Below are 72,089 nucleotides of genomic sequence, written 5' to 3'. Positions count from 1 at the left end.
TTTCTATGCCGCTTTACAGTGTGCCATGGAAGACATTTCAGTAGATCATAACTGACAAGACCATATAGGATAGTAATTGAGAGCTCTAGAATCTAGTAGAGTTTGGTAAAAATCTACTACTTGGCATCCATGTGATCTTAGGCAAATGACCAATTGCTTGCTATGCAAAGTAAGCTGAATTCTTCAAGCTTGTCTTCTTTGTCAGTTTTACCAAATGCTAAGCTCTTTACAAGCATTATCGTAGCTAATCCTCATAACAGTCCTATGAGTAAATATTATTACCCCAATTTGGTGGATTAGCACCTGTCTAATGGTGTTGCAAAGAGAATTAAAATATATAATCCGCATAAAGAGCTTGACCCAGCATTCAGCTCCTGGTAAAGGCTGGGTGACTCCCACGTCAGACCTAGGGAAAGAGTATGTGCACAAGTGTTTTGTTTGGGAAGGAACAAAAAGCTCCAAAGGGATGAAGATACGACAAAGGGAAAGAAGGACAGTAAAGGATACGATTAGGAGCAGGTGCTCCTGTGGACACCCACTGGGACTCCCCACACAGTGTCCAGCACACCACAGAAGTGAGGTGGCAGGTGAGGAAGGTGGACTTTTATCTTACCAGCTCCCGCGCCTCATTGACTGAGACTGACCTTGCAGTGCTTCTAGCCTGCCCTAGGTGCGTCGGCTGGGCCTTATGGTCACAAAACAACTCCACCCAAATGTGCAGAAGCTCTCGAGAAAGACATAAACTCAAATCACTCAGGGGTAGAGACTCTCTGTCACAAGAAGTTGTTAATAGCCAGTGACTGTTAACAATAAGTTAATAATATCAGAGGAGGCTAACTACTCTGAGAGGAGTATGAGAAGAGTTGTCATGGAGCACGGAAGAAAAATGAGGGAAACGAGGACTGGCCTCTCAGAGATGCAGAGGTCAAAGGAAGAGGAAGGACTGAGGAAGAACAAAGGGATGTTCCAGGGAGAGGGAAGCTGGGGTCAAAAGTCTAACCAAGAGATAGACAGGAAAAAGTGAGGTCTCTTCCAGAAAATGATCAAAGTTTCATGGTTGGTCTGAATTTTGAATTGAAAGGAAAGAGCCCTGATAGAGGAGTTTGGAAAGGTTAACCAAAGTCAGATCAGGCAGGCCTGGTGGGAGTTTGGGCTTTATCCTAAAAAGCAAACGGAAGTGCTTAAAGATCTTCAGCAGCTCTGCTTTGACATTTCACTCAGGTCCGTGGGAGGGGAGTGAATTTGGGAGAAGGAAGAAATTTGGAAGCAAAGAGGCACAGAAGAGAAGCGGCTACAGTAGTTTAGCAGTGTTCACATGACCAGGTAAAAGTGGAGACTATACAGGCTTCATAATGAGCATGCGTGTCTCGCTCTGTCTGAGGGTCAGGGATTCAGGAACAGCTTATCTGGAGGCTCTGACTCAGGGCTTCCTGGAAAGTCAACCAGGACTGCATCTGAAGGCTTGACTGGGGCTGGAGGACCTGCTCCTAGCATGACTGACACCCATGGCTGTCGGCATGCCTGCCATGTGGACCCCTCCCTCGACGGGCTCACAAGGTGGCTTCTGCTTCCTTCAGAGGAACTAATCCCAAGAGAGCAAGCAACAGAGCCTGCTTCATCCCTCAAAAGCCGCCTGCCACCATTTTCCAAAATATTTCACTGGCAACCCAGACAAGTTCTGCCCACCACGGAAGGAATCTCTGCCCGTATATGAATTTCACAGGGTTGGAATAACCCAGGGCTATCTTGGGGTCTAGCTATGACAGTCTGATTCTAGTCCCCAATGGATCACATCCTTCCCACATGCAAAACATCCCCACATCCCCACAAAGTGCCTCAATGAATCAGAGTGAATTTCAGAATCTTGTCATCTAAATCAGGTTTAGCTGCCAATAAGCCTTCTAGAATATTTCCTTAAGGAGAGTTACTTGGGTATAGGTCCTCTCTCTCTGAACTCCTGTGAACTAAAGAGACAAATGATTTGCCCCCCACACAGTGGTGGGAGAGCCTGGGATAACTGCTATGAACAATCCGGTTTAAAAAGTGGTCACCAAGTGCATTTGGAAATCTAGCAGGACAAAAATTGGAATTTCCTTAATTAGGGCCCAGTCTTGCTCATGCTGAAAGGTGCTCTGTGGTGCCTGGATCTGCTCTGCCATTTCCTTGGACTGGACATGTAGCCCAAGGGAAAAATAAACGAATGCCCCAGGGGTTGCAAGGATTGTCTGTAAGCACAGCACGCCCTATCCCACTGTGACTCATGGAATTATCATGGAAACACGGAGGATGCCATATAAAGGGAAGATAGAGGAGGTCAAGCCTGAAACGGAAACTGAAAAATGCCCAGGAAGACAGAGGGGGAAAAAAAAAGTTGGGATTAATAAAGAAAGTCTTTTAAGAAATGGGGAGTAATCCACAGTCTCAAATATTTTTGAAAGGTCACCTTCAAAATGCCTTGGGAGTGATGAGGATGTTAAGGTTAGGAAAAAGATGATTTGGGGAAACCAGGCAAAGAGTAATTTCTGTATAATGGAAAAATCAGAAGTCCGATTATAATGGATTGAGGAGTGAGCGGAGAATTAGAAGACAAACCTAGAACTGTGGAGGGAAACGTGTACTGAGAAGTTTTTGTTTAAACAGGAGGAGGGAGCAATTTTAAGCTTATGGAAAGGAACAACTAAGCAAAATTAGAAGAGAACAGAGAAAAGATGAGATTTGGGAGAAAGCAACAGGGTCAGGATCCAGAGTTAGAAAGAAGGAGAGGTCTTTGGCTTTGGAGTAGGGGAGGAGGGGACGATGGATGCGTTGCTTCCCAAATGCCAGGGGACACCTTGATGTGATCAAGTCATAGCAGTAGGTCCTACATTACTGCAGGAATGGCTGCCCTGGTGGCCAGTGGGAGGGAGCTTTGAGAAGAGACCTGGAGGGCTGGAGAGAAGGTGTGTAATCATCCCCCTAGACCTTATCTTGTGTAGACTGGAGATTCACTTAGGGACTTTAGGCAGCCTGGTGGGACTTTCCATAGAAACAGGATTGGTGACTGATTACACATGAAGACAGGGGAGGCGGATGGCACTGCATTTCCAGCACCTTGGATGGCTGTGGGGTGCTGATGCCATCGATCTACCTAAGTAGAGACTACAAGTAGAACAACAGGATTAGACATTTATTTTGGCAGGCCTGGAACGTATGTAGAATTGCTGCTGATCTGGCAGAACCAGGCTTGATATCACTGATGTAAAGTTCTGGGTTGCAGGCCAGGGCCTATGGGAGACTCCAAGGGCACATCTCACATTGTAGCAAGACGCTGATGCTGAATATGTTTCTACGTCAAAACAGAATTGAAGACTAGCTGGGATGTGAACTTTTCCTTTGTCTCCCAGAACCAAAGGGCAAATCCAAGCCAGGTTGTTAGCTCACATAGAGTCACTGGGTGTCTAAATCGAGAGTCTTCTCGTAGCTGATCCAGCCCTGATAAAGCAGAAAAGTGGTTGGTGGCCAGACATGACCACGTACACATCACTGACTACCTGGACCCCGGTGTCCTTAGGTGAAATGATTACCATGATACCTACAGCAAAGGTTCGTTTAAAGATGACTGATGTTTTTGTGTTCACTGTCAATGTTTATAATATTGAAAATGGGAAAACTGAGTCCCTGGGAAGAGAAGGGTCTTGGACAAAGTCAACTAAGTACTTAGAGGGCAGAAGCAGGATGGGGCACCCAGGCCTCCGGATGCCCAGACCTATGTTTCCACGCTTTGGACCAAATTAACCTAGGCTTTTCCAGACGCATCTTCATGTACCTGTCTGTGCATGGCTTGTTTCCAGGACGTGGCTTATCCCTGAGGAAACTCTGGGAACACTTTGATGTTAAGGAGTCACAGAAGTTTCTATTAACGTTTTCTCTCCCCTGGCCCTCAGCCGGGTACATGCTAATGTTGTTAGCTCCACTCTGCAGGGAGGTGGAGACAGCCCAGAGCCTGGTCGACTCCTCAGCAGCAGGATGGGAAGGATTGGTTAAGTCTTGGGACCCCATGTCCTGGGAGAACCATGACGCAGGCTCTGCCTTTTGTGACCATGCTGATCTTGACAGGATTGTTTCTGTATTGCGCGTTTCTCATTTCCTTGGTTCATTCATTCATTTTCAGAGAAAGTCACCAGCCAGGATCCAGGACTTAACTAACTGAAAGCAATTGGAAGCAATCAATATCTTCCCAATTACATGAGCGGTCTAAAGATTGGGATTTTCTATTTGTTTTCTTCAGGTATATAAAAAGTTGATGACCCCAGCTTTTAGGCATGAACATGAGGAATTACAGAATCCTTCATTAAATTTGAGAAACCCAAAATCCCACTGTCCCTCTAAATCAGCTAACACAAGTTGTCAAGACTATTAGGAACCCTCAACTCCCCGCAGTACGATGGCCTATGGCAAGCTGCAGCTTCTTCCTCTACCTCTCTACATAAACCTGCAACGTGCTGGTGGATGAGCACTTCTCTCCATTATCATTTGGTCAGATCTCCATCCAGAAATTTTTGAATACTAGAAGCATTTCATTATTCCGAGTCAAAAGACATTTCCTATCCTCTGGACTCATGCCACCAGTCATAGCTGACTTTTCGAGGTCCCCATATTTTGGACAATGGATTCAGTTAGGACTGTCTTTCAGAAACCTCTCCTGCTGTTTCTTTGTTTAAAATGGAAATAGCTGTCGTTTTTCCCCCTATATCATCAAAGTCCTTTCTTTCCCAACTTCAAATAAAGTACTTTCATGATTTCAAAGCTTTTCATATTCCAAATGACCTAATTGTTTTATCGAAAGAGAAAAGAAGGAGCCACCCAAACCCTTCCACATGCAGATATTTGAGGAACACCTGGTACCTGGGAAGGATTAAGTCCGGTCCTGGTCACAGGAGGAAATGATTTGGATAATCATGTCTGGAGCTGGACACCATCATTCTGCTATTCTGTGTGGACCCAGGAACCAGCCTGGGTCTCAGATCAAAGAACAGTCTGGGCTGCAGGGGAGCTGGTGGGGAATCACTTGGAGGGAGGCAGCTAGACAGAGACGGTGAGACAGCGAATGGGCAGGACAGCCAGGTGCCAGGGAAGGACTGGCTGCATAATTTGTTGGGCCCAGCACAGAACAAAAATGCAGAAACGCGTTAAAGATATTAAGATTTTGAAGATGGCAGCATTGGAGAATTAAGCCAAGCATGGGCCCTGATGATCACGCAAGAGCAGCACCAGGCCTCAGGACTGCATGATCAGTCTGATTTGTTCTGCTCAGGGAACGGGTGGGCAGGGGCAGTGGATGCAAAATAATCCTCTTCTTCACATCGCATGGAAAGAGAATGGGACCAGGTCTCTGGCTCCCTACTTGATGCATTTCATGTTCCATTCACATTATTTCCTAAGTGGGTTTTGATATTCACAGATTAGCAGAACATGCCTATACTGCTTTCCAAAATGTTTGGAAATAGGTGGTTTATAGAGTGGAGCAGAACAGTTTGTCTCTACCCACTTGCCACCCACTAGGATGTCACCATAGATTTTGGAGGGGAAATAATAGTGGGAATTGTCTACATCCCAAGCAGCATTAGATAAAAGTAATAGATGGAAAGTGTTTAGCATAGAAATGGCTAAATAAATAGCAGAATTAGCATTTCATTGGTATAAAGAAAAGAAAGAGGGGGAAGGGAAGATGGAGAATGGAGGAGGAGAGGTAGAATGTGGCATGGTGGGGAACAGGGTCTTTTTCTTTTCTGCTACTAGATCCAGTACTCCTGGTGGACTCCGCCAAGACACACCTACCTCCACGTCCCCAGGATCTGCTTGCACACTTTTGTTAAATTTTACTGAAAGGAGAAAGGAAGAGAGAAAGGGAGGGGAAAGGAACTGAGAGGTTCTAGGTCAGGAAGATCTGCTAGACCCCAGATGGTTTCCTGCTGAGTCTCTCCTCACCGTGGGACCAGATTTTTAATACCTGTGAATAACTCAGGTCCATAAAGCAACTTCACTCTTTCTGTACAAGCCCAAACTTGTAGTCTCCTCTGCTCATAAGGACTTCTTTGGAAAGATACAGAAGAAGAAATGTGGTTGGAGGGGTGAGATAGATGGGAAGAGAAAAGTAATGGGAGGGACTTACCCTCTTCCTGCCCAGTGCCTCCCATCATCCACCCAGCCTCAACCATGGGCCCAGGCAGAGGAAGAGACTCAGGAGATCCCATCCCTGGGCAAGCCTCGGCAAGCACTAGACAGGGGAAAGGGGAGAGGGGGAGTAAGAAGAGCAAGCTGGAGGGGAGGAGATGGTGGTGAACTTTGAGGGGTTTGGGCCTCTGCCGACCTGTGACCTATGGTTGAGAGAGAAGAGTAGAGGCTGAGACTTGAGGTCAGGAGTCCAGAACTGGAGTGTCCCCCTTGACATTTGGGCAGATGAGCTGAGGGCAAGACTGGAGCTGTGGGTTAGATCAGCGTCCTCATGGTGAATGTCAGACTGGGATTTGGGGAATAAATAGGCGAGCTGGTATTCTCCTTATACAGCACCTAAATTTGCACAGCCTACAGAGGGAATTGGCCCAATTTAGACCTGGTGGCTCCCACACAGCCCCTTTGCCGCTCCCTGTACCTTTCCACAGATCCTAAGCTTGTGCCTCCTTCCGCAGTCCTCAGCTCACCTCCACTGCCCCTGCTTCTCCTCCCTCCTAAACCTCCCGTGGACAGTTCCATGGTGGACTCGGAGTACGTGGCCGTACTGCTCTCCTTTCTTCCTTCCCTGGGAAGCTGTGGCAGACGACTGATCTGTAGACAGTCCCGATCACGTTCCTTCCCAGACATAGCCATGCATGACTTTCTGGTGTTTACAGGATCAACTCCTGGCTCTGAATTTCCAGGCCTGAACCATCTGCCCAGCCTCCTTTTTCTGGCCTCAGCCCTTCCCACTCTGCCAAACTTCTTGTTCCTTTCCCACTTTCATGGCTTTCAGGCTGTTTCCTCTGCTAGGAATGCATTCCTGCTCCAAGTCTGCCGGCTTAGGTTCCCCTGGTCCCTTGGCAAGGTCAGCTGCATTGCCCTGTCTTCACTGAACCCCAGGCCTCCAGTGGAACTCCCCCTCCCCAGCCCACAGCCTCTGCTGGAGGACAGGTGGAGAGCACTGGTCACCTTGCCTGCCCGTCCCGTTTCTACCGGCAAGGCTGAAAGCCTCTCCAAGGTGAAGGCTACCTCATTCCTGTCAGAATAGACATCTGCACATATTTGTTGATCTGAAAACTTGGCAATATTCAGGAACCTGGTGTTCAGCAGGACTGGGGTGTGATTGCCTAATTAAAACACACTAGAGACACTTTGTCTCTCCTTGCATCAAATCTGCCCTGGAAGATCCTCTGGGGGAAGAGAAAATATTAGCATGAATAAGTTCATTACCATAAGTGGCACACCAGAGACTCATAATGAGGAGATAAACATCTGGAACATTGCCCCGGTTGCAGTTTATACAGAGAATCTGAAGACAAGGCACGGAGCATGGGTTTCAGGTCACTCTGTCCAAATCAGGTGGCCGTTGGTCAACAGAGTTATATAATATCTGCATGCTTGACTGAGGGAGCATGCACGGACGGGCGGAAAGGGGACTCTCTTTACTAAAGCCTCGAGTTACAGAGAAGTCGAACTCTCCAGCCAAGATGCGTTCAAGGTGGCTATTTCAGTTAACACCTGGGGCCTCTGACTACAGAGGGACCCTTGGGGGCAATATTTTCATCTGCTTCCCACAGGATGCCAGCAAAGCCTCACTGGGTCTGTCTCTTTTCTCACTGGGTTCCCATTTTGCCTCTGTCCTGTCAAAGACCCCACTCAGTCTGGAATGGGATTTTATAAAATTCAGAGAGGGGAAGTGATGTGGCCAGGGCTGCCCAGCAAGTGAGAACTGGTGAATAGGATCCATAGCCAGTTTTCTGTTCATCTCACATCCTTGACTCCTGGGAAATCCATCTATAGTGCACTGAATAGTGACCTCCCCAGAATTCATGTCCACCTACAACTTTACCCTGTTAGGCCTCTCCGCAGATGAAATTAAAGTAAGAATTCCCGAATGACTTTAGGGTTGGCCTTAATCATAATGATAGGAGTCCTTATAGGAGATAGAAAAGAAGACACGCAGAGAAGTTGTCACAAAGACGGAGGCAGAAATCCGAGTGATGAATCTGTGTCAAGGAATGCCAGAGATTGCCAGAGAGAACCAGCACCCAGGAGAGAGGCTTGGAGTAGATTCTCTCTTGGGACCTCCAGGAGGAACCAAGCCAACACTGAGCCCAAACCCCAGCCCTGAAGATTACTTTTCATTTCATTCTCGCAAGGAAATAAAATCCCACCAATGTTCTTCTCAGCTTATTATCCAGGAGAACAGAGGTTAACATAGAGGATGGGGAAGGGAAAAAACATTGCACAGTCCACAGTGTGTCCTCAATAAGGAAGAACTGTGTTGTCTACTTAAGTGCTGGACAACTAGCCGAGTCAGAAGTATTCGGACCCCACTTTATAAAGAAAGCATCAAGGCCCCAGAGTGCCTGATCTTGGCTGGAAATCCACATTGATGGAGGATAGGAGACTCTGTCCTGCAGGATGGAGTTGATGTCATTTTGCTACCTCCTTGAGGGTCTCCGGGTAAAGGGCCCACATTCACGCTCTACTAACAGGAATTTGAAGTCTGAATTCTCAGAGAGCCCCGGGATCTTCACCCTGTACCTCCCTCTCTTCTGTTCTTCTCTTCGTCTTCTCCTGCAGTGTCCGTGGAAGCCTGAAACAAATCCCTCCCTGCACTAGTGTAGTGAAGAACCCAGACTCTTCCAAAGGGACTAAGGATTCTCTTCACCTTGAAATCATTCAGTCCGGGGACAGAATCTGACTTAGGACTTCATAGTCACACTGATCCTGTGCAGAGAGCTGCACCAGATCCCTGCCAAGAAGGGGTTGTGTCTCCCACAACCCCTCTGGGCCTCAGTTTCCTTTTATGTACAATGAGGATGAAATTATAGGCCCTAATTTGGACTGGGTTCAAATCCCAATTCCACCACCTACCACGGAAGTCACTTTCCCCCTCGGGTCGCCCACATCCTGCATGGGATCTGAGCAGCCACCAGAGGTCACGGGCTGAAAGAGACCAGGCCAAAGCTCTGCAGAAAGGACTGCTTCTTCTCCAACAACACTAATTATGTTTGGTTTGGACTATTTCTTTGGCTGTCAAAATATTTTTGACAGCCCAGGATAGCACCTAAAAGTGCGACTCTGGAGCCAGATAGCCTGGGTTGAATCCCAGCTCCGCTATTTAAGAGTGGCATGGTCCTAGGCAAGTGACCTAATCTCTGTGTTCCCTTGTTTCCTCATCTGCAAAGCTACAAGTGCTTTGAGTGTTTTATGGGTACTACCTCATGGGGCTATTGTGAGGATTACATGACTTAGTACACCTAAAGTGCTTCAAACAGAGCCAGGTTCTAGAGAGCATTTAATGAGTATTGGCTTTATAAAAATTAACATCATTTCAAAAACATATTTTTGTATTCCAGTTACTTTTCAGTCAGAGGAAATGATCCACACCAGACCTCCATCCCCTGATATCATCTAACATTTAGACTAGAACTAAGAACATGTACTGTAAAGTGTAGGCTGGAAACAATAACCCAAAAGGAAACTAAAAACAGAGAGGCGGCTTGGGAAGGTGAAGCTTCTACCTGGATTTGCCACTTTGCCACAAAGGCCTGTTTGCTTTGGAGCAAGTCACTTCTCTTTGGTGAGATTCAACTTACTCATCTTGAAAATGTGTATACAGGTGCACATCCTGGCCGGTGGCAGGAGGGGTGGGTGAATGCAGTGGTTAGTCCAGCTGATGGTCTTGGCATTGGCTCTCAGCACTACCATGTCCTGCCTGCCACACAGCCGAAGCTGTTGGTTCCAAATGTCAACAGGGCATCCCCACCGGGAAGCCTTGGACATGCAGCTGGGATAATGATAGGAAGTGTCCAATTCAAACCCAAGTCAGGACAAGGTCCAGGCAATGGGTTCTGGAGCAAGGGCAGGCAGCAAAGGACAGATCTGCTGAGGTTTATAGGAGCAGGCAAGATGTGGGTACACAGCCAGGGACTCTTGGGGCCCAGTTTAGAGGCCATCAAGGGAGCTCGGGTAGGATACCACTCTGGCTACCCAAGCCATACTCTCTGGTCAGGAGCGGGGCAGCACTCTGAGTCGAACCACGGAAAGTGGCCAATGTCAGAGCCTCAGGACAGCCAGGTCTGCTGTCTGCCACGATGACACAGTCCTGCCAAGCCTAAGGTGCTCTTCTGTCATGTCTCGCCTCCCCCCAGCCTCCAAGCAACCTCATTCTAAAGCCTCAATTGCAGGAGTCATAATCTACACAGGCGACACCGTTTTGTTTTTTTTTTTTGTTTTAAATTCCCTGATTCTCTGAGGGTGGCTGGAAGAAATGTCACAACCACATGACCAGCTTACAAAGTTGTCACCCTCCACCACACTCGCCGTGCCCCCTTGTACACAGTGTTCTGTCTCCCGGCCTCTCTGTCCTCACCTGCTGCATCGAGAGGATGAATCAATCTCTAAACATCTTCCAGCTCTGGAATTCCACGTTGTTTTCATGGAAAAGCTTAATTTTTATGCCTGGAGTCCCAACCCACACCAAATGATATAACTCCTTTACTTTTCTTAATGATATGAAAGCAAAAGGTAAACTTTGAGTCCCTGCAGTTCCTAACTGTAAAGGATGCCATTCACCTGGCTGCTTTCTTCATGAACACTTTGAAAAACACTGTTTTACCTGAAGGATGCAAGTTCAGTAATGACTGGACTTAGGCTGGAAAAGTCTCTTAATCTTGCTTCAGAGTCTATTTGCCTAACCTTAGACTCAAAAAAATAATAATAGTTTAAGTTTTTGATGGACACATGATATGTGTGAATATTTATGAGGTATAATGTGTTGTCTTGATTCATGGATACATTGGATAATAATAGTACAATGAGGGTAATTAGCATATCCATCACCTTAATTTTTTTTTTTCTTTTTGGTACCAGGGATTGAGGCGAGGAGCTTAAGCACTGAACCACATCGCCAGCCCATTTTTAATATTTTATTTAGAGGCAGGGTCTAGCTGAGTTTCTTAGGGCCTCCCCAAGTTGTTGAGGCTGCCTTTAAACTCGTGATCCTCTTGCCTCAGCCTCCTGAGTCACAGGGACTACAGGCATGCGCCACAGTGCCTGGTCATCAACTTAAATTTTAACCTTTTAAAATTTAATTTTTTAGCCTTTTAACACCCTTGGGCGCTTCACTTATGAAACACTCAAAAGCCAGGGAGGATAACAATCTCTTAAGCACTCATTATTTTCCCAACATTCCCTTGATTCTTCTCAAGATCCTTAGTTTCCGCCTCTGCTTCAGGTCCTCCTGTTTCAAGGACCCCTCTTAGACATCCTGGCGTAGCAAACTTGAAACTTGGCTCAAAACCCCAGAGGCTGCCCCGATTCCTGCAGTTATTTGCCACTCTGTATAGGATTTCTAATCCAGGGAACCTCTGCCTTCTCTCCTTCCTCCCTCCCACTCCTTGCAGGAAAGGACTTCATTAGTAACCTCATTTCTAAACTGGGAATGATACCATGGCACTTGGCAAACATAGAGAGGGAGAAAATGTCACCAGGTTTTTTGGGGGGTTTGAATACTGCTTCAGTCCATGGGGGAGCCGCCAACGGAGGCCAGGAGTCACTGTGGATCCATTCTGTGCCCAGAGGAGAGTAGCCCCCTCTGCCACCACTGTTGTGGCCTTTAGAAAAGGCAGATTTCAGAATTTGCCGGCTCCTTGCCTTGGAGGGGTCAGGATGCGGTTCCTCTTAATACAATCGGGAATTCAAAACATACAGTACGGCATAAAACGTCAATTCAGTGCAGGTTCTGAGTGCTTTGCCTGTTGGAGAGAGGGAAGCCTTGGGGGAGGGGGTGTAATTTGTGTGGAGGAATGGCAGATGTGGTTGATCCACTTTGGATTTATCTGCCCATCTGGACTTTCAAAAGAAAAGAAAGTGGTGTGGTAACAATTTCATAGCAAAGGCCACAGGCTGGTTAATCTTCAGGGATTTTTTTGAGTTAACTTCTGAAAACGTCGATTGGGCCTATTGATTTCATATTAATTGGCTCTGACTAGCTGGAGCATGGCCAGAGAAATCCCGGCACGTTGCATGCTGTAGTTGTCAAGCGGCCTCCTTTGGTGCTCTCTGGGGTGCAGTGCGGCTGGGTGGCTCCTGCCACGGCACGTGGGCCCTTCTCTAGGAGGTGCTTTTGGCCTGACTCAGGGATGCTAAAATGCAAGGAAAGTTGAGGAGGAGGGGGAAAAGTTAACCCTCACCGTGCAAAGTTAGCTATCCTGCAAACCCAGCCCGCTTCGTCTGGGAGCTGGGCCAAAGCCAAGCTGCTGAGCTTCAGAAAGAAATTCAGAAAGAGAGAGGGGGGTGGAGGAAAGGAGAGAGAGAGCAAGAGAACAGAGGCACGGGGAGAGAGTAGAGCGACCAAGAGAAAGCGAAAAAGAAAGGGAAGTGAAAGAATTCAGGAGATGGAGAGGGAGAGAGAGAGAAGCTTCCAGAAACAGAAAGAGAAACACAAAGAGAGACAGAGAGAGACTGAGACAGAAAGGCAGAGGATAGAGACACGGAGAGACAGAAATGTTGGCAGAGACAGAGAAACAGAGGAAGAGATGCAGATTCAGGGAGCGACCGATGCTGATGGAAGGAGATTCATGTGCTAAGAGAGAAATCGAGGAAACAAACACTGAGAGCTGGCTGGACTGCAGACAGAAGGGAAAGAGTGACAGTCAGGAGCCGAATGAGCTGAGGAAGAGACAAAGGTGATGGAAACTCAGCAGTCAGCCCAGAGAAACCTGGGGCTCCAAGAGCAGCCTCACCCTGGGCCTGCCCACCTGGAGTCCCATGGCTCATTCTGGCCAGCTCCACGGGGAATCGGTGCCCAGGAACCCAGGCAGCCCCAGCCCCAGCCCAGTTTGAATCCCACGGCCTGCAGAACCGGTTAGCATGCTGTGCAGTGGAGAGAGGATTGAATCAGGAAGGACTGGAAACAAAACAGGAGAACAAAAGCAGGGAGGAAAAGCCCCACAGGAATAGTTTGGAATCCCAGTTTCCTACGTGCAGTCGCTAAGCAGTTTCCTGCTGTGTGCCCCACTCTGGAGAAGCACAAGGACTTGAGAAGAGCAGGTGTCGCGAGGTCTTCTGTGTGGTCTGCTGGTTCTCAGGCGCAGTGAGGCCGTTCTTCTTGGGAGGCCAGAAGAAATGCAGCTATTCTGAGAAGCAAAAATGGAAAGGGACTGACTTCTGAGCAATTCCCTCTCAGCCACACACCACAGAAGAGCAAAATGGCGGCCTGTTAATACCCGAAGGGTATAGCGTCCCCTAAGTCAGGACTCTGGGTCATGTGGACTTGTCCCTTCAGGTTACTCAGTGGGTCACTGAAGTCCCTCCTGCCTCACAGCCAGGACTGGAGCCCTGGTTATTCCAGGCCACAGGGTGCTGCCCTCTAGTCTCTGTCCCTCCATTCTGGGCTCTTTTCTCAAATTCAGATCTTGCTGTGTCACCTCAGGTCAGAGGATACAACCTACCCATTCCTTTGGTCAGTGCCTTGCCCGGAGAAGGTGCTGTTCGTGGCTACTGAATGGAGGCAAACTCCGGCATGATGAAATCATCGATCTCCAGGACCCCATCATCTGGCCCAACTCCCTCCCATCATGATGGGTGAACACAGAAACAATTTGGGAAAGATACACAGACAAGCTCCCAGGTTGCAGCCGTTCCATGCTTTGGGCATTTATAACCCAAATCTGTAAACCATTTGCAGGTTTGTTCTCCACCCCTTACCCCACTTATGTGGTTTATTGTCACTCGGTGGGGATGCGTCATGATAAAGCTAAGTCCAGACCTGCCCAGAGATGCCCAAAGGTGGTGACCAGAGCCCCCCGCCTCAGCATGTAAGATTCTCACTTATTTTGCACTTTAACAATGAGGGTTGTTTTCACTTTGAGCAATTTGAGAGACATTTGTTAACTTGAGAAAAATAATCCAAAAAATAGAATTTATTGGAAGGTAAGTCAGTTCATGGGAAAGATAATCAGTCGAGGAAAAAAATGGGATCCAGGCAGTCCTGAGAATTGAGGTGGCACACTCATGGGCACAGGCTTCTGATGTCTCCATCCTGAGATGAACTAGCTCGGGTGGTCTTCCACCCCAGGAGAATGTGCTCAGAGATCCTGGGAGAGACTGAGCTATGTGGATGGAGCTGGGCATCTCCCTTGGTCAGGATGTGGGGGAAGCTCTTGAATAAAAATCCCATTGATTTGACGCACAGTATCACCATGAAGGGAAGGAGCCGAATATGCCTAAAAAACAATTTGAGTAATGAGACCATGAGGAGGGAAGCAGCGCATTTCATTTTTGCATGAGCATAACCCAGGTAGATCACATCCGCTCTGGGAATTCCGTGAATCTGGATGGGTCCTCTCAACAAGTGATAGAAAGCCATGTGTAGGTCATTCAGTCATCAGGATGCACTTGTGCCTCCCCTTCACATTGTCAGGGGGTCACACCAGAGAGCTCGGGGGTTCTGAGGGCCCTAGTGTCTGCAGAGAGGAAAGGGGACATGACCCTGGGGCTTGGTTTGTGGGAAAGCACTTAGGAGCACTAAAGCAATTGTGCTCCTGATCACCCAAGCCAGGGCAACAAGTGGGAAAGCAGGGGACTGAACCATCTGCAGAGTGTCCCTGCAGAGCCCAAGATCAGTGTTGTCCCCCGACCCCCAGGCAGAAGAACAAAGATGAATGCGTGACTGGAACCTGGATTTTTCTTTGTTCTGGTTTTCTGGAAACTTCACTTGTTCACAGGCCGAGGTGCTCGGTATCAGACTTGCAGGAGGGTCTATGAAGGTGTTTTCTAAAGACGACAGTCACAGATGTTCAACCAAAGGAACTTTCCCTTTGGCAGCATTTGCAAGACTCACAGCTGAGATGAATCCGGGTGGCCAGAGCGGGTTCTTTAATGTACCAGTGAACACCGGCTACCAGGACCTTGTCCCCAGCTCTCTCTCATAATGGGATACTCCATGAATGCCTTGCTAGTCTATTGTGCTTTCCATTTACAATATTCTAAAGGCTTCGTTTGAAAAAGCGAAAATTTTTGCTTTGAAACACGGATACCACTCCCAATTAGAAGCCTCAAGTTCGAAACTTGGCGGATCTTCAGGCTGAACACCTGGGCCATTCTGGCGACTGCCAGTGTCTCAAGGAATGTGCATCTATTTCAGTACAGCCCACACAATAATTAAAAGGACAATTTGCTTCTACATAAAGAATCACAGAATGTAGCCTCAAACCACATAAAAGCTGCTTCTGTGCTCTCCGCACTTGGCTCTTCCCGGCTGGCCGCAGTCTGCCCTGGGAATGGTGGCTGTTTTGTCTGGTGGTACTTTTTTGACTTTCCAAGGCAGCAAGGTGGTAGGGAAGATCACTGGGTCCTACACCCTACCTTGCCCCATCATTCCCATGGAACCTCTATGAACCAGCTTTCCCATCTGCAGATTGTAAGTAAGAGCCCTAATTGTCCTTCTCTGGACTGAGGTGCAGGTCAAAATAAGATATTTTGATATCAAAATAAGATATGAGTGATATTTAGGTTCTGTACAAACCCAGGGCCTATTGTTTCGATCTCTGTGAACATAACACAGGCATATCTCTGGAAGAAGTACACACCAAAAGCAGATGAGGCTCAATCAGTAAAATTCAAAAGCATGGTGGGAGGAGGGGCAAATAGAATATCATCCAGAAAACACAAGCAAAATTATAGGTTCTAGACTTAACAGTGAGCTTAAGTGGGTGGTATGTTGGTAAATTTTGAACAGCTCTCTGGGGGAAAAAAAAAAAGCTTTGGTTGTAGCATTTACCAATTCCCTTTTGGTATTAATACAGTCTACCATGGCCAATGTTAAGACCTCCATGTGATATCAACTGGCAAGCGTCATTCCTGGCAATGTAACAATTCTCTAGGTCTCTTTCTCTTTCCAGTAGGATCTGGTGCCAGTGCAACATCATCCTAGATAATAACCAGAAGTCTGGCCTACCCCTGCTCATCTGCTGAGTTTCAGTGCCCCCTGACTAAGGAAGGCAGAAATGGTGACCCTGGAGGGTGTGCATCCTCCATGCTGTGTGCTTGAGGGATGTGACCCTCTTCCATAGGGATGCTAACTAAGGTAGGGGACTTCTCTGGAGCAGAACTATGGATCCCTACCAATATGAAGAAAAGAATTCCTTCAGGCTGAAGCTCAGGCTGACTGACCTGACCCCCATTCTTCAAGACAAAGAGAGGTTCTTTTACATTTGCACACCTTTTTTTGCGCATTGTTTATTCTGTCTTTATGATGTGCTCTTGTCCATGCCAAACTGGTACTCTGGCCTCAGGGATCAGTACCGAACAAAGATAATGCAATAACAGTGCTCTGGTGGAGAGGAACGGAGCATTCCAGAATAGGCTCCCCCAGGCTGGGGAGATCAGGAAAGACATCCCAATTTTTGCATGAAATAAGCACCATCTTCTGCTAATAAATAACATTTGTAGCACGTTGTGGAGTTTGTGGACACTTGCACATCTCTGTTTATTTGATCACACAGCAGCCCAGCTAAATAGATTCAGAGAAGACTCACACTTTCCTTCAGTGATCCCCTTCCTCCTGGGCAGGGAGGCAGGGAAACAATTCAGAGGCCGGGAAACCGGGACAAGAAAGAGTTGTGCTGTGCACACTTTGAGCAAAGAAGTGAGATTTTGATCTGGAAGAAGCTTTAGTATCGATGATTGCTTGTTTCTAAAATGAAGGAGGAAAAATGTTCCTGGTCATTTTCTAATTGGCATTTGGCAACTCCTGGGTCCCAGGGGGTCGTACTTAACTGTGGAGCAGGATCACAATGGCTATAAATTGGTCATTTCTTCCACAATTCTTAGAAGTAATAAAATATGTTGACTCTGCTAGCATCCTTTTTACTGAGGGATGTAAAATAGAGTGGTTTCAATGCTTTGTCCTTTGGTGGCTTTTAGAACTAAACACAAGAGACAAGGTGTGTGTGTGTGTGTGTGGGTGTGTGCGCGCGCGCATGCACGCATAGGTGTTTTGTGTTTTAATATGACAGCCTTCTTCAGAGACAGCTGTGGTGTCACTGTTCCTTCCCGGGTGGTTAATGGAAGTTCTTATCTTATAGCCAGTCTTCCTCCTCTATTTGATTCTTCTGTACCAGATGGGGTTATTGGTGACCACCAAGTCACATGGTCAGTCATCTGCCCTCTTTATCAGGAACCACCTGGGAGATCTTTCCTTGAAGAATCATCTGGGGGCAGCTGATGCCTTGTCAATTCCCTTATTCCTTTGGACCTGGCTTTCTAGGTGCACTGTGACATCAGGATCTCAAGGATCTGAGGACTGTCAGCAAGCCACTAACAAGGCAGCCATTTGAGGCTTCCAAAGGGATGGATTCTCTCTCTCTCTCCCCACCCTTTCCCTTTCGAGACCTAGTGATCAGTGCAAATCCTCCAGTAGTTGAAGTTGGGAAAGTAGCACACTTTCCAGGATCCCAGGAATTCCTGCTAATTTATATTACTGAGAAACAAAACAAAACAAAACAAAAAAAACAAACAACCACCTGTGGATTCAGGCTTCCAGAGTTCAGACATAGGGAAGGAGCTTTGATCTATTCCATGCTAGTGGAGATCTGTCCAGAAAAGCCCCCGGGCTTTCCAAATAGGCTTTCCCCATTTCCAAATGGGGCATGATTTTAGTCCTCAAATCCCAGCCAGGGAAGAAAACATTCAAAGAAGAAATTCTTTCTATCATTCCTAATAAAAGTGATGACATCCGTCAATTTTTTTGAAAATTTTGTTAACAAATACCATATCTAGAAGAGCTCATGCAATGACCATGGATTTGGAGAGAGTGGACAGTCCCCCTTCATTTGCCTTTCATCTGTAAAAATCATGCTTGTGACACTTTTCATTTTTCAAGAGCAATAGTAACACCTGTCCATTGAGCTCCAGTTTCTGTCTCAATGGAGTCATTTAGGAGTAGTGGCCTATTTTCATGCTTGTATGTAAACAAAACCCAGAACCCATCCCCTAAACATGTGAAGTACATTTGTATGATTTTGTGCTTGATTTAGGGAGAGGAAAAATACTTTTGAAGTCTGACTTGGAGCCCCAGTTTTTGTTGGTGAAATGGGGAGGTACGAACAATCCCCTTCCTGTTATCCCAAAAGAATTTGGCGGGGGTGGGGGGGATCATAGGAAGTTAGGACTGTGAAAGCCAAGGCATCTGTAAACTGCAAAATGTTGAACACAGAATGAGCCAACTAGCCCAAGACTGTCCCACTACATGTGGCAGTCCTGAGAAAGTGGGAGGGGTAACGCTTTGGCTTCTCCTTCCCCAGTGGGATGTGAGCACCTTCCTTGTGACAGTGACCTGGTGAAGGACAAACTTCTAAAAGCATCTCAAGCAGATTTTATGCACAGGTTGAGAGGGAGAATATCAGAATATCAATTTCCAAAAGAGGAGGGTAGTGAGAACACTGGGCAATTGTTCTTGAGATCTCGGGCTTGCAGCAGAGGCACTCAATGATGGCAGGCTCTAGGGAAGAGGCTGGTAAGTGAGAGGTTTTGCAAATGTCAGTTAGCATCACTTGGTACAAGGCTGTCATTTCCAGGAAGAAGAGTCAGCTGCTCATACAATGACCATGGATTTGGAGAGAGTGGACAGTCGCCCTTCATTTGCCAGGGAGAAAGAGGTCTGTGCTAGGGCACAGCTGAGCATACTATGGAGTTACATTCAAGAAGAGGAGCCACCCTCTTGTCCTCCACCCCCTGATATGAGCCAGAGGGAGAGCAGTCCTATGTGCTTAGGGACAACAAGTCTGAGTTGGACATCATTTGCCCAGGAGAGGTTCTAGCCAGTGCTGGGAACAAACCTGACCAGGAGAAGGTGCTGAGATTATTTCCCTATAGACGTCCTCCCTAGATTTATGGGGGAAGAATGTGGGAAAAGGTGACAAGAATTGCAATTTATTGAGCACTTATTATGTGTCAGGCTGTACCAATTGCCTCCCATAGTTGATATCACCTACTTTTTCCAAAAAGTCTATGAGAAAATTATTAGATCACAGGTCCCAGAGTTAGCACTAAGATCAGAAAGAGTGAACAATTTCCTCAAATTACTGAAGGAAAGAGACAGAAACACAACTTTAATTCTGACTCCAGAGTTATGGGTTTTTTTCTTTTATTTTTTTCTACGATGGTGAAAGAGCTCTCAGGAACTTATAGAGGTGGTTCCCAATCAGAGAAGGAATGATCATACATAAGCCCCACCAACAATAGTTCTGTTTGCTTGGATGATGGGATGATTCCTAGGCACATGTATAATGTAAATTGTCTAGATGATTCTAAGATGTCATCTATCATATTATGTTTTGTTTTGTTTCAAATAATGTCCAGAGGTGCTTCCAGTTCACCTGGAGCTATCCTAAGCTCTGCTACAGAGGGGATTCATTCATTCATTCATTCACTCATGCAACAGAGAGACCCCCTAGAACAAGGATGAGGAACAGTTAGAGCTTTGAATTCTGGGAGCCAATCTGCACATTTGGCAGGACAGGCTGCAAGCAGGGTGTCCAAACAGGAGACCAGCTGATTCTGCTTCCTAAAAAAATGGTCAGTGTTGCAGTTTGTATTAGAAAACACTCTGGTCCTTAAGAATTAAACACGTACACACACACACACACACATAGTGTCTGACTGCTGGTAACAGGAAGTGTGGACCAGGAAGTGGCTCTGGATTCTTGTTCAAAGGCAGGAAGGACAGAGGTGCTGGGGTTGTGAAATACTAACAGCAAATTTCACTGCAAAGGTTTGCAGCACAGTATCCTTCCTTTAGAACTCTCTCTCTAGCTCCCTCTGATTCAGTTTCCCCAACTTCTTTCCCCACTAAACCTTTTCTAGTTGCCTATCTTCCAACACATGTTGCTGACTGCCTGATGATCAAGACTGGCACAGAGATAACAAATAACCCATCCCCAAGCTGACCGCCTGGACCTCAGTTCTCACTGTCCCTCTCCAAACTCCTTCAAGGCCCCCCACTGCCCACTGGAGAGTGTGATGATGGAGGGGGGTGATCCAGGCTGCAGGATTTGAATCCTGGTGTGGCCCCTCTACCCACATTAAGCTTGAGCAAGTTATTCAGCCTTCTCTGTCACTTGGTTTCCCCATCCATAAGAGGAGATTATAATGGTCACTAAGAAGCATTTGGGGGTTTTAGAGTTACTGTATGTAAAATGCTCAGCTGTCTATCTGTCATGCATTACATGCCCCCATCAGCAAGCTGCTATTATGAAGGGTCTGGTTCTCTCCAGGCCTTCCCCTCCCTTCCCCCCTTGTATATCATTTCTATTTCCACGAGGTGGAATTACTTGAAGTTATTGGAAGCCACCATTCTCTCCTATACCTCTGGGTATTTATTTATGACTCCCCTTTGGTAAGCCCTCCCCATTGTGTGAGTCTGCTATTGTCATTGTAACAAATGACCACAAATTTTGTGGCTGGAGAAAGACACAGATTTATTACCTTACAGTTCTGGAGGGCAGATGTCCCACGTGAGTCCTGCTGGTTAAAATCAAGGTGTTGGCAGGGGCTGCCTTCCTTTCTGGAACTCCAGGGCAGAAGCTGGGCCCTGGCCTCTTCCAGCCCCCTGAGGCTGCCTGACTTGGCTCATGGCCCCTCCTTCCACCTCCAAGGACAGCTACAGGGGATGGAGTCCTCACATCATGTCCCATGACAGTTCCTCTACAGTCCCATCTCCCTTTGCCGAGTCAGGAAAGGAAGGCTCTCTGTTTATAAGGACTTAATTGCTATTAGACTGGGCTCACTTTGATAATCGAAATCAATCTCTCCACCCGAGGCCCTTCATCCATAGCTCCTACAGATAAGCACATACAAATTTTGGGGGAGAGGATATTATTCTACCTACTAACCTGTTAAATTCTTGCTACCTTCAAGACTCATCACAAATATTGTGTTCCTCGAGAATTTTTCGATTCCTCAGGCAGAGCGAAGGGGACTTTTCCTGACCTTCTTCTATTTTGAAAATAACTGCTTTTGTAGGCTTTACCACATTTGTTGGCAGTAATTGCTCTTATAACACATGATTCAACAGAGCTTTGAGAGTGGAGGTTGAGTTTCATCCATAAGTTTAAATTCCCACTGCTTGGTATGAGGCTCAGCAGTGCTTCTTAAACAAATGAAACTTCAGTCAGATGGTTCCAAGCTTCCATAACATTGAAAATAGTACCCCCAATTGAGGTACATGCTCTGATTTACTATTTAATGCTGATGACTAATATTTTCATTAAATTTGTGCCATATATTCAAAGTATGTGTATTAATTATCTTCATCTTTATCACAATCTTATGATCACTGCAATTGAGAAAACTGAAACCCAGAACGGCTATCTGCCTTGTCCTAAGTGGTTCATACAGCTACTTAATTAGTAAAGTGGAAATCTAGGCCTGAATTTCCAATTATAAGACATACCAATTATATAGAAGAGCCTTATTGTGATGGTGAGATACTTAGCCTGGGAGACATGACAAATGGAGCTGCTTGTGGCTAAAGAGCCATTGATTACGAGCCACCGCATGGCAAGGCAGTAAAAATAATTAGAACACCTTTATTAAACAGTTTTTTGAAATTAATATTTCTATATGGAGAGCATGATGAAACAGAATCAGATATCATCCTTTTTAAAAATCGTTTCTTTGTTAACATCCATCATGAACATTTGTGCAGGACACGGTGCTAGGGACTATGAGTAGGTGAAGGAAACAAAGATAAAACAGACTGATGTTCTGGCCCAGGAGAAATCCTAGGAGAGTAGGAAGTTCAGGTACATCAGTGTCTACAGCATGAGAGAGCGGGACGTGCCATAAAGAGGCACGGAGGGGGCTTTGGTCAGGGTGAAAGTCCAGTTCCCAGTACAAGAGCAGGTGTTGTAAATATCCTTCAGGGACCAGCCTAATGGGGCAGATGAGAATGAGATGGAAAGCAATTAATGGAAGTATTTTAATAATAATGTATCTATGCCCTTTTGTTTGGAAATAGTTCCTTTTGGCCATTCAAGCAGGTCACATTTCAACTCCATAATGGTACTTGCTACTAGTCATTTGCTCATTAATTATTTTTCTCATAAAGAAAGCAAGGTAAAATCTTCATAATATAAAATCACACTGGGCATGGTGGTGCATGCCTATAATCCCACCGACTTGGAGGCTGAGGCAGGAGGATCATAAGTTTGAGGTCAGTCTAGACAAATTAGTGAGATTCTGTCTCAAAATAAGATAAAAAGGGGCTTGGGATGTAGCTTAGTGGTAGAGTGCTGTGGGAAGTCTTGGGTTCAATCCCTAGTACCTCAAAAAACAAAAGCAAACATTCGGAAGGGGTGGTGTTGTGATGTAGATAGAGGACGTTCCTTGAAAGAGGAGACCTTTGCAGCCCAAGTTTTTAACATCGGGAAAGATGGAAACATCCCATCAGCTCAGTTGTTCACTCTGGTAGACCATAACAATGGTGTCCTCAGATGAAGGGTGGATAAAGCTGTCTGCCCCTCCCTCTCTGCACCCCCAAGTGCTGGAGGAGTCCCCTGAACCAATCCCCCTTGGTCTTTGACCAGACAGATCCTCCTCCCCCTGCCCTTGAGATCCTTCTCGAGGGTCACCTCTGCTGGGGAGCCTTCCTGGCCTTTCCGGGTGAAGGTCACGGCTGTGTCTTTGGGTTATCATCCTGAGCTCATCTTAAGCAATCCTTTTTGGTTGTCCGCCTCAAAGTCAAGATGTATTTCTCAAAAGTTCTCAAAGTCCAAGATGCATTTCCCATTTGGCTGTCCCTGGTTCCCACAGTAGGGCACCCCAGAGAAGGTGCTCAGCAGGTGTTTGCTTAATTAATTAAAGTACGTTACAGCGGAATATCATTACCCCAGCAGGGTCTGCCCAGGGTCTGCTTGTGTATACATACAAGTGTGCACATATGGGCCCCTTGTAGTCATGGGATTCCCGAAGCTGAAAGTGATAATTAATGAGACACAGAGACATAAAGCGCTAAATATGAAGTCAAGAGGGTAATGTACCCCACCACTTCATTGAGACAAAGCTACTCCTTGTGACTGCATTTGGGTCATATCTAATTTTTACCAGTGTGTTTTATTTTTTATGACTCAATTATCTGTGCAATAAAAAGTATGCAGTTTACACAGGGACTTCTGCCTCACAAAATCAGAATCGGGCTGGATTCCAGAGGTTCACTTTTGGTGTTTTTTTTTTTTTTAATTCATAACCACTCTCCAAAGGAAACACTTTTCTGAATGTGCATCTTCCCAAGCATTTCTAGAAAAATCTGTTTGACTCCTTTATTCCCACCAGAACTTCTAAGGGCTCATGTTCAACAGCACTAAACAACTTGTGAAAAAGTGCTTGCTCTTGCACAGATAGTAGTGGAACAGAGGCAGAGGCAGAGACAGCAGGTTTTCTTTCCTTTGACTCAGTTCAAGGGTCAACTGCTCTAGAAGACTATCTTCAAGCTCCTCACTACCCCCAGGGTCCTGGAAGGACCTCACTGTAGGCTTCAGGACGCTCCTTCAGCTCAGTGGGCTTCTTTACTTAGGAACCTGGGTTTGTGTGCCAAGAACCTGACACAGCTCAGGCAATGAATGAATGAATGAATGAATGACTCAAAGAATGAATGACCAGTTCTGGGAACTAGTAACTTGTAAATCTTCCTCAATTATGGTTCTTAGGTGAGAGGCTACAGAATACAACTGTGACTTACCAAGGTAGGAATGGAATTTGCTAGAACGAGACAATTTTCATATTTTGAACCTATCTGTTTAATGGATAGTAGTTGTAACAATTTTCTTTTTGTATATGAATTTTATCATTTAGAAAATTGCAAAGCTTACTTTTAAGTTTTTAAAGTATCAAGACATAAGCAATAAAAATGAAGATCTAGGCTCTAAATAAAAAATCGAATCTTTGATCTCTCCTTCACTCATCTTCTTCCCTAAATTAACCACTGATGCTCTCCGTACCAGAAAATGTACAATACATGTCTATTTTCATGTGTGCAACATTTCTTGTTTTTTTAAAAGTATATAATATGGTGGTACAAATTTTCATGTCAATATTTAGATCTCGGTACCATCCCTTTTTTATGGCTGTGTAGTATTTCATAGTATATTCATGTTACCATTTATTTGACCCTTTCCCTACTGTGTACATTTAAATTGTTTTTGCTGTTTTGTACATGTGTGACTATTTAAACAAAATGATTCCTTGAGGGAAATCACTGGACCAAAGAATTTTTAGATTTTTGAATATTAGCAAATGTTAATAAATCATTTTTGAAAATAAACCTTATAAATTATATCCATACCCACGCTATATAAGAGTTGCTTATTCCCCACACCCTCTCCATCATGGAGTATTATTAAGTTTTTTTAATATTTTATAAACTGAGTCAAAAGTGGAATGTGATGAGCAGCAGTGTTTTGTTAATTATCAGTGAGGTTCATTACCTTTTCCTATGTTCAGTGCTCATTTGTATCTTCTTGTCAATGAACCTGTGAGCCTTCTTATAGAATTTATCCATTGCTTTGATTGGGCCATTTTAATTCTATTTTTTTTTTTAAGTATTGAAGCCTGTTAGACGTCCTTCATATTAATCTTTTGAATTCTACCTGGCAAATATCTTCTCTCAGTGTCTCTTATCTTTAAAGTGTGTTTGGGTTAGCGTTTTCCAATACAAAGTGGTAAAATTTAAATTAACTTATAGTTCTTTCTCTTTTTAAATTTTTTTGTATGTTTATCTGTAAGTTTACCTAGCCCAAGATTATATTTTCTTATAATACTTTGATGATAGCTATTATCATATTGGGGTTTTTAATCCATCTGATGTGTTATATAAGGTTCTACAAGTACAACATATTACAGATTTCTCATAGAATGTACATACATTGATATCTGAGGTACTGAGAAAGGGCTATGGGATTTCAGAGGAAGAGAGCTGACTCCTAACTTAGGAAATCCAAGAATGCTCTGATGAGGAGGTACTGTGTGAACTGGAAGTGGAGCTAGGATTTGGCCATGAATGGACAAACCAAGGGCCATTCCAAGGGAAGGGGTGGCTTTTGCAACACAACAGGGACAAGAAAACACTGGTTAGGACCCTGTCCACTGCCACCCGGTCTGAGCAGCATAGCTTAGTTGGAATACTAGGAACATTTGGAAGGGAGGAGTGTTGGAAATTGAGCTGTGACAGCCTGATGGAGCCAGGATCGTAGAAAACCTGAGTTCCAGGCTGGGAGGGACGAAGCATCTTGATTCCGGGGTCATCAGGAGCCCTGGATGGTTTCACAGGGGCAGGCTCAGCTGTCCAGCCAGCCCGCTGTGTCTGAATTCAAACCATCACAACTTGGAAATATTGAGAGAGAATTCATCTGTTCCTGGACATGCACAGACCTTGTTCTGGTCTTTGTTTCCTGAGCCATGCAGGCTTTCAGCTATTGACATAGTATCTGCGCTGCATGAGGTTCTGTGAGTAATCCAGAAACGACTTCGAGTGTATGGGAGGTGCGTGTGGGTGGGACGCAGACTACGTGCCGTCTTTACCAGGGACTTAAAGATCTGTCCATTCTGGTATCTGGGCAGCATCCCAGAATCAATCCTCTGTGGTCACTGAAGGACTACTGTGTTTTGAAAAGATGAGGGGAGGGCAGACTTGAAGAGAACAAGGACACAGACAGGGAGAACAGTCCCTGCTGTAGGGTTTTAGGCAGAAGATGAGAGTCCTAATGGGATGGCAAGGGAAGGTCTCCATTTTCTGTGACTTCCTAGTGCACTGATTGAAAATTAGAACGGATTGAAAATTGCAAAGCCTTGAATCTAGGCAACAAATAGCACCGAAAAGCTGCCCTCCTGCCTTCCCCAAGAGATCCAAAATGTTAAAAATGTGTGCCTCCTGGCCACCCTGTGAGTCCTGTGACGAGGCTCTCTGGCCAGGGCCTGCCATCTAATGCAGAATTTCTCACCCTGGGCACTATTGACATTCTGGCTCAGAAGGGTCTCTGTTGTGGGGGGCGTCCTGAGCATGAATACTTAGCAGCATCCCTGGCCTCTATCCACTGGATGTCAGTAGCATCCCTCAGCCAGTTGTGGCATCCAGATGTCTCCAGACATCAGCAAATGTCCCCCTGAGACCCCCGTGTCTAGTAGACACTTGTGCCAAGTTCTCTTTCCTGGTGGATTAGTAGCAAGAAGTTAGAAGCACTGAGATGGTGAAAGGTGCTTGGATTTGGTGCTGGGCACTAACCTCCAGTAGTTATAGGTCCTTGGATACAGTACATACAAGCTCACCAAGCTTTAGTCTCCACCAAGAAAGTGACAGCCACCATAACTCGTTCGTGGGATTGTTTTGAAGATCAGATGAGATGATGGTTGTGAAGAGAGATGAGTGCAGTGCTTGACACTCTGTAGTTGCTCAATAAATGTGTTGACTCAGATGCAATTATTCTCATCTGTTTAATGCAGTTGTTCTCAATGCCAGGGGAAACACTTGTCTCTACCATGAGACATTTAGAATGCTCCCCTTCTGGCACAACCAAAGTCCCAGGCTCCAAGATCTTGCTCCTTTTTTATACAAAGCACTTGCAGATTGTTGAGCCGAAAACTGATAACTCAGGGTCCACATCCACCATGGTCAGCATGGCACAGCTGGCCCTTGCTTTGACTTGGTCCAGTCTCTGAAATGACATTGTCTGAGTCATGTCACAGGAGTGCAGAATCAACCCTCCCCCTGGAGGCCTGCTGTGGTGGTCTCATTAACCTAAGCCTTTGCAGCCTTGGGTTACAACGAGGAGGAGTAGAAAGTGACCTTCACCAAGAGTCTCGATGTGGTTTCTTCTCAAGTGTTCCACGCCTGAGGCTCCCCATTGCATATTTTCTCCCTTCTAGTTCTTTCCATACTAAGCGTTAATTTTTGCTCCTCACACTAGACCCTCTTCCTGTCACTCCCTATAGGAAAATCTTGATTTTCTCTTAGGAATTCCATTCCCATTTTCCTTTCTCCCTCTTCCTCTCATCTCATTGTCTCCTCTATTCCTCAACATCTTTCTCTTCTCATTTCACATCTGGTATTTACCTACCCTAACTGTGAGCCCTGTTCATAATTTCCAAAGCACAAGGCTTGAACAATTAAATCTCCTATTATATTTGAATGACATCTCAATTCTACGTAGATTTTAAAACCTCTGACATGTTTCTTGAACTTGATATCTTTGCCTTATTGCTGCTCTACAGAAAATCTATTGAAATTGTTCAAAGTTTTTCTCAGCAGTTGGTTTAGGCAGAGCTTAGGGAGTAACATGAAAATGTGTGAAAATATTATGTATTTAGAGAGCACAGCAGTTTCAAGCATCTCTGGAGAGCTTGGAATGGAAATGGAACCACCGATAGTCGCTTGAGCTAGATTCTAAAAAGAAGAACAGTCCCGCCCTGGCAAAAGCCATGAATCTTTCCTTCCTCTTACCCTTCCCTGTGCCGCCTCTGAACCCAGCATCCCTGCGCCCTTTGTCTCTGACAGTTTTCCTGCAGCTCTTGATGGAGGTGGTGCTGGAAATGAAGAGCTGATAATTATCTTGGACCGCGGCCCAGGAAAACCGCCTTTTGCACACAGTAGGCGCTCATTATGGGATTTAATGGAGCCCACAGTTGCCCCATAGCCGTGGGTGGAATTTGTGTCTTGAAACAATTCCCTGTGATTTCATCTCTAGTACCTTGTACAACACGTATACACACATGGAGCAAGCACAACACGGGCGACTTCAAACAACCACCCGCGCTGACAGTTTTCAGAACAGGGTGGAAAATTAGCCAGGGGGACGGTGGAGTAGGGTTTGCTCTGGAAAGTGTCCACTGGTTTGGAGGGAAATTTTTCTGGCCTGGGTCAAGGAGTTTCCATGTCAAGGCCCCCAAAGCACAGGGGAGAAGAAGCCGGACCCCCAGCCAACTTCAAGGTGAAGTCCTGCTGAGATGGGAGGGAACCCAGGCGGGCACTCTCCGTTGGAGAATCCTTCCTTACTTCCCAGAGGAGATCACCTGGCACCTTCTCTTTATGCCACAACATTCTGCATACACCTTTATTATTATTATTATTATTATTATTATTATTATTATTATTGCTTTTAAAATGCTGCTTTGCCATGATGGCTTTTCTAATCTCTCACTTCTCCAATCTTCAAGTTGCTTGAGGACAAAAACAAAAACTTCCTCTTCTCTGTATCTCTTCAGAGCCCAGCACAGATGAAGACTGATAAAAGACATCCACCACGGAGGGCCGAGTGGCACCCACTGTTGTTGTAAATAAAGTTTTATTGGAACACAGCCATGCCATTTGTTTGGGTGTTGTCTGTGTCTGCTTTCCTGCCACGGGGACAGGGTTGAGTAGTTGCTGACGTGCAACGCTGGCACAGTCTAAAGGCTTGCTGACCCCTGCACAAGGACACATCGATGGCATAAGAGTCAATCAAAGCATTGCCATGGGAATGTCGACCAGAACCCGGGAGGCCAGAGTATCGCTGACATGAGAAAGTCCATCTGTCTTCTCTCAGGAAGATCTTACCTTTGGCTTTGCAAACCTGCCACTCACTCCGCCCATCCCCCCCTTTGGTGTGTTTCTTTCATATTTTTTTCTTTCATTCCATTAACGAAACCGGATTTGTCCAGCCACATGTTATCGGTTTAAAGTATGTTTCATATCTTAGTAAATAACACTAAGAACCGAGTAAAAATGAAAAAGGCAAAATACAAAAATTTGCATGCAGTCTAATCACAGCCAGTGATTTTTAGAAAGCCATATTCAGGGACCACAAGGAAGAAGTACACTGTGTTGTCCCAAATGCCTGCTTCTGGAAGGTTGGGAGGGGTGATTTTTTCCTCCTTCCTTTCCACTTTCTCCTACGATCGTAAGGAACCTCTCCTGTCTGCCAAGCGTCTCTGATCTAAGCAGGTCCAGCTCCAACGCTTCTGTTATTACACGGACACTGCCTCTAATAGGGGCCTCCCACATCGCTGCATGTCAGACTCCCTCGTAAATCCTACCTCGGATTCATCTACATCATATTTACGAAACCGCTTTGGAGAAAACTCACGGTGTATGTGGAAAATATTGTCACCGTCTTTTTTTTTTGGCATTCTTGTACAAACAAAAATCAGATCATCCTGAAGTCTAGTTCGTGATACTAATTCTACACATCAGACTTATTCGCAAAAACCCATTCCATTGTTTTTCAGCTGCTTTCTTTAACCAGCCTCTTTCTAATCTACAATTCTAGCTTCTGCCAGAGGCTAAAAGAAAAATCAGCGTACACGGTTTGGTAGGGTAGAAAGACTTCAGGGTGTGGTGCCTTCTAAAGGGAGCCCCAGCTCCAACTTGGCTGTCTCCTGGTCATGTGACCTTGGCTAAGTCATTCCAGCTTTCAGAGTCTCAGTTTCCTCATCTGCCAAATGGGGTTCCTAATTGCTCATTAGTTACTGTGAGGACTACGGAGTAGGTTGAGAGCAGATGTCTGCATCAGTCTAGCAGGCAACAGAGGCTTGACAAATGGTCTCTCATGAGCAGAATGAATGCCTTTAAGAGCAGTGAAAGCCCTTGTTACAGAAGGAAATGCAAGGTGCTTCCAGTGGAAGAACCCCAAGAGGAAGCGATCCTTCCTGTCCCTCTGACTCAGCTAGAAGCAGGAAGAGTCTCCACGCACATGTTCTACTGGTTACACGCTGTGATCTATTGGAAAGCCTGAGAGATGAGTCAGGGGGCCCAGCAGCAGCCTGGCCTCTAACTTGCTGTGTCATCGTAAGTACCTCACGTCCCCTCTCTGGTCCTCTTCTTGATCTAGATGAGAACTCCTCTAAGGTTTGTAATTTCTGACTCAAAGAGGCTATGGATTCAAAAGAATTGCAAAAGTATGTCATGTTAACCAAATAAACCAAAGAAATTTTTTTTTAAAACAAAAGTCCCTTCTTGGGCATAGTACTTTTAAGTGAACCACACATTTCCATATGCATGATCCTCAGTACCATCCTGGGAGCTGGGAAAGACAAAGTGTTATGATGACATCTAACAATGAGGACAGGCTCGTGGCCACCCAGCTGGCAGGTGACTGAACCTGACACAAAACTAACTGTTGCCAGCTTTCTCCTCTTCCATGCGGAACACATCCCAGTGCTCTGGTGGTCGACCTCAAAGACCTTACATTTCCAGTGAATCTTTAATTAAAGGACCCACACGTTTTCTGCTGGGGCGTAGTCTTTCTTGTTCTCCTCTAGGAAATTCATTTGCCAGGGTCATCTTCACAATGTTCTCATTAGATTCTATGGAAGGAGAATCTGCAACCAAGAGACACTCCTATAGAGGGCAGAGAGAGCCAGCGACAGGCCTCCGAAGAAGTTTGGTGGCCAAAGATTTTGTTCTGTGGCCTCAGCAGGAAGCTGGAGGAGACCAGCCCTGCCCAGAACTTGCACCGGGAAGGAACCGCTGTAGGAAGAGCGAGGCCACTTTGGTGGCTTCAGTGCTGGGCAACTTGGGCTAAGCTACCTACATCCTTGGGAGTCTCAGTGTCCTCATTTTAATGCAAAGTAAAATGGCTATGAAACATGTCCTCCACTAAACTCAACCAAAGCACATAAGCCTGGATGCCTTCCGCTAGGAGATCTTCCATGGTTCCTTCAGACGGGATCCTGGATCTTCCTCCCCAACCCCACGTTGTCTACAGCAGCACGCTCTTTATGTCACCGTAGCCACCTGACTTCCTTACTCTTTTGTCACACAGGAAGCCCACTCCCGGCTTTCCTCTTTGAGGGGTGCACTCCCTCTCCCTCTTCCCATTATGTGCCTCTCCCAGGGACACCTAAGCTAACTCCAACCCTCCTTCAAGATTTGGTTGAATTTCACCATCTCAACAAAGCTCCACCTGTCCACGTATTGATTTCTGCTACCTGCCTGCCTGCGTAGCCCTCGGTCCTCACGCTCCACAACACTCCCACTCATGACATACAATTCCTTTTTTTTATTTTTAATATTTTTTTAGTTGTAGATGGACACAATATCTTTATTTTATTTTTTATGTGGTGCTGAGGTTCAAACCTAGTGCCTTCCACATGCAAGGTGAGCGCTCTACCACTGAGCTACAACCTCAGCCCCCAACATCCAATTTTGGTGTCTTCCTTCCCTTCTAGAATGCAAATCCTATGAGAGAACAGAATCTTCGTGTAGTTCACTGGCACATCCCAGGTCCCTAGAAAAGCATCAGGCCTATACTAAATGCTCAGTTATTGGGTTGCAATTAAATTGATCATTTTTTTTTCCAGGCTTGAAAGATCTAAGTCTTCCAGGAGAGTTGGGCTGAGCTCTTCAAGTATTTTGGAGCTGAACTTTCCAGCTGATGGCAATGACACTCCTTGGTCCTTGTGTAGACTCTCCAAACGATGCAGGCTTCCAGCATAAACTTGCCCGCAAGAACTAACGATTCCCTAAGACGGGCAGCACCCGCGGGGGCTTTGGCTTTTTATAAGATCTTGTTTCTCCTTGTGAAATAGTTTTAAAACCTCATTTGCAAAATGGGTGTGTCCTGGGCACCTTGGAAGGTGGGTGGGATGGGCTTCCCTGTCTTGGAGGGTCCCGGGCTGAAGCGGGAACCCTTTCCCTGGGCTCATCTTTCCCACTTGTCTTTCGCCTCTATGTGTCGTTGACTATACTAACCACAACTAAAACAAAGCTAATAATCGCTTCTTGGAAGGCTGTGGAACACCACGGAACGTGGAACGCTGCCACCGGCCTCTCAGAATAGGCCCCTAACCCTGCAGGAGTAATTTCTCTGGGATTTGAACCCAGCCTGTCTTTAAGCGGAATGTTTATCATTTTTCCTTTTATTGTTTCTGGCTCCTCCTCTGCCTTTTGAAGTTTCTGAAGTCTTGAGGCATTTGGCCGGTCTCTATACACGGCGGGTCTTCTCCCTCAAAGAAGGCACCTGGCCAAGAGAAAGGAGTTGGAGCTGCTCCGTTGGCTGGGCCCATAAAACAATCAGATGGCTCCACAGCCTGCCATTTGAAACGTGAGCTGCGCTAAAAGTACAGATAATGCAGTGGGTTCCAAGGAGATTAGAATATCCCAATGGGATTTCCAGTGAATGGGGAGGGAAAGAAACCGGCCCTCCACCCACAGCGTAACCCTCTCTTCTCCAGACTGCACTGTCTGCGAGCAAGGTCAAGGGCATGGACCTCCTTTCCCCTTACCCATAACCACCTTGATGCGTGAAGTTACAGGAGTTCACAGCAGGGAATTTTCTATGAAATTTGTGGCTTGTTCTCTTCTGGCCCAATTGCCAACTCCCATCAATAGTCATCTTTTCTTGGCCTTGAATTCTCAGAGCCCGTGGCTTCCTCACAGGGGAGGCAGACCCTCAGGTCCTCGTGGTTCTCCTTCAAAGGACAGAGAGGGCCTTCTTCCCCATCCCCCATACTTCCATGATTTTCAGCTCTCTGGACAGTTTCCAAGAGAAGCGATGGGCTCCAGTCACCCGGTAGTGAGAAGAACCCAGATACCCAGCTCAGAGTCTGGAGCAAACACCCGTTGGAGAGGGAAAACATTCAAGCGATAACATCACGTATCTGAAGTTTAATTCTTTTGCAAAAGCTGTGGCTGAAAGCATCTTTATTCATCCAGAGACTCAGCTGAAAATCAGGAGGTTAACGGAGCGGAGGTGGCTGGTTTCCCTGACTACAATGTCAAGTGGTCTTAAGTGCATTTTTCACTTTCTCCCCGTATGTTTCTGATCCCTTCTACATCATCCGTGGAGCTCCAACTCAGCGGCCTGGTGATGAAATCCATGTGCTGAGCAGGAACGGCAGGAGGAGACGGCCAGGAGAGCGAGTGCTGCCGGCCGGGGCCCAGAGCTAAACTCTGTTGCAAGGAGTGAGGAGCAAATGGGGTAATAAAGGTCTGCCTGGCATGAAGACATGGCAGGGCCAAGCCTGCCTGTGTTGTGCCCCAAACCGCCAATAATATCCAACCCTGTGCAATAAAAGCTGGGTGGACCAGCCCACTGGTGGAACTCCAGGTGTTGATGAAAGAGGGAGTCGTTTTGCTGTCTTCCTGGTGAGTTGCAGAATTTGGAACCTTTGTCTTGTCCATCCTTCATCCTGCCACTCTGGTAGGGGCTCAGGAGAAGGAAGGGGTCATGAACAATGTGTCAAATGATGCTGAATGCTGTCCCTTATGGGGGAAAACAGTAAGTGTCACAATGTCCCCACCAAGCTCATGTGCAACCTAGTTATGGAATCACTCATCCCCAGAAAGTGAAAGGGCCATTCCTTGTCTCTCGGTGGACACCAAAATCCCAAACAGAAAGTGCTGGACAAAACCCTCTTCCATCTGTGTCTAGATGTGCCCCATGGTGGTGAACCTCTAAGCCCCAGAGGTTACCCAGTCCATAAATTTGCATCACATTTTTAGACTTGATTATTAGAAATGTGTGATAATGTGGTCTCGGTGCTTGCTGAATGGCTAACCTTCCCTTGAATATATTGTGATCTCAGGCTGATGCCCGTCAGAGTCAGATCTTCTTATCTGTGGTTCCGTATCTGCCAATCCAACCGCTGGGGATCAAAAATACTCAGAAAAATAAAATTGCATCTGTGTTAAACCTATACAGTCCTTTTTCCCCTTGTCATTATTCCTGAAACAATACACTATAACAAGTACTCACAGGGCACGCACATCGCATTATGTATTATAAGGAGTCTAGACACGATTTCAAGTCCATGGGAGGATGTGCGTAAGGCTATTTATGAAAGAGACTTGAGCACCGTGGATTCAGGTATCTGTGGGACTCTAGAACCAATCCCTTGAAGATACTGAGGGACAATATATTTCCTAGGAATTCCCAAGGAAAATTTCTGTGTTCTTCACATTTGGGAAGGTGGCCATTTATAACCACTTCCAGATGCCGAATTTGAAATAGTAGCTTCTGTAAAGGTCTCAGGGGACTTTGCATCACCCCAGCCCTCAGTGCAATAGGCTTCTGGCTCGCTCCCTCTACTCCTCTACCCTGATTCACTGTGAGGCCAAGTACCACCTTCTTCACATCTTCACAGTACCTGGGGATGCTCTTCACATCCTCGGTCTATAATTCATACTTGACACCTTGCCTTGCTTCTCCTCCCGGGGATAGAAAGGATCACCTTTATCCTTCCAGGGAGAACTACAAGGTTCTGCTGCCCAACAGCTCCCTCCACATCATGGGAACAGGCTATACACACAGACACACATATCCACACGCCATTTCCATATGAAGCACTTGTGTTAATTTGCTGCCTTAAGTCAGTTTCCCTAGAAGTAGACCCTGAGATGACAATTCAAATGCAAATGATTTATGGGTGGGGGACATTTCTCAGGAGAGTCTAGATAGGAGTGGTGGAAGGAGAACAGGAGAGGGGAGCAAAAACCAAGCAAGCGCGAGATTTCAGGCTACATTCCCACAGGGAGGGTCTGGAGTGAGATTACTCCTCAGACTTCTCCAGGCAAGAGAGCTGAGTCTTCATGCTCTTCACTCGGTCCAGTGGCTGGCCAAGGTCACCTCTGAAGCTTGGGAACTCTTGGGTAATGCCAGCTATCTGAGCCGAGGCAAAGGGGCTCCAAGGGAGGAGTATGCAGGAATGTAAAAGGGATCTGAGAAGATGTGGACAGGACATCCATATGTCGACTCCTTCCACTCTGTCACTCCCAAACAGTGGGTTCTACAGGCCCTAAACTTGATATTCCTTGAACAGAATTTGGGATCTCTATGGTAAGAAACATTCTAATGGTAATTAATACAACCCTCAGGGACCGGGAAGTTTCTGACCCATTCCCATCCCACAGAGCAGATAGGTCCATGCTGGCTGTGTGGTGTATCTTCACATTTTGACCAACACTGTTCAAATGAATCTTTTGAAGCCAAATTATAGAGGCTGCTGCAAAGCCATGGTCTGCCCAGCTTTTGTGTGCCTATGGGGTTGGCCACATCCCTTCCTTCACTAGAATTTTCTATCCAGCTGTCCATCAAAACCTGTCAAGTCACCTCCCAAAAGATGATAAAAGATTTTTATGAGCAAACCGGGAGCGTGTCTCCCAGGTCTGCAGAGGCTGGTTTATCTCTGGAAAGGCCAGGTTTTTGCATGTGACATCACCCACGTGAAACTGCTCAGCGAAGGTGAATACAAACTCAAATAAAGCTGCTTTTACTTTCCTCTCAGTAAACACTTCCAAAATCTAGAGGGCTGTTAAATCAAGGCTTTGTCTTTGTGGGTATGTTTTTATTTAATTTTCCAATAATAACTACTAGACCCCTGGAGTGCCATCACTTTATGCCCAGGAACCTATAACATGACAAGGAGATCTCAAGACACTGCTGTTTCAATTTTATCAGAATTTTAATGGCCCAACATTAGGTTCTGTTTTTCCTCTCTCCCCAACCCAAGTAAATAAAAGCATATGTTCCTTTCTCTTCTCCCCAAGTCACCTAAAAAGGCAGGAGGGAGAAAACCCCAGAGAATAATAGCACAGCACTCTAAAGTCACAGCAGCCCAAGCAGGTTGGACTCTCAGGACTGTTCCCAAGAACTTCTCCTGTCTCCTTGGAAACTGTCTACACTTAGGCACACGTGGGTCAGCAGGCACGAGAGTAGGCGCCTAGTCCCTTGTTCCCTCCCTTGGGTGATTCTGACCCTGCCTAAATCCTTCCCCTTGTGCTGTCTCTCAGTCCTGGCACCTTGGCAACATGTTCCAATATTTTTTTATCTGGTGTCCATTGATCATATTTCCCATAGAAATGAAATAATCACAACAAAAATAACACCAACCAACACATTTTTTGTCATCATGTACCTTCCATCCATCTTCACAGTCTCTCCTTTGAAGTACAACCGTTTTCCAAGAAAACCAAGGTACAGAAGAGGTCAGTCCCTTCCAAGTTCATGCAGACAAGAAAGAAGGGACAGGTGGCATTGAGTCCATGACGGGTTATATCCCAACCTAATAACTATCTCAAATCCAGTTTCTCCTCCCTAGAATATGCTTTGGGTCTTCGACTCTCATGACAATGCCCTAAGATGGTAAGTACTTTTGAGTGCCCACATTGTTGATCCAAGTATTTAAAATGTTCAACTGTAAGCATATAAAACCTAGAGAAAGAATCCAACAGCGAACACTTGGAAAAAGCAGAATGACATCTTCCTGTATTCAAAAACATCTTAATAGGCCAGCATGATTATCAATCTTAGGCTAGAAGGGAATCTATGATTTACAAAAAAAAAAAAAAATTGCTTTGGTAACATGAGTACTTAAAAACATCTTTAAAGTATTGTTCAACCAAATGACAGTCCCTATGGCTTGCAACTTAAAATGTCACGGTGGTGAAATACTCATTAGTCACTTGCTATAAGTTCACTGGAATGTGTTAGGACAGAGTCTATAAAAGCAAACACAGTCTTCTTAAGCTGCTTGGTGACACAATGTACAGACTCACGCAAGGACACTGTCATCAGGAGAAAGGCTTAGATTGTGTGCTTCAAGTGCACTGAGAAGCTGGTTTCTGGAAACTGGACTTTTCATTGAACGCTCTTTAAAGCTGAGTTAATGTGTTTCCTACTGTTATAACAACGACATGTGAGTCACATATGTGGTTTCGAGATTCCTAAACTGGATCTGCTTGGCTGCTGATGTAATCAGAAATAACCCCTGGGTCTTTGAGACTAGAAGATTAAGGAGGAGAGTTGCCAGCTGATGCAATGGTTGATTTCCATTAGTGCTATCACCAGCATTCCAGTATGTAGATCTTTGGGGGGAAATTTTCCATTAAAAAAATCTGTATTTATTTGAAATAAATGCAAAATATCTCTTGGGTGGAGCATACAAAGTTATCTTCATCTTCACAGTCTGGAGATAGTTCATAATGGGAAAAAGAACATGGGGTTGAGTGTCAGATTTGTATTTGAATTCTAGCTGTCACTTACCGACTGTGTGATTTTGGAGAGGCTACTTAACCTTTCTGATCCTCTATTCTCTGATATGGAAAGAGGAAATTTTTCCTATTTCCCTAAGCGATGAGAATAAAGTTGGACGTAGAACAGAATCTAGCAAAACCAGAAGGTCTAACATGAACAAGCAGGTGTTTGGATGAAGGTTTGCCTTTGACTAATCTGGGTTTTGAGCCCAAAGTGACCAAGACCGAATAGGCTCCATCTCTGGGGTCTATAGCTCCGGCTCCTGTCCTCCACCCCACGCAGGAGATTCATACAAACTGCCCGGGGCTTCACGGCCAGCAAGAGGAAAAGGGCAAAAGTAGGGGGAGGGTGTCGAGCCAGCTCTTGTGAGCTCAGTCTTTGCTGTTGGATGCCATTGGCCGTCACTGAAATTGTGAAGCAGCAGGAGTCTGTGACTGAGCATTGTGACCTTCAGCTCAAGAAGGAGCAGCGTCAGCTGTGCGAGGAAGAAGATGTAGTCAGGCTGCAGCTTCAGATGGGCAGAGAGGAGAGGAGAGGACATCTGGAGCATCCCGAGAGCTCTGGGTGATTCACCAGGCCGCAAAGAGGAGGTCTTCTATAGGGACCCAGCAGGAGGGAGCATCAGGGATGGGCTCTGAGGACCACCCCTTAGTACCTGTGTCCCCAGTCACCGTCCAGGTAAAGTGCCTCTTTTGGGACCCTGTGCTTTTGATTTAGAACAGCCCTAGAGCTGAACCCAAACCTCAGAACCCTTCACCCTAGAAAAGAATAGGGTTATTTCTACCTCCATACCTGGCATTCTGATTCTTGATGGCAACAGAAATTAGTACAAAATTGATTTTTTTCAGCAAGAAACTGTTAGATTATAAAGTCTGAGAGCAAATGAAATCATCCCACTTATTATCACAAAAAAATCTCTCAGTTACTAACCAATGTCTTGAGGTTGAGGACCAAGTACCCACAGGCATTTTGAAGAACTGTGGTGTATAGGATAAGCAGAGCAAAGATGGGTCTCTATTTCCACAGTTACTAAGGGGTCCCCCATTTTTTCTTTCCCAGACATACTTTCTCAATATGAATAGAAAAGACACCTCTCTTTAAACCTCAGTGATTTCCTACTAACTTTTTCCCCTGAAAATTCTGCTGCCTTCAACATAGTCTAGCTGCTATTTGTGGGTTCTGTAGAGCCCAGGCCCCCAAAAAGGCTGACTGAAGTCATGCTTTACACCCTGAATCCCTTCCTCAGTAGGCTGGGTTAGCAGCCAGTCCTGAGCAGTTCCAGCTGCAGCAAACACTACAGTGACCTCAGAGCACAGACAGGTACCTTGACGTCACGCCAAATGCAGACGCCTACACAGCAGGTCTCTTTGGACTTTGCTTGGTTTGGTTTCCATGGGGGGAGTTCTTTCTGGGTCCCATGATAGACTGCACACATGCATCTCCAGAATTCCTGCTGGCCGGAAGAGCCACAGGGGAGATTCCTTGCACTGGGGATAGAAGTGCATCTTGTTTGTGTGGCTTTCTTGAACGCACTGAAGGGCTGGAAAGAAGAAATCGGATGGGATGACTGGCCTTTAGCAGTTTCCAGTTGACTCTGCCAGGCCCAGAAGAGCTATGATCTAACCTCTGCTTCAAGGAGACTACAAACAAAGGCAAACAATCAGTTTCCAAGGCCAGTGTCCAACTCCTGGTGTCCTGGTCTCCTCTGCATTGTAATGTATGTCTCAGTATCCTGGTAACTGCTAGAGAGAGGTTCCCGGTTGAGATGATCAATACAAATTGCAATCGCACCGGAGGGCAGAGTGCAAGCGTGCACGTCTTTTCACAGTTAACAAGATCTCACTGTTCCCAATATCTCATCCAGCACCCATGATACAATTCAAAGGCAAATTTTGCTATTCTCGCATCATAGATGAACTCACCAAAGTCTGCAGTGGCAGGACTAGGGTTAAACCCTAGGTCTATCAGCTACTGGAGTCATTCCTCATCTTCTGCTTGATATTGTTAATATAATGGGAAGAATTTACTTGAAAGTTTCTTATAAGGGTTGTAACCTACATAAGAAAATAAATGCACATAATTACATATTCATAAGTCTCTCTGTCTATATCTCTATATACTTACATGCAGGTGTATTATGACATCTATGCATGGCTAAAAGTAGACCCTCGGCGAGTAAGAGCATTTCAGAAAATTGTGAAGTAGCACTGTTTTGTTGTTCAGCCATGGTTTCTGAACTCAGGTCAACCTGAGATACAATCCTGACCTTGGTTCAGTTCTTTATCCTCCCTGGGTATCAATTTTTTTTCCTTCTCCTCCTCCTCCTCCTCCTCCTCCTCCTCCTCCTCCTTCTTCAGTCAATTTCCTTATATAAAAATGAAAGTAATGACCATAAGTTTTCTAAAGTTAGTATGAGAGTTCTATAGATCCAGGAACTGTGCTCCCCAACACTGATGTGTAAGAAGCAAACCATTGCTCTTCTATGGCGGAGTTGGGGATGCCCGCCCACTTTCTAGGCTTCCTACGAGACTCCAGGGCACCTGAACTTCTATTCTGAAGTTCACAGCTATTCATCAAGTGTAACGTGACAATGTTCCCAATCACAGAGAACTCTGTAAACCACGCTAAGCATAGAAGCACCGGGCTATTTGCAAACAGCTCCAGGTTTGACTCCCAGTGATCAATTTTGTGGCATCCAGGACCCCAGCAAAGGTCCTGGCACTTTTTAGGACACTGCCTGGGACCTCCCACAGCATGCTTCTCCACCTGGGTCAGTACAGTGGTCTTTGCTTACCTTCTAGGGTCAATTCTGCTTCTTTCTCCACCCCAACCAGCCTCCCTCAGTAAGTTCCTCAGAGGTTGGAGGGTGGGAGTCGGGATGGGGGTGTTCTCAGTCACCTTCTCTTTTCAGGACTGCAATACAAACACTTTAATAATTCCCCAAAGAGGAGGAAATATGCACTCCAGACAGCTTTTCTAAACTCCTATCATCTGGAAAGCACAAATTAATACGGCAACAAGTTTTCCTGCCAAGAACAAGAAGAAGGAAGAGGAAAGGGAGAAGGATAAATGGCACGTGGAAAGCTTCAACGACAGAATGTCTCGCTAAAAAACTGTAACTGCTGAGCTGTTGCAGTTGTATGTGACTGGGATGGTCCTGTGACACTTCCTACTTCCTTTCTGTGCTTTGCTGAAGTCGGGCACAACTCAGAGTGGGAAACGTGATACAGGCACTTTGTCACGTGGACAATGACCAGGTTCTCCAAAATCAACAGAAATTTGATCTTGAAACCTCATTTGGGCCTTTCCTTGTTAACCTCCCCTTAGTTTTTCCCTGTAGTTTGGCTTGGATCAGGAAAGGGAATTTAGCATATATTAATATGGAGCAATATCTTTTGTGTAAGTACCATAAGTAAAATGTTAACAGTTCCAAACCAGCAGTGTTTGAAGAGAATAATATATAGGAGCCACTCCAGAAATACAAGGTTGGCTCAATCCAAGAAATTTTGATATCGGCATCCCACCATATTAGTTAAAAGAGAAAAACTGAATGATCGTCTCAATAAAATTTACCAGACTGTTTTAATTAATCTAGAAACTGTACCAAAAAAAGGAAGATAGTTCTATTGGTCAAATATATCAGAAGTCAAGTTCAAACAAACACCAGGCACATTGCTATGAAATCTAAGAACAAACTACCCATGTCCACTTCTACCTGTGACTATTTAATAGTACTCTAGAAGTTCAAGTTGGTGGACTAAAGACCAAAGAGATACATCTATTTAAAAGAAGTTTTTAAAACTAATTGTTATTGTGTTTCTTAACCATGAATTTAAAAAACTAAAAACATGCTAAAATTTAGAAATTTGGTTATAAATAATTTAGTTATAAATAAATATATGTAAATAAATATAGAGAGATCAATAGTTTCTTTATATAATTATAGTAGGTAATTAAAATGTTAATAAAAAAGAGTAACTTTATTCTGATTAGTATACTCTGATTAGACTATTCCTGTTCCCAACATTGCCCTTAAGGATGTCAACCCTATAAAACTAAATTTATTAACATATCCAAAAAGTAGGGATCCTCTCCCCAGGGTCACATCCCAGCCGACAGCTCTCAGACAGTCCTCCTAGTGAGGAGGACTAGTGCCCTATGATCCATTTTCTCAGATACAAAGAAATCATCATGGCCTTTTCTTATTGCTTTATCTATACATAACCTGCATCTCTGCCTTTCTCCTGCATCTCTGCCTTAAATAATGATATATTCAGCAAGCCTAAACTTACTTTCCAAATCTAAGAGATCCTTGCATGAGTTCAAAGGCCTTGCTTAAATGAGAATCCCTTGCTGCAGCGAGTGTCCGGCACCTGGGACTCCTGACCCCTCCCTCTAAAGGTGCCCTTGCTCTCCTCTCCAGTGGCTTCGGTGACAGGTTCACACCCTCTGTGCCCAAGGCTCAGCCCCACTTCCAGAGTCTGCCTATCACTATCTTCTAAGGATGGGCAGCAGATGGCCAAGGGTGGCTTTCTACGTGTGCCAGCTAGCCTTGTGAATGTCCCTCTTAATTTGAGAAAGAGCCAAGCCGAGCAACGAATGGTTCTTGGCAGACACTGGGGAGATGAGTCAAGGCAGAAAAGCAGAACTGAGCCTTGGTGAACTTTAGTCACCAGAATGGCATTTGCCATTCAACAAACACTTATCGAGCTGTGCTGTGGGCTGCTATTTTCTGGTGTGTCATCTCACCATTTCCTTGGTCACCCCATTTATAGGCATTATCTCCTGTTTTACAGAAGAGGAAACATACACGGAGATATTAGGTCACCTTCTGTTCAGCCCCCAGCTCATTACTGCTAAAGAAAGAATCTTGTTTGGAGGTCTCCAGATGACATTTTTTTTCCTTCCATGTCACCAATGCCTCTGCCTCAGGTGTGAAGTAGATTAGTGACTCCTGCCTATGATTGATTACCTAAGAAGACCTTAGGTTGGAAAATGTAAGATTTGGAATTTATGTCCATGTCTTTATTAGGACAACATCCCCCCCATCCCACCCGCACACACCAACAGATCAGTGTTCCTCAGCTCTGAATGTTTATTCCTAAATTCTGTAGTGACTGACTGAATCTCTCCCATGCATCTGGACCCCACCGGGTTCTGGTAATAGACAAGATGGGAGAGTGGGACATGATCTTTGCCAATACCACCCCTTGGTGTCTAGCAGTATATATATCTAACTGGTGTCTGCACACGCTGGATAATTAAGAGAGTAGCCGTCTGCTCCTGTTTTCTCCAAGCTGACTCTTCAACAACTCACAAACCTTCAGTTCACAGATCCAATCTGACTCTGCTGGAGTCCATGCAGCAGAAGTGTGTCTGTCATTGAGGAGGTGTGCGATCCAGCATTGACCTGTTTCAGAGAGCTGTGACTTGCTGCTGGTCACTGCTGTAGGTGTCTGGTGTCTAGTGAGGCTGGCTACAGTTAGTTCTGTGTCCCTGGGTGACTTAGAGCAAAGCCCACCTACAACAGGGGGTGCCTACCATTACCCCAGGTTTTCTTTCACTCATGCACAAGTTCTATCTTCAGCTTGGACAAATCCCTGGTCTGATGCCACCACTTGGTTGAGGTCTTGAGGACCTATGATTTCAAATAAACTTCTTCTAGAAGGCTTGGACCTTCTTGACTCTGGGGTGTTCTTTCAGTGCATGGGGTATTTCCTAAACCAGGCAGGCCCAGAATCAACCAGACAGCTTGGAGGAATGAAGGCATCTGGCTTGGAGCTCTCCTCTGCAGAGCAGGTTCCTAGAGATCTTTATCAGCATATGATATAAAATGGTGCAGCCTCATGTCTAGGTTCTAGCGAGAGAGTGGACATATACGTGGTCCAATCCATTGTCACCGGAGCAGGGCAGCCATAGTGAACAAAGCAAGACAACTTATACCCAAGTCTCTATTGCCTGGAGGGTATCCAACAATCCCTTGCATTCTTCTTTCTCATATCCCTCACCTCACCTTCTTTTCAGTTACCCATCCAAGGTTTCCCAATAAGTTTTGCAGTCCAGCCTGGTCAAGTGACCATAGTCTTTCCATCTTTGTTGTGAGATAGATTCAGTGCTAAGAAAAAAAGAAAGCATCTGGCTTTTTTTCTGATTCATCAAGACCCCAGTTTTCATGTTTTTTTACCCTACTTTTCATCCATCTCTTAGAAAGAAACAGCTCTGATTTCTCATGAACTCATTTAGAGTCTTGGCTTCAACTGCTTTCCCAAGTAACTCACTCCACATGTTTATCCTTCTTGCCTGATTCAGTTCTCCTAGAGGGTCTGACTTTATTTGTTATTCAGCAAAACATCACTTAGGGTGACCTAGAAGTTAGGTTCTGTGCTGGGATCTGGGAAGCATCTGTCAACCGCCATCCATATTATTAAGGTCAGCAGCATTGTGGGTGCATTGGCCAGGGCCAGACACCAAGACGGGCACCCTCTAGCCTAGCATGGTCAGATCTCATGTTCCCCAGGCAATCACTGTGGGAGGTTACTCACAATTGTGTCTCTATGTACACCTGAGAAAACGGAGCCTCCATTGAGCAAAGTTAAGAAGTCAAGATCAACTAGAGCCTTCTGGAATTTCCAGGTGACCCATACAGTGGGAATGACAGACTGCCTCATGGCTCCAACCTACCCCTGTGGAGACTGAGGGTGATCTGAATATTTTTTCTACATCAACTTCTGTTTAGTAGCTGCAATGTGGTGGTTCCTTCCATAAGCAGCCAGAAAGGTGCTCTACGAGATTCTCATCGACCCCTGCCACCCAGACAGCAGCAAATACAGCAGCCCACACAGCCCACTTGAGCACTGGTGTTCACTCTTTGGGCTCCATGTCATAAAGCTACAGGAGTAATGATCCATATCTGCATGGAACCTCTTAAGATTGTCTTGCTCCCACCCATCCTGTTTCCTTACCATGATAACTCTGCAAGTTTATTCAAAGCAGGTTTATCATCCCCATCCATTGAGCCACAGGTTTAATGGATGGGGATAATGTGGGATATTGTGGCATTAATTTAACAACTATTTACTAGATGCTTACCCTGGTCCAGTCTGTGTGCTAACCCACAGAGGGAGACCTCATGAAAAAGGCCTGTCAACTCTGAAGAAGCTCAGGGTAGGTGAGTACAATTCCCCAGACAATACCTTCAGGGCCAGGGAGTGCTCTCCTGGTGGAGCTGTAATTGAGAGGGCAAGGACCTCTGCCCAGTGCAGTCAAGATGGCTTCAGAGGTGTTGAGGTCCACATGGAATAGCTCGATGCTGAGTTAAGGTTCTAAACTTTATCCTAGGAGCCATGAGAAGTAGATTCAGTAAAAAGTCACTCATGCTGCATCCTTGCATCTATATGCTATTTCTGTCCTTCTGCCAAGGGGCAGAGTAATCCAGGGACCCTCAGGAAAGTGCTATCTGGAAGAACTTTGGGAGCAACAGTGTGGTTGGGTGGAAAAGTTTGCATGGGAAGGGAAGGTGAATGACCCTGGGTGGGCCCCTGGCCTGTTGTCTCAGAGAAAGCAAGGATGTGATTTTAATCTCAATTAGAAATGAGAGAGGAGCTAGGAAACCTGGTTTCAGGTCCAGTTCTCACTTCTTCTTACTGGTCATGAAGCCTTGGGGAAACTGGCTTACTGCCCTGTGGACCAGTTTGATGCTGGAAGCAAGAGGAGAAAATTTGGGGCTTAAGTTATAACTGAAAAATGGCACTGGATACCCAGAATGCTGTACACAGACAATGCTTTTTTGAATGGTTTTTGATTATCTGCTTGTTTGGGTCAGGGGTGATACTAAAACCCTCAGAGCATCCATCCCTAGGCTCACTTGATGATGAGAAAGTTGGCAGCAAGCCAAAGAGTTGCTTGGACCCAGAGGTGCAGGGTAGGGGGAGAGGAGCAGGAATCAGGCCTGGGTTAGTCAGAATTCACATCCCACCTCTGTAGGGACCCAGTACCTCCTTCAAGTGCCTCCACCTCTTTCATCTGCCCAAAGTGTTGAGACTCTGATTCCACCAGACTTCAAGTGGGGAGGAGGGCTGTAGCTGTGTATGCACAGGAGCTTGTGGAGGAGAAAGAACTGCAAGTCCCCTCACATTCCTTGCATGGTCTGCCGCTGGGGGGATCTGAGATACTGTCACCCAGTCACACCACCCCCACCCTCTGCGGTTGCCCTGAAGCTTCTCCAACACCATCAAGCAGGGCACCCATGGAACCTGCCCAACACCTACTCTTGGGTAAATCTGACAGTCCAAGGTTAGTGTCCCTTGGGGGGCAATACTTATCCAAAGGGGGAGGAAAGCAGGTGGATTAGTGACCCCATTTCCCACTCCCAGATGGTCCTCAGAAGGTACCAGCAGAACCCAACCTCCATTACCAATAAGGATGGCCAGGTAGATACAGCACCTCGTATGTGGGCTCTCTCCCTTTCCTGTGTCCCAGAATCCCTGACATTATATCCAAAAAGCAATTTTTTGCCCACAAACCTTTCCTGGCTATGATAGCTTCCTAACTAGTCTTAAAACTGAGAAGTTCTACTTCTAACTGCTTTTTAAAGTACTTATTTTTTTTTGTTTTTTTTGTTGTTGTTGTTTTGGGTGGGCACAATATCTTTATTTTATTTTTATGTGGTGCTGAGGATCGAACCCAGTGCCTCACACACGCCAGGCAAGTGCGATACCACTTGAGCCACATTCCCCACCCCTAACTCCTCTTTTAAAGGTTGCTTTCAAACAGAGGTTTCTTCTGCCTGAAGGAAAAAGGGGAAAAGAAAGGAGGGAAAGAAGAAATGAAGGAAGGAACAAAAGATGGAATGAAGGGTCTGAATCTGGTTTTTATTGCTAATAATGCAATATCACAGAATGGATAAGTTATTAAATTTTTTTTTAAAATTCTGGTTCACAGTTCTCACTTGGCAATGGCCTTCTTGCTGGTAGAGTCCCAAGGAGGCACACAACATCACATTGCAAGAGACAGGGAGCTCTGAAGAAACCTAGCCAAACTGGTTTTTAGAACAGACCCTCTCTGGAGAGAACTGATAAATCCACGAATCACCTTTCATTCGCGAAGGAGGAGCCTTGATTCCTCTTAATATCACATAATGGGGATTCCATTGCACCATGAGCTTCAGAGGGTATAAACTATATTCAAACCAAAGCAGGAGAGAAGGAAGGGAGAGAGGGAGGAAGAGAAGAAAGATAGAAAGAAGGAGGGAAGGAAAATGGGAAGGAAAGTTTGAAAACCTTTAACCTGAGGCAAAGTCTACATTCCTTACATTGACCTTCAAGGTCCCCCAGGTCCATGCAGGGATGCCTCACCTTGTGAATCACCTGTGATGCCCTAGAAGGACTTAGCCTTCACATTGACCCATATGGACCTCTCGTCCATTCTCTTTCCCCTTTGCCCCTCTGCCTATGGGCCTCGTCCTCATCTTTCCTGGTCCAGTGCAAATACTTCTCAAGAGCCCCTCTATCCTTACCACACATCAGCAGTCCCCCACTTTAAGGACCCACCATGGTGCCTTGTCAATTGTCACCACTATCATCACACTGAATATCACTTACTGAGCTCTCCCAGTGTCCTGGGGACTTCATGACCTCTTGACCTGCCTGTTGTACAAAGGCCCTTTCAGGTAACATGCAGTTATGATACTCACGACCTAGGTCCAGATGGGGAACAGGCCTTGCGAAGTTCGGGAGCTTACGATGCGGAGTCTGCCCGCAGTATTAGCACATGGGACCTCTTTCAAATGGGACCTAAAGCATTTGGGTGGCAAGGACTGAGTCTTATATATCTCCGTAATTTCCTCAAAGCATAGCCTAGTGTGAATTCCTACGCCAAGTAGGCAGAAAAAAAGTACTGGCTTATGTAATGAGGATACGCACCAGTCTATAGGAAGAAAGCCTCCTGGTCTCAGTCTCCACCTTTTAGAGATCCCCTCCCCTCTCCACCACACTGCCCAGACCCCAAGACTAGACATGTAGCCTCTTTACTGCTTTGAGAACTCATGTGCTTCTCGTTTTATAAGAATAATAAACTTTTCTGGAGGACTTGCTATAACTAATGTAATCCTAAACAAGCCTATGAGATCTTGTGATCATATCACATTCTATAATAGTCTCCTGTCTGTTTTTAGAGCCCCCAGGGGTCTCCAGGCCAGGGTACTTGACAGGTTTGCCTCTGTCTCCCAGCCTCCCACTAGAATTGGGTACAAAGGAGAAGCACGGTAACAGCACAAGGGCAGAGCTGTCGGGTCTGGCCCATCAGGGATGACAGCCCTGGTGTTTTCTCTAGCTGGGCCAAGGCTCTGCGGGCCTGTGGTCAGCCTCACAGCTGACCTTCATGTCTCAGACCTGTACTTGGATCTGGCTTCTCCCAGGAGCCCAGGTTTATAAACAAAAAACAAGTAGAGCAAATAAAAACATTATCTCATTAGTGTTTGAGTCAGCTGCTCCAGATGTCTTGGGAGTTGTTGGGGGGGGGGGGTTGTGCAGAGCCAGGCAGAGCTCAGCCAGCCTGTGATGGGGCAATAGAAGAGTATACGGGAGCAGAGGGTGACTCTCTGGCTTTGGGTGTCTGCTGCCAATAAAGCCACTTTCATCAGCACTCCTACCCCAACCTGTGCCACCCTGCCAGGGCCTCTGGCGGGCAGCTCTGTGTCCTCAACACTGCACAGGGTGGCTGCCCAAGTTGAGGAATGGAGCTGCTGAATTAGTCGCTTTCTATCTGTTATCCCTCTTAGTCCCCATAAGTGGTCTACAAAGTAAATTTTATGAATCCTAAATAGCGAAGGGATGTGCCCAGCCACGAGCAAGCCAGCAGAAGGATGAGCACTTGCCCCAAGTTCATCTGCCTTTAGCTTCTATGCTCATCTCAATCCCCCACCCACCAAGAAGATGCAGTGACCTCAGAACCAACAGCCAGCCTCTCAGTCCTGCCTCCTGCGTCAGAAGCATCTGGAAGGACGGAATGGGAGAAAGTGGAGAGAAAGAGTTTCCAGCACCTCTTCCCCTCTGCTGTTGAGCTACTACAAAGACAGCACTGGCCTGGGAGTCAGAGAGATTGGCTGAGGCTGGACTCTTTTGCTACAGAGGTACTCTATGCACTTGGCAAAGCCACCACCCCTCTCTTGACTGCAGTTCCTCTGATTAGCAGTGAATGTACGTGAGAAGAGCCCTGGCCCTAACAATCCATGCAACTGTCTTTTTCTGTGCTGCTAGGTGTTTCCACATTTTAGGGCCATCTTCAACTCCTTTGCCTCTTGCTAACTTTTCACAGACAAGAAATTTTAATACACACAAGGGGTTCCTGCTGCACCCACAGAGCTGAACCCAGAGCAAGCGGAGGTTTAGCCAGGCAGCCTCCCGGTTCTGCTCATCCACGTGGATTCTCCCTCCTCTCAATGATGTTACAAAGATGCCGAAACTCCAAGGAGAACTGGGCTCCTTTCTCCTATTTTTCTCATGTGTTTCGGGATTTGGCTCTCTCCAGCACTTCATTTTCCAGACGTGATTCAGGGAAATTTTATTACGTCTTGACATTTTCCACCCAGTCTCAGAGTCCCGCATGAGGTCCTATCCTGAAGCACTCTTGCTGTTTATGTAGTAACTAACTAGTGCTGGTAGAACAAGGGTAGCCTCAAGGTTGCTGCCAACACCAGCAGCATCCAATTATCTCTGAGAAGCAGGAGAGGGTGGGACCAAGTCCAAAGTTTGGCAGAGCCCCACGTTAAGGGGCTTGGTAAAGAAGGTGACGAGATGGAGGGTAAAGAGGGTCAGGCAACTTGAAGGACTTGTAAAAGAATTTAAAGTCACAAATAGTAACTTTTCCCTCCCCTTCTATTTTCTAGCCTCCTGTTTCCTGGATTTAACTCCAAATTAAAACACTTCTGAGATTTGAAGGGATTGTTGTGATGAGTCAGGGCTAGTGAATGGAAGACCTCCATTGCCCAGAAGAATTGGATTCAACAATTCAATTTGAATTTGCAATATGGACATCTTCTCTGGCCAAGTGGCATTGAGGATTCAGAGGTGAATGTCAGAGGAGATGGGGAAATAGACAGTGGACTCAGTGTAGGGGAAGACGATGTTTTATGTGAGTTCTAAGAGATGATGGGGAAGACACCCAGCTCTGCCTGGAGGCTTTGGGGAAGGTGTTCTGGTAGAGGATGCATTTGAGATGCAGCTTTCTAGACTGTGCATGGTGTGAGTAAGCACCTCACTGTATTGTGTCTGCTGGCTGCCTCACTTAGCTTGTCTGGTCCCAGTACTTCACAAAGCAAGGAAGCAAAAGGGAGCTCAGCTGGATCAAAAAACTACAAGAAGCTGCAGGCAAAGGAGGCATGATTAGAACATGTAGGCTGATGAGAAGGTAGTGCCCAGGTTAGGAAGGGTCTTATCTGCAGATTGAGGATTTAGGACTTAGGACTTCACATTCTGTACCTCCACCATCAAATACAATAGCTCTAGCCATGTGAGGCGTTTAAATGAACTAAAATCAAGTTCGTCATTTGCACAACTATATTTCCAATTCACAAAAGCTGTTTGTTGTTTTGAGCAGAGCAGATAAAGACCATACCCATCATCACTGAGAGATCTGTTGGACAGAACTGTTCTGGATGATGGGAGTCACTGAAGCTTTGTAACTGGAAAAGTAAGAGAGTCTGACTGCTGTTTCAGGTGACAGTGTGAGGCTGACTCCAAGGGCTAGAGACCACTGACTAGGAATTGCCGCAGTCCGGCTGCAGCAAAATAACCGGGGGGTGACGAACAACTTGTGTAGATTGATACAGCAGGAGAGGGAGCCGTTTATTGCAGGACAGGAGCAGTATTTATACATTCCACACAGCTTATCTAATTAGCATAAACTAGATACATCAGTCAACCAATAAGGAATCTCCACACTTAATGGCTCGCTGGTGTTACTTCACAAACCACTCCCTCTGGCATTTTGCCAGGTGCCATCCAGACTTGTTTACAGTCTCTAACAATTCCCCCTTTTGTTTAATTTAAATAACGACCATAGTGGTTTTTCACAAACACCATAAATAATGTGCTACAAGCAGAAGGGGAGGAAACAAAATGCCAAAATACCAAGCTAATTGATGGCTCCATGCAAGAAGTCCTTGGAAAAATTATACCAGCAATGACACCGTTAGAAAAGATACCGAGTTACAATTTGTTGTAGATTACAGTTTGTTGTCTCAGTCCAGGTAAAGCAGTGTCTCAATAGATTAGCTCACAGTCCAGGTAAATCACAGTCCAGGTAAGTTCTGCAGGCAGCTAGCTTAAATCACAGTCCAGGTAAGTTCTGCAGGCAGCTAGCCTAAGCTGTAGCAGCAGAAACAGCAACAGCTCCGAAGTCTCGTCCGTTTCTCAGCCGAAGTTTTGTCCGGTTTTCAGCAACACTGGAAATTCTTCCACTCTTGTTTTCACCAGCACTGGGACGAAGGCAGGAACTCCAGCAATGATGTTAAAGAAAATCCTGTAGCATTCCACTAAGAAAACAACTTTCTGAACAATTTAGTACATTATCTCAAGTTTTTTTTACATTTGAAATAAGCATTAATAGTGCTCATTACTCATTAGCCTCCAGGTGTGGGAGAACCATTGTAGTTACTGGTCTTGGAAATGATCAAACTTCAGGGACGCAGGCCTTCTTCTGCCTGCAGCGTCCCGGGCAGCCCCAGATGGCCCTGGAGAGTGTCCGGGACTCAAACTGCCACTGGGCACAGGGAGCAAGAGCCTGCGAGACTGTGCCTCCGGGTCAGGTCTAGATTTGGGCTCTTGCAGTGGTGTTCTGCTTCCCGGGTGGGGGGCGGGGAAGAGCCGGCTGCCGCAGCTTGGAAATTCCTTGCTGCGCCATGATCGGCTCCTATAGGCGGTAGCCTCCATGCAGCTTCACACACCCTCCGATAACGAAAAGTATTTAGTAGTAGCCTTTTGCAATTTCTTTCTTGATAATCCTTCCTCCTCTGAACTTTTTTTTTCTTTCTGACTAGAGTTTTTGGGCTTTTATCAACACATGCCCTAACTATTCTTGGTTCCACTGGGGTGCTTCCTTCTCTTAGTAATTTACTTCTCACCCCTTCCATATTTTCATCACAAAGACAATACAATATTTCAAGACAAAACAAGACACAAACATACTGCATCAATCTTCTCAAAATGGCCATTTTTCCTCTAGCCCTATCTGCCTAGGGATGAGCAGATTTGCTCCCGTCCTATCTATGGACGGGCAGCTTTTTTTGGTCACTTACCCCCGAGTGTCCCGGGGCTCCCCGTACGGGCCACCATCTGCCGCAGTCCGGCTGCAGCAAAATAACCGGGGGGTGACGAACAACTTGTGTAGATTGATACAGCAGGAGTGGGAGCCGTTTATTGCAGGACAGGAGCAGTATTTATACATTCCACACAGCTTATCTAATTAGCATAAACTAGATACATCAGTCAACCAATAAGGAATCTCCACACTTAATGGCTCGCTGGTGTTACTTCACAAACCACTCCCTCTGGCATTTTGCCAGGCGCCATCCAGACTTGTTTACAGACTCTAACAAGGAATCATCTGGGAGCCTGTTCTAATATTCCAGGTGAGCTTTTGAGGAGGATGGGGAAGTAGATGGAGATATAGTCTATCCACAGCCTGGCACCAAATTTTTTCTACAGCTGATGGATTGATATATTCCTCCCTCAGTCATTGGGGCTCAAGTATCCTCCTCACATCTACTTTCTTTGGCGCTGCAGAACCCTGATTGACATCCTGTCATGTCAGCAGGAACTCAGACTTGGATTGCCTGAGATATGCTCGCTATGTGATTTTGTGAAAGTTTTAAAACTTTTTCCTATGTTTTCTTCATTTATAAAAATGGGGATAATAATAACTCTACCCTGTGGGGTCAACAAGAGTCACATAAGAAAACATTTCCCATGCACTTAAAATGACACTCAGTCCATCTTAAGCCTTGATAGGTACAACCTTGTGTCATAACTGAAAGACACTGGGCCTTGAGGTTGACAGCATGCATTCCAGACCATGTTTCATGTGCTTAAAACATACCTTGGTCACTTTCTAGTTGGTGACCTTGGAAGATTTACTTCTACTCCTTCATCTCTGTGACAGGGATAGTACTTTTACCTGCTGTGGGCGGTTATTTTGAAAGACCACTGAAGCCCTGAGGAATAGACATAGGACACCCCCTGGCTCACAGGAAGATCCTGGAAGTGTCAGCTCCTCTCGTTGCTATCCTGGCTGTTGTTACCCTCCTCAGGGAAGCAGGACAGGGTTTTGATGGTCTCTTCCTCTCCACTCCCCTTCCCCTAAATATAGACACCCTCAAAGCATGCAAGGACTAAGTTACTGACTTGGAGATCTTATTTTTAGTTCTTTCCCATGAGCTTCCCAAGAAAAGCAATTCTTCTTCCTCTTCATATTTTCAGGGGATCCTCAACCTCGTATTCCAAGTTGCTCACAGGAACATAATGCAAGTAGCTCTTCATGAGTAAGGGAACTCTGGACATTTTGATCTCTTTTTTTTTTTCTCCCCTCAACAAAATTTCGCTTCTAACACTCTTGACTCTCTACACCCCAGGAGGAGATGTCAAAAGCTAAATACTGATGCAATTATTCTCATTGCTCAATTTTTGAAAAAAAAAAACATTATTTGTAGAGAAATGGAGGCCTTTGGCTAATCAGAGAGAGAAGGTTCTGTGTAAGGAAATGTGAAAGAGGATTGTAAATCAATGCATCTCAGAAACACACTGGCCCCAAGACCTATGTGTCTATTGAGTTTGTACTGCAGGGTCCAGGGTTTCAGGTCCAAAGTCTGGAGCTGGAATAGTCACTACAGCCTCTTGACTCCTCAGAGGTTTGCAATGGGTGTCACTATACAAAGGGTTTCTCAATGACCTGAGTTTTCCCTGGGCTTTCCCCAAAAGGAAAGTCTTGAATAGATGTCAAGCATACATCAGAAACCCCTGGCTGGGAACTGCAGAGTATGGAAGTGACACCATGTTTTTTAAAGCACTTAATTCCTTTGCTAATCCCCCACATTCTTGCCTGCATGGTCATGCATGGAAGTCACACATAGCCCTGTTATTCACCACTCTGACCTGGGTGTCACCGTGCCTTCTTGCTGCTTTGTACCAACAGGAGCTTGGAGAATTAATTTGAGTCAATGAGTTATCAAGAGTTATCAATTTGTATATTAACTATTAATTTGGGTATTAATCAGAGCATTCATGATATGAGTGGGTGGTGGCAAAGGGCCTTCAGCCTGCCAACCATGAGGCCAACCCTTTGGCACTTTGTAAGGATGGACTCCCCTGCTTCCTCCCTGCCAGGGCTCCGTGAGATCACCCAGGCTTGGAGCCTGATGGCTGCAAAGCTTATCAGAGGTGGAGCTGGGGTCAGAGTTGTGTCTCTGCTTCACCTGGGCTATTTGTTTTCCTGTAACAGGTGAAAATTGGGGCATATGAACTCCGAGGGTGGACGGTCTGACCTCCCTGGTCATTTACAGTTCAAAGGTCTGCATGGAGGTTGGGACTGAAAGTGAGGCTGGAGTGAGAGTATATGGGTGGGAACTGGGTGTCAATTAAGGAGGGAGGAAGGAAAGACTGGGTGTCAATTAAGGAGGGAGGTCTTTTCCCATAGATAGTTTCTGACAATAAAGTACTCTCGTTAGAGGAAAGGGTGGAAGAGGAAAAGAATAAAGGAAGAAATGAAAAAAACTGATCATTCTAGCCTAGTTCCAGTCTTCTTTTCTATATAGCTGTTTATTTTTATATATTGTCATTAGAATTATGTTGTTTTGTGTTCTGATTTTTTTTCACTTACAACTTACATAAGATTTTAAAATATTTTATCTACCTAGTTTTATATTTTAAATATGAAACAATATGCACTTGAAGAATCCCATTTATTGGGCATATAAGTCATTCCCAGGTCTTTAATTTCACAAATGATGTTATTATGGATCACACCATAAGTTAATCTCTCTCCGTATTTCTTTTGCTTTCTAGAGAAATTTAATTGTTTTGATAAAAGTGACATACAATGCCTGTGCTATTTTATTCTTTTTTAAATTATTTTTTAAATCTCTATATGACAGCAGAATGCATTATACTTCTTATTACACATACAGAGCACAATTTTTCATATCTCTGGTTGTATACATCGTATATTCACACCAATTCATGTCTTCATACATGTACTTTGGATAATGATGTCCATCACATTCCACCATCATTAATAACCCCCTGCCCCCTCCCTTCCCTTCACATCCCTCTGCTCTATCTAGAGTCCATCTGTTCCTCCCATACTCCCCCTTCTCCCTTATTCTTTTTTTTTTTAAGTGATAAGTGGAGCTTTGGCAGCCATGTTTTCCTGAGTTGCCAAAAATTAATTTAAGGCCAAAAAGCATTGCATGATCCCTTGATGAGATGCTGAAACAATTCCAGAAGTCGGATTAATGTATGGGAGAAATTACCCTCTGAGTATTTAAGCCACTGTGTCTCCATGCCTGTGCTCCTACAGCTGAGCATCTTCCTACCTGCCATAACTGGGAAAGTGGAGGAAGAGGCTGAATTGGCAAGGGCAGGATCCCCTTTCATGGACTGAGGGGAAGAGAAAGTCAGTAGCATCATGAATGCTGAGATCCAGCTCTTTCTTGTAATCCCTAACATACATTTCAATCACCTACGTCTGTGAGGCACTAGAATACAATTGTGTCCGGCCCTGCCAGCTACCTACCACCCTTAGCCATTTGCATGCCAATCCCTTTGTTATATAATTGATCATAAATGTATACATTGAAGTCCATATTCCTATGAGTGCTTAAATCTTATACATAATCCATATATTATATATACACACATATACACGAAAATTACAACTGTAGAACAGCAACTCATGGTGGAGAGAAAATGACTAAGTACACATAAAACACACACCTAGCAGATTTCCTCCAAGCAGCAAAGACTGGCCGAGCAGGAAGGAAGCTGACATTCATGCCCCACCACATACCTGGGCTGCACGTCTAAGCCTGCACTCCCTGGCTCAGACAGCTCTTCTACCCGTCTATGTAGCGGGTGCTTCCAAGCCAGCCTTCCTGTGCTAATGGAGCCTTAGGAAAATACATACACTAAGAGTCTCTTTCTCCATTAGTTCAAGGAAGCAGCAGATAATGTTAATACCCTGTGCGTGGGTTGCAGGGGAAGAGAAATGGAACATTTAGACCTACTGTGTGTAAGGCAGAATGCTAGGCAGTTTATTCTCTAATGTTTTCTTTGATGGCTCTTATTTGCATGATCTTTATTTCCTAAGTGGTCCATGATTCAAAGACGGTCCCATAGAAAAATGATTAAGAGAGCATTGAACCTAACAAGTGCTGCGTGCTCATCCAACATAACCAACAGAACAAAGAGGTGTAAAGGAAAAAAATCCTGTCTCCTTTCCCATGTTCTGCCCTCCCACCTCAAGGAGGGGATGCCACTCATTGTTTGTATCCTTCACACTTTTCTCTGTCCTCAAGCACATATACATCATCAACGCCGTGGTTGCATTTGCTGAGGAATTGCCATGTCTGGTAAAATACTAAAGCCTTTCATGTGTGACAACATAGAGGTTCATATATGTTCCTATATAATAAAGGTTTACACAACTAGGCTCATATATATTTGAGAATATACATACATAAACATATGGGTCTATACATTTTGGGGGAAGATTAAAAAATAGTAATAAAAAATCCTTAGCCCAGCACATAACACATAACAAATCCACCTTACACACCTGCTATTATCACTTTTATTATCATGGTTGACATTCTCATTATCTTTATATTTCTCTAAGCAATGTATGAGGTGGATATTCCTGGGCAAGATGACCCAGGTATAAAAAGCAGAGAATTCAAAGTGTCAAGATCAGACACCAGTAAGAGTTAAGTCTGTATTATGAGCAGTTCACAGTCAATAAAATATATTTAGAACAAGCAGGAAAACTCTTGGTTAAAAAACAAGAAAAGAGTGAGCTTTGACTAGTGCTGATGAAAAGCTGGGGCCTCTCTTCACAAAGCCCATCAACTCTGCTAGAAATAAACCAGCAGTCTGATTCAAGTTTCTGGTGATTGCAGAACAAAATGGCAAAAGAATAATGAAAGGGCCATCCACCTGGGGAATGTTCAACCAGCCCCTGACCCAGGGTGCCCCTTCTGCCCTAGGGAGGGGGTGAGAGGATGCCCCCACATCCACCGCACCAGAATCCCTGAACCCCTGAGCACCTGCTACTTGTCAGGCCCTACCTGAGTCCCAAAGATGAACAGATGACAAGACAGGCCCTGCCCCACGAAGCTCCACATTGAGTTGGAAAGATGGGGACAGAACAGAAAGTGGAGAATAGATCACAGGTTTACTAGATGGCGTCCCACGTGTAATGCATTTACAGCAGAACCCATGAATGCCACCTTCAATGGCGTCCCCATTCAGCTCACTATGGTTGGGTATTCTGACATCACCGGTGGCTTATTTGACTTAAGAGTCAGTTACATAGAGCCAGTTACAAAAAGTAGGTTTAATTATTTTCAGGGAATCTTTCCATGATCCTCAAAAGGTCCTGATTGATAACCCTGCCACAAGGTCTGGTAATAAAGGAAATCAGTCAGGGTCGTGCTGACGCTTAGGGAAGGGTGGAGGTCTGCAGTCACACAGGGACGAAGAACATCCAAGCTGGAGTCCGACGCTCAATCCACCGGTGAGTTCCACCATCTGAGTAAAGGACTTCACTTCTCTGAGCCTCAGTTTCTTCCTTTATAAGTAGAAACAATACTCAGGACCACGTCCCAGGGCTGTATTATAGACAAGCAAGATGAACTGGCGCCTGGTGCCCAGCACAGAATACGTCAGCCTTCCTTGACTTACCAGTGGTCCTTCTCCAGTCCGGCAGGATTCAAAAACTCAGTCCCTTTGCTTCCTGACTCCTAGGCCCTGGTGGAAGGGCTGAGGTGAGGAAGGTGAGCTGAGTCCACTGTCCTGTTTATAATCAGAAAAAAAAAATGTAATAGGAGAGATTGTGCAGTTGGCCTTCAAACCAAAGAAGTCAGAAAAAAACAGTCTGAATGAATGGCCTTCGTTACTGACCGATGGAGTCAGCTTGTCATCTGGAAACCACCATCCTTTTCCATATTCAGAAATCTCCCCTTTAATGAGCTTGGGGCACTTCATAATTGTAGCCTTCCTTGGCCCAATGCCGGGACAATACTCCCTGGAGGATCAGAAGTGCCTCTTGTCCCTTACCCCTTTCTCCTGTACTCTTCTGTTCTTTGATTTCCCATTTTTAAGTTAAACTATTGCTTATAATTTAGACATTTAAAAAATATCTGCTAAGAGCCCATGTACAATCAAGGCAGCCTTATTCATAGTATACAAAAGGTAACAGTCCAAATGCCAGTCAACTGGTGAACAGACAAACAAAATGTGGTTTTTGCCTACAATGGAATATCACTCTGCCATTAAAAGGAATTAAGTAAAGATAAATGCTAAAACATGATGAATCTTTAAAACCTGATACTAAGTGAAAGAAGTGAGACATAAGAGGCCAGATATTGTGCACTTCCATTTACATGAACTATTTGGACAAGGTAAATCACAGAAACAGGACACAGATTGAAGGTTACTAGGTACAAAGGGGAAAGGGAGAAAATTGATGGGTATAGAGTTTCCTTTTGGGATAATGAAAATATTTTGGAAGCAGATATCAGTGAAAGTTGTAGAATATTACAAATGTACTCAATATCACTGTATTGTTGACTTTAAAGTGGTTTATTTTATATGAATCTCATCTCAATGAGAAAATCATTTGCATTTTTTGCATGTCCTCAATCTCTTTCTATGGTCTTATGATACTTCTCTCCAAGACACGACTCTTGGGTCCCTCCAAATTTCGTCACAGCTTGACTGTCCTCCCATTCTAGGAAGATCCTTTATCCAAAAAAGTCCCTACACAGCCTGACAGGGTGAGTTACTGTCCCTCTTCCTCCATCACTGTTAGCACCACATATTCTTTTTGGGTCACTGGCCTTCATGTTTACACGTGACAAAAAAAAAAAAAACAAAAAACAACTTTGCTTGAAACCTACTTTGATGTCCCAGAAAGAGTCCCAGGAAGGCAGGCTCATGATTGCTTCAGCTTATCCCTTCAGCTGCCAGTCATCTTCTGTTCATTCCCTCATTCATTCCGTCAACCTGCAGTAGCCTGGCTCCCTGTGGGGCAGGGCTGGGTTAATGGAGATGATCCAGACCAGCTCTTGCCCTCAAGGGACTCACAGAATAAGGAGAGAGATGACCCTTGTGAAAGCAACGATGGTGCTATGGGAGTGGTCTTGGCTCTAAATCTCTTTAAAGCCTTCTCTATCTTCCTCAGACGGCTTCTTCCTCTTGTTCTCCCCCCACTATCTATACCATAATAGGGTATACTGTGTTTTGATTCCTTTGTTTTCAGCCCTGATTAACCTAGAAGTTAATGACTTACTCCTCAGGAACCGATGAGACTCATCAGGAATTAGCTGTACGTCCCAATTTACCCCACAAATGGCATCAGGATGATATGAAGACAATGGCTTACCAGTAATGGGAAGTCCATTTCTCAGATCCTGCTGGTACCAATGGAGCTGTCAAGTGGGAATAACGATGGATCAACCATTGGTTTGTCCTGGAAGCCACTTATCATAAATAATAAGAGCCTAGAGCCAAGTCAAAGACATGATTTCAGTTCCAGGTCTGCTGATACTTCCCTGAGAAGTCATCATCACTGTCTGGGCCTTTGAGTCTTTTAGATTCTGATATTCTAGACTGTTACACTTATTTATTTTCTATAGCTCTTGAAAATAATCCTAAAATACTTTCTTCCCTTCCACTCCTCTCTGCTTTGAATGTGTTACATACCAAGCTAGATTGCCAAAGCTGAAGCCTGAGGCCCCCGAGTGTGACCAAGCTGAGTGACATGATTCATGGATCTTGCTCACAGTATTAAGGATATAAAAGCAACTAAGGAAATTTGAATAATATATGGACTTTAGTTAACAATTTCTGTGGCACATAGAGTAGATCTATATATTAAACTGATTCTAAACACAGTGCAGAGGGTAAATTATTCCTCTCCTAACCCAGTTTTCCATTTCTGTTTCATTCTTAGCAGGGTAAGACCCAGGATAATTGGAAGGCCATGTAGGAACTCAGTTGATGGGGCTGGTGATGTAGCTCTGTGGTAGAGGGCTTGCCTACCATGTGCGAGGAGGTCCTGTGTCCAATCTCCAGCATCACAAAACAGACAATGGAAGGATTTAGTTGATTAGTATTCCGGGAAGCAGTATATGTAAAGGACATGGTGGAAAGGTCAGACTTTGGAGTCAGATCTGTTTCATTCTCGACTTCCTAGTTGTGAGACCTTAGAAGCATAACTTCAACTCACTGACTCTCAGTATGACATTTAAAGAGTTATGGCAATCAGAGGTGGTGTCATTTAGAGAACTTCTTATTTCTGTTTAAAAATCAACTATAGTTCCCCACAGAATACAGAGATAGGAGTTGACAAACACCGTCTCAACCAGGTGATCAAGGGCAACGTCACCAGAGGTAAAGACTACTGACAGCAGGTGCCCTTGGTAGGTTGTGAGGACTGTGCACCTGCAAGATCTTCCTCTTACAAATACATAACACCAGTCTAATTATGAGGAAGATATACAATGCCAGCAGAGGGACATTCTACAAAACAACTGGCCAGTACTCCTCAACCTTGTCAAGGTCAAAAAACCAAAGGCCAAATGTTCTCTCTGATCTGTGGATATTAACCCACAACAGGAGATGGTAAGACAAGGAAGAAGTTCATTGAATTAGACAAAAGTATATGAAGGGAAAGGAGGGGGATGGGAATAGGAAAGACAACAGAATGAATGGGATGTCACCTTCCTATGTTCATGTATGACTATACAATCAGGGTAACTCCACATCAGGTACAACCACAAGAATGGGATCCTAATTGGAATGGGTTGTACTCCATGTATGTACAGTATGTCAAAATACACTTGGCTGTCATGTACATATTTTTTAAAAAAAGGAAAATAATAATTAAAAAAAAAAAGAAAGCCCCAAATTCTTACAGGCCAGAGGAACCCAATGAGATGTGATAGATAAATGTGACGTGGTGACCTGAATGAGAAAGTGGAGCAGAAAAAGAACACCAAATTAAGGAAATAGGAATAAAATTTAAACTTTAATATTAATATACAAACATTGGTTTATAATTGTAAAAAATGTAGCAGATTAATCTAAGATATTAAGATTAATATACTAAGATACTAAGATTAATCTAAGAATAGAATAAACTGACTGTGGGGGCTCATGAGAACTCTACTATTTTTTTCAATATTTCCCATAAATCTAAAACAACTCTAAAAAATAATGTCAAATTTTTTAAAAAATGTATCATAATAGACCTTTTTTTACAGATTCATTTATTTAACACATGGGTGCAAAGTACATGTTTGTTGTAGGCCCTGTGCTGGGTACTGGCTTATAGAGATTGGAAAACATTGTTCTTCTAGCCTGGCCACAGTCAGCAAGTATTCACATGCTCCATGGCCTCTTTTCCATGCTGCAGCCAAGGAAAGAACAATAGGCCTCGTGGAAGCAAAATAGGCCCTGCTTCTATTGAAAAAGGCTCCACAAAGCTCAGGACTTTGTATTGATTCTTTTTTTGTACAGGGATTGAACCCAGGACATTTAACCACTGAGCCACAACCCCAGCCCTTTTTATTTTTTATTTTGAGACAAGGCCTCGCTAAGTTGCTGAGGTTGGTCTTGAACTTGCAATCCTCCTGTCTCAGCCTTCCAAGCCACTGGAAGTACAGTGTGCACCACCATGTCCAGTCTGTGCCGAGTCTTGATGGACAGCTAACGTTCAGGTAGACAGGTCCTGGCTGCATCCTGAGCCGAGGATGTGTGGGTGGAAGTCCTGGGGAGCCAGAAGGCAGGGCATGTTCCAAGGACAGTGGGAGGGAAAAAGGAGGAATATAGAAAGCCATATTAAGCCAGAAGTCAGAATTTAGCCACACCTTAAATATTTCTTTCTTTCTTTCTTTTTTAATTGCTTCTATCTTAAGTATTTCTGAGTACCTGTTATATACCCAGCAATGTGCTAAGAGCTACGTAAGGGTGAGAAAGATAAGCATGGTCCCTGTGAACAAGACACGGTCATCCCACATGATGGTATATTAGAAGACGGCTGTTGGTATGGAAGGGGCAAAGGTGGGGTTCATAGTTAAGGGTCCCCGTGTATGTGACAGGGAGGAAAGGGTGCTACTTGGGTTAGGTGGCTGTATCAGCTTTGTAGGACTGCTGTAGCAAATGAACACAAACTTAGTGACTTAAAATCAAGGGATATATTACTTTACAGTTCTGGAGGCCAGAGGTTCAGAGAGCTGAGCTCCCCCAATGGCCCTAGGGGCACTCCTTCCCTGCCTCTTCCAGCTGATCACTCCAACCATTGCTTTCTTCTTTCTGTGTCTCTCTGAGCTCTCCTCTTTTTATAAGGACATCGGTCATTAGATTTAAGACCTACCTGATTCTATGATGATCTCATCTGAAGACCCTGAACTTAATTACACCTGCAAAAGCTCTTCTTGAAATAAGATCACTTTCAGAGGTCTTGTAAAGAACAGGGGAGGAATGTTCCAGAAAAAGAGAACAACATGGCCTAAGACCTTGAAGTACGAAAGATCTGTGTGTGTCTGCAGAACTGGAAAGGTGCCATTGGGTTTGTAACAAGTGGAAGGGTACAGACACCTGACAAGACCTAAGAGGGCCTTTGAGGAAGGTCCTCAATCACAGAGGGCCAGGCTGGACGAGGCCTCAGAAGGACTTGCCCTCACTTCCAACCTCGGTCTCAGCTCAAAATTCTCCCATTCACCTACGCACTGTTCTGCAAGGTTTTTTCTGTCATTACAATAGCTCCTGGGCCTTGGTTAGGGGACATTATACACAGCAGGAGGAAGCACTTTGTTCTCAACCATTTCAGTGTCATCCAGCTGGAGTGGCAGCAGCTTTAGAGTGACACAGTGAGCCTGAGACTCAATGCCAACTTCTAGTTTCGATGCAACATGTCCCATCAGGTCCCATTGTGAGCTGCTAGCTTACATCCTTGAGCAAGCCCTACCCAGTTTTGTTTCAAGTCACTGAGGCAGCTATGGTGTTGGGGCGTGAGTTTTGGCCTGAAGTCCAGGACACTAAGGTTGAATCCTCCCTCAGGCTCTTCCTAGCCATCTTGCCTTGGGAAAGTCCAGTTCCCCTGAGAGCTACAGTTTCCTCACCTGTAAAATGAAAATGCAAAGCTCCATCTCACGGCTGTGAGACTCCTACAAGGTGATGATCTGAAAACATTGTGTGAACTGCGAAGTCTTTTACATGCAGAAGGTATGGGTAGCAATAGTTCAGAACTCCTGAGGGTCTCTAGCTATCTTTCCAGAGGGAGGGAATACTCAGGAACCCCCTCATGCCAGCACACATGGAAATATTCTGCAGTGACAGCTACATGTCATTGCCAGTCCTCAGGGTCAACACATATCACAGCCCATGGAGGTATCATCACGGAGCACTCTCCAAAACTGCAAAGAGGCAAAACTCGAATTTGTCTCCCTATGGAAAGCAGCCTGGTTTTGTAACTTGCACCTTTGAAAACCTACTGAATTGAACATGGAAGAAAGGAAGATAAAAAAAAAAATACCTGAGTAATTAATCAGCTTTTTGTCCAATCCAATTTGGTTTTAAAGGACATTCATCAAGACCAACATACCTGCCAAGGTAAATCCTGGGAGCCCTGGGAGTGGCCACTTGGATTTGACGTCTGCATATCTGCCGTCCACTCATTTGCAAACTGGCCTCAATGAAGGTAACAATTTGTGGTAATGGGAACCATATGGGCTGGTGGCCGCTGTCAGTAAAAATAGCCAGCTTGGCCTGTGTGGCCAGTTAAGAGCAAGAAGACGAAGCTGGATGAAAGAAGGAAAAACAGTTTAAAAAGTCTACAGACAGGAGCCCGCCTGACTGTGGAGGAGGCCTCTGGGAGCTGGGACATGACACCCAGGGAGTCATCAACAGCAGAGATGTGTGCAGGGGACACCAGACCTCTGCAGCCTGGTTTTCTGCACTCCCATGCGCCAGTCCAGAGGAGCTAGAGAGGATTCTGTCTGAGAACAGAGCCAAGGCTCAGTACAGGTACAGCTCTCTGTAGGATGCAAACTGGGCAGTGAATCTTCCCCTACCTAACGATCCCAATACAGAGCAAGAACCCCAAGGAACCATGCAAAGAGGTAAGACTAGGAATCTTAAAGAAAAAGAAAAATGAAGCATAAATTTTAGGCTCTTTTCAAATGTGTCACGTCACATTGTGTAATAGAAAGAGCATGTAAGTGAAAATTATGAGACCAGATTTGAATCACAATAAATATGGCCACTGTGTGCACACAAGGAAATTTAATCTCTCAGCAAAATGGAAATAATCTAAGCACATGTCAGTGTGAAAAGAACACGAATTGATGCTCCTAACTTTTAGTAGAATGCTGAACTTCCTTACGTATGCCGACATACGACAAATATTTAAGTACCTACTAGGCGCGAGGCCTATCCACAGAGGAATAGATCAGTAAATAAAAGAATGAAAAGGTCCTGTTCACAGAGTTCACATGCTCATTGTAAGTAACATCTGTAGAATGTTGAAAGATTAAAAGTGCCGTGAATGGAAGTCCAGCAGGGAAGGGGGTCAGGAGGACAGGGACTGGGGGCTGCAACCTAAATGGAGTGGTCTGGGAAGGGAGTGACTGAGCAAGATGTGCAGTTATGTGGGAGTGTTGAAGGCAGAGGAAAGCACCAGAATAAAGTCCTGAGCAAGAGAAGGCTGAGGGCTCAGGGTAGCCAAGAGACTAGAGAGGCTATAGGGAAGGGAGGCAGGGGCAGAAGGGTGGCCTGGGGGCTGCGGTAGGAACTTAGACTTGACTCTGCTCAACTGGGAAGTGTGAGGAAGGTGTTAAACTGAGGAGTGACAGTCTTGGGCCATTTGGGCTGCTATGTTGAGGAGTTTCCACAAGAGCAAGTGCAGAGGCAGAGAATAGTCAAGAGGCAGTTGCAAGAAACCAGGTGAGGGCAAATGGTATCTTGAATAATTTGGAAAATGGTGTGTACTTTTGGGTTCTGGACTATGTTAGCAAGTGGGGAGGGCCTGGAGGATTTGTTGATGGATTTGGATCAAAGTGGTCAAGAAAGTCTTCCAAAATTTTGAACCTAAGCAACAGGAAGAAGTTGCTAGGCACAGAAATAGATGGAGATCATTGTAGGGAGAGCAAGGAGAAGGAGACTGGAAATCCGTGTCGTGGATGTCCAGTTCAAGATGCTTGTAAGACAGGTAAGCAGAGAGGCAGGGTATCTGGTGGATGAGAATCAGAAACCTATCAACAGCGTGGAAGACCATGAGGTCAGCATGGTAGTGAGTGAAGACAGATTAAAAAGGTGGAGGTGTTTTTCCACTGGGCATCACTAAAGATTTACAGAGCTCAAATAGCTTTCCACACAGCATTTTCCAAATCCATAAGCTACATCAAGAGCAAAGTACTAGGAATGGTATCAGCCATATTATATTGTTATATTGTGTGCATGTACAATTCTGTAACAACAAATCCCATCAAAATGTACAACTCTGATGCACCAATAAAAACTGGGGGAAAAAATCAAAATACTGACTATGTACACAATCCATCCACTGTGGACATGAAATTCTGTAAAGTAGAGGGTTCTATTATTTATATATATATGAAAATTAAGAACCTGAGAGGAGAATGAATTTGCTCAATGTCAGGTAGCTAATAAAAAGCAGAACAAGAATTCCTACCTGGACATCCTGAACCAGAGCTGTACTTGGCATCTAAGGTAGAGACACACATCTTTGTCCTGAGCTTATTTATTATGCTTTTTCCAAGTTTGAAATAAAATCTGGGTCCTTCTAGCAGTTAAGTACTCTTGTTTTCTAAACTGAAGATGTTGCCAGTCTTAGAAAATAAAACTATTATGAAAAATGGTCTTTGGCAAACTTTGGTCTTTGCAAAATTTAAAATAAAAAATAAATAAGGAGAGAGTGATGGAAAGGGAGAATGATAAACAAATCTTGCCTCCTTTTCTCCCCATAGGTATGCACATCTCCTGGCCTCTAAATCATGTTCTCAATCTATGTTTGGAAGAGGTGGACATTAGGCAGATACAATCTTCCCTGTCTCCTAAATCATGCAGGAGGGATAGAAAAACTAATTTGATCTCTGTGGGGTCACCAAGTGATTGGTGGATGTGACTTGGAAAAGGTCCTAGTTGAAGCACCACTCCTTTTCCCCACAGACGACCCCGCACTGCTTGTGCAATCTATATGCAACCTGGTGAAAAGAAAATATCTGATAATTTGCAAAGCACTTTGTAATCCACTATTGACCGGAAACCCTTCTGGAGCTAGCTCCTCTACATGCTGGCATGCATTTTGAAGATGAATAAGTTACACCTTGGGGAGATTAAATAATTTGGCTCAAGGTGCTATTCAACAGAAAGCTGCAATTCTATAAAATGTGACTAAAAATCACTAGAAAGTAAGTGCAGATTTATTTTTCGAATTGTTCTCGTTGGCATTTATAGGACCTATGATAATCAAGGCCAGTTCTGTTTGGGGAATCTCTATTTCCTGCAGAGTGGTCTAGTCTTCTGTGTGCATGCCTTCTCCCTCTGCTCTTTTGGACAATATCACTTCTTCTTAAGAACCCCTAAGTTCTGTGCCTTCCAAGAGAATTGCCAGAGTCTTCTCTATCCTGCTATTGCCACCGCTCTTCTGGTTGTCTGCTGTGGGGCAGAGCGGCAAATGTTGGTGAGCTGCACTGAGCCCAGATTTCAAGAGCTGAAGAGGATGAGGAGTATGATTGTAACAACAAGTTGGATTAAGACCACAGAGAACCTTGAATGATGAGCTAATCTCTTTGTATATTTTTCTCTAGCAAACAGGTAGACAGGGCCATTGCCTTGTCCAGCTCCCAGGTTCTGCATCTCCCTGCCAGGTTGTCTTAAAAAAAAAAAAGGAGCTTGCTGAGTAACTAAAATGAGGCAAACATGTCTTTATTGCAAACCTCAGAAAAACCCATGCCAATACTTCTTATTGTTTTTCAGATTTGAAAAGTCAACTTTATTTTTTTTATTCCCACCCACACCTTAGGTCTTCTCATAGCTTTAGCCAAAGAAAACCATCCCAGACAGGGCCATTTCAGACTTTTTCTGAATCCAAAGTAAGGAGACAGGAAGTAGGAGGTGACATTTGATTTTTTTTTTTTTGAGGTTTCCTGTTCAAATTTAAGACCAGGAAATTTTGTGTGGGTTGTTTGAGTCAGATGAACTAGGGAGGGTGTTCAGGTCCATTCAGCTCATCCTTTACTTATTGGCTGTGCAAGAAGGAAGAAAGTAATTAGTTCCTGCTGTCACGCAGCTGTCTGCCTAATGGAAAGGGAAACAGAGAAATGTACAGAGAGGTGTACAATAAGACAGCATGTGCTAAGAAGTCACGGCCATGCACTTCATGACATATGTGACCCCATTCAGTTGGGGAGGAAGAGCAGAGAAGGCTGCTTTTGGCAATCACATTAGAACTTGGCCTGGAAGAACATGCAAGAATTGGACCAACGGGATGGGAAGAAGGACCTTCTAGCTGGAAGGAACAGGCGAGTTTAAGTGAAGGAGGTAGGAGGTTTCGGGCTAACGAAGGAGATTCAGAGAGCAGTGGTTATTTGGATTTGACATGAGCTCTTTGGGGACTGGGCATATCTTATCTGTCCTATATTGAGGACAGTAAGACCTGATTGATCCTAAATATACTGAGCTTCAAAGTCATGGCCAGAATCTGTATTTGAAAGCATGCCAAGAGAAATAGATTTGGATGTAGTGGCACACACATCCCTGTAATCCCAGCTACTTAGGAGACAGTGACAGGAGCATCACAAGTTCTAGGGCAGCCTGGGCAATTTAGTAAGAATTAGCCTCAAAATAATGAGCTGGGGATATAGCTCAGTGGTACAGCTTTCCTAGGTTCAATGCTCTGGAAAGAGAGAGAGAGAGAGAGAGAGAGAGAGAGAGAGAGAGAGAGAGAGAGAGAGAGAGAGAGAGAGAGAATGAGAGAATGAGAATAAAGTACAGATGGGGTATCTAATCAATTTGTGGTTCGCTGGGATAGATAATGCAAAGATATTCTGATATTAATCCTGATATCCTCACTACATAATAGGCCCCTGTGGAGATGATGACAGAAACTGGAATAGGGAATCTTTGGATTGTGAGAGATGCTTATGCCCTGGAAAACTTCTTGGAAGACCTGTCATTTGGATGGGTCCAATTTGGATCTCCAGAAGGAGAACATGGAGATCATTCTGGGCAGAGAAAAACAAAACAAACAAACAAACAAACAAACAAAAAAACAGAGACAGAAACAGCATCAAGAATATTTAAGAAGACTAGCATAAATTTGACCAGCAATGGCTGCATGGATCCCTGAAAAAGTTAATGGGTAGAATTTAAAGATGGGAAATTAGAAAAAAAAATTCTCACTGACTTCTAACTTAAATCTAGCATTTTCTTCAAGTATGAATTCAGACAATAAAGCACAGTAATATTGGTAATATCTTGACTTTGCACCAGTAGAAACCATAGATGTTTTCACAACACATTACCTTTGTTGATGATAACTTAGAATAGCACTTTCATTCTTCATAATTTCAAAATTCCAACAGTATTAGACCTGATGTTAACTCTTGTACTTCCATTCATGTGTTAGTCTGCTTTTCATTACTGCCAGAAAATACATGAGATAATCAACTTATAGAAAGGCAAAGTTGACTTTGGCTGATGGTTTGAGAGGATGCAGGGCATGGTTGCTTGGCCCATTGCTTTGGTCCTGTAGCAGCACAGTACTTCATGGTAGAAGCATGTGGTGGAGGGTGTCTGTTCACCTCATGGTGCCTGACAAGCAAAGAGAGAAAGAGAGAGAGGAGAAGCGGGGGTCCCGAACATCCCCTTCCAATGACCTAACTTCCTTCCACTAAGCCCCTTCTCCTTCTTCCAATACACCACTCTGGGAACCACACCTTCAGCACATGGGCCTTTTGGGGGATATTCAAAATCCAAACTATAGCAATGTGTTCTTATATAAGCATTTTAATAACTTTATCCCAAATTTCTATTATCTTGATAATCATGTTCAACATCATTGTTTTTTCTTGGTGAGCTATGTATTCTTGTTAAATGATTTTAAATCCTTATTTTCAGAAGGGGGCCAGTTCTGGCAAAGAAATCCTTGAGTTGGAGGACCCAAGAAAGCCTGGAGAGTCAGAGCAGCAAGGTTCTAGCAGCAGGTCAAAATAAGATTGCCGAAAGCCTTGCGTGCCGAGCAAGGATGTTCTTTGTTGATCAGGGATTGACAGGTAGCAGCACCAGAGTCTTGTCTAAATAGCAAATCATTGCCATGCTTGCTCATCCTGCAAGTGTGATGCCAAGGGACCTGGGCAGGGCTTGACCTTTGTACCCCCATTCTCTATCTCACGTGTTGCTAGACACAGACTTCAATTCAACATGGGATTCTACTGAGAACTCACACTACTCCTCCAAGCCACATGGGTGAATCTGCCTTCTTGCTTTGAAAATGTAATTTACAAATGCTTCCTAAATTTGCTTTAAAACTTTTTTTGTAGCTCTGGAGCATGGGAATTTTCTATTTTTCTTCTAAGAGGGGAGTAATCCTAGGACTATTAACATTTTATCATTTTATCCCAAGTAATACTATTAAAAAAAAATAAAACGAGTGTCCATCAATTGTTATAATCATTTCATAAAAGAATAGAATTTTAACACACTCCCCTTCAAAAAGGAAATGCATAATCTCAAAAAGAAAAAGGGGGAAAAAAAAACCTTTCCAGGAAGCTAAATTGTGGAATCAACCCAAATGCCCCTCAGTGGATGAAAGGATAGGGAAACTTTGTTATATACACACAATGGAATATTACTCAGCATTAAAAAAGAATAAAATCATAGCATTTGCAGGTAAATGGATGGCGTTGGAGAAGATAATGCTAAGTGAAGTTAGCAAATCCCCCCAAAAACAAAGGCCTAATGTTTTCTTTGATAGGATGCTGGCTCATAATGATGATGGGGCAAGGGAAGGGTGGGAATGGAGGAACTTTAGACAGGGCAAAGGGAAGGGAAGGGAGGGGGTAAGGGGGGAGGAATGATGGTGAAATGAGTTAGACATCGTTACCCTAAGTACATGTATGAAGACACGAATGGTGTGAACATACTTTGTGTACAACCAGTGACTTGAAAAATTCTACTCTATATGTAATATGAAATGAATTGCATCCTGCCGTCATGTATAACAAATTAGAATAAATAAATAATTTTTTTAAAAAAACCACTCACTCCATCATTTAAATGTTTTTAAATTTCACAAATATACTGTAAGACCTTATTTTATGAATCATGAGGGAGATGATCCTTTCCTTCACGAAGTCTTCAGTTTTGAGAACATGTACGCAATTCGGTGATTCAGAGTGAACCCCGTCTCCAACGAGTTTTGTCACCTCATTATCAATGGTGTCATCAAAAATCAAATTTCAGAAAGATTTATGGATAAACATGGAAAGCGAACACTCAGACTGCTTTATTCAATCTGCAATGTTGTAAGCATACTCAGGGGAAGTGGATGAGAACTCAGCTTTTCCATACCCGCAGTGTTCCTCCCTTTCTTTCCCCAGGGAATTGGAACTGGAAAGGAAATTAATGAAGGTATCCCAGGAGTCTGGCTGGTGAGGGGGACAGGAAGGGACCTGCCAATGGTTTTTGCTACATTGCTACAATGAGTGATTTATCTTCCTGGTAGCCCAACGTGGAAAAGTCAGTCAGGAATGTATGGGAGCAGGGCGTGTATTGGACTTTAAGACAGGCCAGCATATACATATACATATATATATTCTAACCCTCTCATTTTTCAGATGCATAACTGAGAACCAGAGGCCTAGACACCAGCCATACTTGAAGCAAGGTAGATTCAGGGAACTTCAGGCCAAGAACTGTGGAAACTGGTCCGTATATTCCTTGTTGTCCATATATCTTTGACTTTAAGTTCCAATTCAGGTACTGGGGGGTACTGGCTACTTCATTGTACTCAAGATCCCAAGCCCACTTGAGGTGTTTTTCTGGTAAGTGGATGAGTCTATCTAGTTAATGTTCCAGGTATTCTAAGGGTGAGTTCTTTCTTGAGCTTGACCCAGGCTTCAGTCTTCACCTTGTGTCAGGAAAGGATGGTTTTTCTGTCTGTATTTTTGTGTTTCCCCTGTGTGTGTGTGTGTGTGTGCGTGTGCGTGTGCGCAAGCGCGTGTGTGTCTGTGTGCACACACATGTGTGTTAACATTTCCAAGCTCAAGAAAGAATTCACCCTTAGAATACCTGGAAAATTAACTAGATAGACTCATCCAGGTCCACCAGACCCTGCATCCCGCTGCCTATTTATAGATATCTCTGGATTTGCCTGGAGAGTAAGAGCAAGCACTAGTTTTGAATACCAGCTTCAGGCCAAGCCTGTGCTCATCCTTTTACATACATGATCTCATTCATGACTCACAAGGCCCTATGAGATTGGAATGATCGCGTCCATTTTATAAAGGAAACTGTAACCTAGCAAGCCCCCTTGGCTTTCCCAGAATTACACAACGGTAAGTGGAAGAATTTGAGTATAAGACCTTCTGCAAGTTCCCTGCATTTCTAGGCTGATGTGCCAGGTTATCCTAAACCTGGCACAGGCCTGGCACATGGTAGGTGCATAGGGAGCATTGCCCAGAGGAAGAAAGGCACAAGCGACTTCCTCCTTCATCAAAGATATCATCAACTCCACTGCCACTCCATCCCCAAAGTGATTTATATGATGTCCTATTAAAATCACCTCCAAGGCATTTTATAAAATGTCCCACTAAATGTGACCCACCATTTTGAGTTTAATTTTCACACAAAGTAAGGGTGTGAGTTAGACTAGTTTGTGCACTTTTAACTCAAATACTTGGTGCAAGTCAGATTTGAAGCCTGTTGGGGTCCCCAGATCTTTCCTTGGGCTAGGGGCCAAGCTAGGCGCCCCTCTGATATTCTCACACAATTGATCGTTTGGACAGAGATGCCGGCTTTCTCGCGGACCCCTGCTGCATTCATCTTGCAGGATTTGGATCATGATTCCAGCCAACTGAGATCATTTAGAAGTTTGATTTTGTCATCAATCATATTTTCTATCCCTCCCAGCTGTGTGTCAACCACAGATGTGATAAGCGGATTTTATATATCTTTGTCCAAATCACTGGTACGAAATATTAAACAGGGCTCAAGACAGTTCTCTGGAGCATACCTCTGCACAATTCCAGAGCATTTAACAAGAGTCTTTATTCCGTGATTTGTCCTTTAACATTTTGATTTTTTAACCTCAATGTAAGTTGATATCATGCTCCTTTTAATCCTCATTGGGCACAATGGTGGGCATTGAAGAACTCAGTCAATGATTGCTGAATGGTGCAATGAACCCAGACATCAATTTGGTGTCAGAAGACACATGCTCAGGTTACAAACCCCCTTCATGCATACAAGCAAGTTATTCTACCAGTGCCTCAGTTTCTCTATCCATAAAACAGGGATAAGGATCTCTGCAGATAACCTCACTGGGTCATTGCAGAGATCAAAGGCAGTAGTGGATACAAGTGTGCTT

The sequence above is a fragment of the Marmota monax genome, unplaced genomic scaffold, assembly GCF_021218885.2.
Source record: "Marmota monax isolate L192 unplaced genomic scaffold, Marmota_monax_Labrador192_F-V1.1 WCK01_AAM20220418_F8-fsc00020, whole genome shotgun sequence".
Taxonomy (NCBI): Eukaryota; Metazoa; Chordata; class Mammalia; order Rodentia; family Sciuridae; genus Marmota; species Marmota monax.
This window is presented reverse-complemented; position numbering follows the sequence as displayed.